General features: G+C 45.4%; 1 protein-coding gene across 1 annotated transcript; it reads left to right on the forward strand.

Annotated features, from left to right (window-relative positions):
• The first annotated feature begins 8,305 nt into the window (after window positions 1–8,305).
• Window positions 8,306–59,552, forward strand: LOC145338897 (NACHT, LRR and PYD domains-containing protein 3-like). The gene is made up of 10 exons (XM_080183293.1): window positions 8,306–8,397; window positions 16,538–16,704; window positions 22,675–22,846; window positions 22,950–23,015; window positions 24,944–26,681; window positions 30,504–30,590; window positions 39,323–39,499; window positions 52,705–52,875; window positions 54,433–54,600; window positions 58,822–59,552. Exons 1-10 carry the CDS (start codon window positions 8,334–8,336, stop codon window positions 58,907–58,909), a joined length of 2,898 nt encoding a protein of 965 aa, XP_080039419.1. The 5' UTR covers window positions 8,306–8,333; the 3' UTR covers window positions 58,910–59,552.
• The last annotated feature ends 12,537 nt before the right edge of the window (window positions 59,553–72,089 follow it).

Consider the following 72,089-nt stretch of genomic DNA (forward strand, 5'->3'; position numbering starts at 1 on the left):
TATTCCAATAATAAAGACGTTATACAATACGTAATACAAAGAGAAAAAAAAACATCACAGCCAGTAAATGGAGACTGTTTTTCTGTGTTTCTAAAAGAGCAGGGGGAAATGTAATCACTATCAACAGGCAACAAAATGAACATCCTTGTCAAAATTGGTCAGCAACTAATCAGAACAATTCAATTAAAATGATATGTCGTTTAATCCGGATGCAGCTCTAAATAAAAGTACAATGTGTTAATGGTTTGTGCTGATCAGGGTGAAGGTCTTGTTTATGACCCTGATGTGTAGTTATTCTTTACCCAGGGTGTGTTCGATAATCTGCTGTAAGCTCTACACTAATTTATCAGGACTCTCTGGAACCAGAATCAAGAACCGAGAATATACTAACAACTATTCCAGTGATTTAAGAAAGGAAACTCGAGCCTTTGTTGCATTTTACAGGGTGGCCCAGTAGATTTATTGAATAGTTAACAGCACTGAGGAACGTCAGCGAGTCTGTGCCGGACACTGCAAGGTCAATCCTTCTAGCCCAAATATCCCACCTCCCTTATCACCCTGTTTCCTTCAAATCGATTGGTTTTCTTTGGAAGAGATCGGTGAAATTGAGACAAATATATTCAATTTTTCCAGCAATAGTTACAGTTTCTCTGCACTTCGTCTAAACCGCTCAGAACTTTAAACATCTATTGAAAATACTTCTCAATGCTGTTCTCCATGTTGCTAATGTATCTGAATGTTATCAGTGTAACTGAACGTAATGTTACCAATGTCATTTCTGGCTCCATTTTTATCAACATTTTCTTCACCTCTCTGAACAGGTTATGTTCTTGTTTAAGTACATGTCCAATGTTCAACTCATTATTCCTGCTTAAGGCTGAACTAATGTTTTAGGTTATATTCAATTTGGGCTCATACTTTTCACACTCTGAGACATCCTAATTGGGCATACCCAAAAAAGATGCTGGGGAATCCCACACCACACCCCAGAATCCCCCGGTAAATCTTGTGTGACAATTACCCGAGAAGTTCAATCTTTAACTGAGCCATCGTCCTGTAATGGATCCACCAGATATTGTGATGTAAATTACAAACTTCCAATTGTTCAGACTGACTGACAATAGTCATCACTTAGACCAATTTAGAAGAATTAAATCTACTTCAAATTTAGATCTCACTAGATTACTGAGGTATCTGTTGATAATATGGTGATCGATAGATCTTTAGATCCATAGACCACCCACCAGTGGCTAATAATCCAATAAGAACAATAGACTGCCATGACACTCCATGTTATTCCACATTTAACTTTCTAACATTCTGACCGTCCCCTCGATCCCCTCTGGCCAAATCCATAGAACATCTGTTCCCCTCCCCGTGTCCCCTGGCCCCCTGGCCATCCGTCCCTCTGGCAACTTCCTTGACCACCCAAAGGCCTAACATTGCCCACTGGTCCAACGCTACACCCTAACTCCACTCCCACTACGTAACCTGTCTACAAACCTCCCAGAGATCCATGGGACAAAGCCATTTCTCTTCACCACAAGATTAGCCCCTCCATCCTGAATAGGGCAACATAACTGTCCCCCCACCAGCTGATGGATACAACACTGCCTCACTTGCAGCTCAGTGCACCCATCGAGAACCACCCAACATAGCACAGAATTCCAGCCCATCTTCCACAGCCAGGCCAACACCCCTCTGACTAATCTGATAATGATTTTCCAATCATCACTAGATATAGAGGAGATAACTGAGGGCTGCAGAAAGGCAAACTTTCTTCAATTGTTTTAAAAAAAGGTGTCAAGGGAAATGCCAAACAATTATAGGCCAGTTAGCCTTAAATTGGTGGTGGGCAAATTAATGGAAATAATCCTGAGTGAGTGGATTAATTGTCAAGTAGAAAGGCACAGATTTATCAGGAATGGTCAATGTGTATTTGTTAAAGGAAGATCTTGCTTCACAAATTTGATTGAATTCTTTGAGGATGTGATGAGAAAGGATGATGAAGGTAGTGCTGTGTATGTTGTGTACATGGAACTTAGCCAGGCGTTTGGCAAGGTCCCATATGGCAGATTGGTGAAAAGTGTAAAAACCCACGGGGTAGAGTGTAATGTGGCAAACTGGATAAAATGTTCCACAGTGCTCGCTTTTGCAGCTCCTTACACTTTGTGTTACAGATTAACATTGTGGAAATGAATGGGGCAGCACGATTTGGAAATTACAGAGTCACAGCCATAGAGATTTACAGCATGGAAACAGGCCCTTCGGCCCAACTTGTCCATGCTGCCCTTATTTTTTTAAACCCCTAGTTTAATCCCAATTGCCCGCATTTGGCCCTTATCCCTCTATACCCATCCTACCCATGTAACTATCTAAATGTTTTTTTAAAGATAAAATTGTACCCGCCTCTACTGCTACCTCTGGCAGCTTGTTCCAGACACTCACCTCCCTCTGTATGAAAACAGATGCCCCTCTGGACACTTTTGTATCTCTCCCCTCTCACCTTAAACCTCCAGTTTTAGACTCATCTGCCTTTGGGTAGGGGAGTCTAAAATTTGCAGATGGAAAAACATTGGCCCAGTAGTGAACAGTGTAGAGGGTAGCTATAATTTTGAAATAATATAAATGGGTTGGTGGAGTAGGTGGTGAAGAGGCAGATGCATTTTAACACAGAAGAGTGTGAAGTCATGTCATTAGGGAGGTAAAGCAGTTATAGAGATTACACGATAAATGGAAATATATTAAGAGGAATAGATAAGGTGAATGATCATGGTGTACAAGTACACTGGTGCCTAAATGCAGCAGTTCAAGTAGATAAGGTTGTAATGAAGGCACAGGGAATGTTCTCCTTCACTGCCAGAGGTATAGAATACAAAACTAGGGATGTAATGTTGGAATTGGACAAAATACTGATGAGGCCACAGCTGAAATGTAGTGTGCAGTTCTTGTCCCCATATTACAGTAAGAATGGAATTGTTCAGGAATGAATGTAGAGGAGGTTTACAAGAATGGTGCCAGGGCTAGAATACTGTTGCTATGAGGAGAGATTAGATAGGTTGTGGTTATTTTCCTTGGAAAATAGTTAACTTAACCCAAAAATTACTTGAGCCCGGGCACATTATTGGAATCTGGAGCTTTTTCCTTCACAAATGATGAACACTGCACTATGGTTTTGTGACCGAGATATCCCACACTTTGCGCCTAGAAAATGCATTTGGTACAATTCTGATGCAATGCTGTTTCTGAAGACTCTAACACTTGATTCAGGGTTGCTGAGGTGGTCCTCCTCAGTCTTCCCTGTAATTAGATGTAATAAAAATGAACAGCTACAGGAGGAAAACCTTGTCACAGATTATCCGTTGTTCCCAGCACGGTTTGAAAACAGAAACTCCAGGTAATCACATACACAGAGTATCATCATTTTTAATAACAGGGATATTTGATGCTCGCCAACTGAATGGACTCATCGAGTGGCTGCAAAGAATCAAACTCCTCCTCCTCCACTTTACCTTTCATGGTGAAGGACACTGTCCAGTACTTGAAAAAGTGAGGAGGATAATCTGTGGATCAACAAACAGCTTCACTGTGGTGCCACGCAATGTGTCCAGTTCACCTGAATATTTCTGACTGGTATCCTCTGTAACCTTTGTGTGCTTTATTTCATCCCAGTTCTACAGAACTTCACTGAGCAGCCGTGTCCTATGGATAAGGCTCCTTCCCTTTTACCACAAGGACATGTGTCCTCCCTTTGTGTACAATGCCCATTTCTAACACTGGAAACAATGGTATGGGCTTTCTGGTGTATGTCTGAAGTTTGATCCCTGTCTGAGTAAGGGTGCCTGGTTAGAGTCCCAGGTTATCTTGCTGGTCCTTTCACTGATTACAGAGGCAGAGGCTCCCGTGTCCACCACCACCTTGGTTTGTTTTCCACTGACCTTCACTGTTTCATAGATAGGTTTCACACACCCTGACTCACATTAAACATGTTGTAAGAGTGCTCCTAGAGCAAAGAAAAGTACAACACAAGAACACACCCTTCAGCCCTCCAAACCCTCAAGTAACTGAAATAAAAAGCCCTTCTGCCCTTACTCGGCCTGTATCCCTCTATTCCTTCCTTTTCCATCTACCCATCCAGATGCCATCTAGGGGTAACACAGTGGTTAGCATTGCTGCTTCACAGCTCCAGGGACCTGGGTTCGATTCCCGGCTCGGGTCACTGTCTGTGTGGAGTTTGCACATTCTCCTCGTGTCTGCGTGGGTTTCCTCCGGGTGCTCCAGTTTCCTCCCACAGATGTGCGGTTTAGTTGATTGGCCATGCTAAAATTGCCCCTTAGTGTTCTGAGATGTGTAGGTTAGAGGGATTAGTGGGTAAATATGAAGGGTTGTGAGGATAGGGAATGGGTGGGATTGTGGTCGGTGCAGACTCAATGGGCCAAATGGCCTCATTCTGCACTATAGGGTTTCTATGATTCTATGATGGCCTTAAATGTTGCGAATGTGCCTGTGTCAACCACCACCTCTGGCAGCATGTTCCAGGCTCCAACCATTCTCTGCGTGAAAAACATCCCCTGCACATCTGTCTCAAACTTGCCCCCTCTTTCACCTTGAACCCTTTTACTGACACTTACACCCTGGGGAAAAAGCTTCTGAATCTGCACCATGTCTGTGCATCTCATAAGTTTCTAAACCTCTATCAGGTCTCCACTCAGCCTCTGGCTGTCCAGTGAAAACAATCCTTGTTTATTCAACCTCTCACCATAGCCAACACCCTTCAGACCAGGCAACATCCTGGTGAATCTTATTTGTGTTCTGCAAAGCTTCCACATCCTTCTGGTGGTGTGGTGACCAGAACTGCATGCAATACTCCAAATGTGGCCGAACCAAGGTTTTATATAGCTGCAGCATGATTTGCCAAAGCTTGTGCTCAATACCCTGGCCATATGTCGTCTTAATAACTATGGCCACCTATGTTGCCATGTTTAGGGAACTGTGGACCTGCACACCCAGATCCCTCTGCACCTTAATGTTCCAAAGCCTTCTGCCGTTTACTGTACAATTCACACATAAACTTGATCCTCCAAAATGCAGCACCTCACATTTATCCAGATTACATTTCATTTGTCATTTCTGTGCCCAAGTTTCCAATCTATCTATACCCTGTTGTAAACTGAACACTATTGCCCTCTCCACCAATCTTTGTGTCACCCGTAAACTTACTAATCAGCCCATCCAGTTTTCCCCAAATGAAATAGGTCCCAGCACTAATTCCTGCAGAACATTACTAACTATAGATCACCATTCTGAAAAAAAACCCTTGCCCTGCTGCTTTAAGAACATAAGAACATAAGAAATAGGAGCAGGAGTAGGCCATCTAGCCCTTCGAGCCTGCCCCGCCATTCAATAAGATCATGGCTGATCTGTCGTGGCTCAGTTCCACATTCCCGCCCTCTCCCCATAACCCTTAATCCCCTCTCTTATCAAAAACCCATCAACCCGCTTCTTAAAAATATTTAGTGAGGCAGCCTCCACCACTTCAATGGGCAGAGAATTCCAGAGATTCATCACCCTTTGAGTGAAGAAGTTCCTCCTCAACTCTGTTCTAAACCGCCCCCCCTTTTATCTTGAGGCTGTGCCCCCTAGTCCTACTGTCCTTTCTGAGCAGGAAGAACCTCTCCACCTCTATCCTATCCATCCCATTCATCATCTTATACGTCTCAATGAGATCTCCCCTCATTCTTCTAAACTCTAACGAGTACAAGCCTAGTTTATTCAGCCTCTCCTCATAGCTCAACCCCCTCAACTCCGGTATCAGCCTAGTAAACCTCCTCTGCACTCCCTCCAAGGCCAAAATATCTTTGCGCAGGTGCGGCGCCCAAAACTGCACACAGTACTCCAGCTGGGCGAATTTTCCTCTTCTGCCCACCATGGGAATCGGAAAGCAGAGGTAAGGTTTGTTGACCTCGGGTTGGCTTTTACGGTTTTGGGACGAGCACAGCCGTAACGTCCTGCCCTCTGTCTTCTATCACCAAGCCAGTTCTGTTTCCGTCTAGCCAGCCCACCCAATTCCTTGTAATTTCAGTTGTTGTACAAGTCTGCCATGTGGCATCCTGTCAAACGCCTTAGTACAGTCCATATAAACTACACCCACAGCCCTTCCCTCATCAGATATCTTTATCACCTCTTCGAAAACCTCAGTCAAGTTGGTGAGACATGATTTTCCCTTATAAAAACCACGCTGCCTGACACAAGCTTGTCAGTTTCTTCCAAATGTGCACATATCCTCACCAGAAGCTTCTCCACCACAGACGTTAGGCTCAGTAACCCTTGATTTCCTGGATTATGCCTGCTTTCTTTCTGAAACAAGGGATCGCCAATGGCTATTCTCCAGTCATCTGGAATCTCGCCTGTGGTTAAAGAGGATGTGACGATATCTTTTTTATTCCCCTATTTCTTTCCTCCCACAGTAAACTGGGGTCGATCCCATCTGGCCCCGGGGACTTGTCTACCTTAATTTAATTTAGACACCTCTCACTTTCTCCTTCGATGTATTGACATTCTCTCGAGTGTTCACACACCTATCCTTGGCCTCAACATCCTTCACACCCATCTCCTTGGCCTCAACATCCTTCACACCCATCTCCTTGATGAATATGGATACAAACGACTCATTAAGGATCTCACCACCTTCCTGTGACTCCACACATAACTTCCCTCCATTGGCCATGAGTGGGCCTGTTCTTTCTTGGGCTACCCTCTTGCTCAGTATACAGGCATAAAAGACCTGGGATTCTCCTTCGCCCTGTTTGCTGAAAACATTTCAGCCTTCGTAATTTGATGATTAAATTCCTTCCTATTTTCTCTCTACTCCTCAGGGGCTTTGTCAGTTTTTTAGTTGCCGAGACCTATTTTATGTTTCCTTTTTGACTAAGCTTACAATTTTCCTGGTCATCCATGGTTCCCGAATTCTGCCATTTCTATCCTTCATTTTTCTGGGTCAGGCATTTCCTGCATTTCAACCAATTGGCCTTTAAAAGCTTCCCACATGCCAGTCCTGTATTTGCCCTCAAAGAGCTGCTCCCAATCCACATTCCCCTGTTCCTGTCTAATTTGGATGTATTTGGCCCTTGTCCAATTGAACCAAGAGTCACTCTTGTCCTTATCCATTACTATCCAAAGTCTTTTGGAATTATATGGATTCCTTTGCTCCTGTATCTGCTCTGAGCTTTCCAGATGATGTGTAGCTGACTGATACTTTTTCAGATTTGAATTCCCTTGCTCCACCATAGAATTGTGGAACTATAGAACACTACAGCACAGAAACAGGCCTTTTGGCCCTTCTTGGCTTTACTGATCCATTGTCCTGCCTAGTCCCACTCACCTGCACTTGGACCATATCACTCCACTCCCATCTCATCTATGTACCTGAAGAAGGTTTTCTTAAATGTTGAAAGTGAGCCCCCTCTCACCACTTCATCTGGCAGCTCATTCCACACTCCCACCACTCAATATTTTCCTGAACTTCTTCACTCAAAGGGTGGTGAATCTCTGGAATTCTCTGCCCGTTGAAGTGGTGGAGGCTGCCTCGCTAAATATATTTAAGACGCGGGTTGATGGGTTTTTGATAAGCGAGGGGATTAAGGGTTATGGGGAGAGGGCGGGAAAGTGGAACTGAGCCACGACAGATCAGCCATGATCTTATTGAATGGCGGGCCAGGCTCGAAGGGCCAGATGGCCTACTCCTGCTCCTATTTCTTATGTTCTTATGGTAACCTCCTCGAAAAACTTTAACAGGTTGCTTAAACATGATCTACCACACACATAGCCATGTTGACTCTCTCTAATAAGCCCCTGTCCATCCAAGTATTTGTAGATCCTATCCCTTAGTACTCCTTCCAGTAACTTACCTACTACTCTATTCCCTTTAAACTTTTCCCCCTTCAGAGTTGGATAGGATAGTATTTGTGATTTTTAACAGCAGTGACAGGGTACAAACTTGACTGTATGGAGCTCCTGCAAAAATGGTCCCGGATTTGGGAGGTAACAACACGTTCAGTGACTTTGGAGAGGGAAATGGAAACTGGGAATGGGACAGAGGATCGCAAGGGTGAAGGGTGGATTTTTCAGGGGACCTGATGAGGGTGACTGGTATTTTGTGAAACAGCTGCCACTAATATCGCGGTAACATGTGTAATTGTAATATTCTGAAATATATCTTACATCACAGTGAAGATCTTAATGCTCTGCTTCTGATTTTCATATTTACACCTGAGCCTGACCCTGATATTATCCTTATTACAGAGTCTCAGAATCAGGGAACGTCTGTCAATATCATGGCTGAAGGTTCAAACAGGGGAGAATGTTCAACATCTCCAAAAAGAATGAGATTGGACACAGGTAGGATCACAAAAAATACAGATATAATTTCTGTCTTGTCTGCTGCTCTCACAGGAAGAGGGAACAGGACAGGGACTGAGTAAAAAGTGGGAGTGAGGCACCATCTAGAGCAGGTTTATCCAAAGTTCAGCCCAGGGGCCGGGTGTGATTTGTGAATCTCCTCTGTGTCCCCAGAGGCAGTTTTCAAATTGTTGTCAAACAGCTGAGTTCAAATTCAAATTGGGACATTGTAAGGTTGACAAAGGGTGACTCGAGCAGAGTGTTCCTGAGTAACAGTGAGAGACGTGGGCCACAGAAATAGGAGTGATAGTGGCTGGAGATTCTGTTGTCAGGGGAATAGACAGATTCTTCTACAGCCCTGGCACATCACACATGGTAAGTTACCCCCTCGTACCAGAGGGAAGAATATCCTGGAACTGGTGGGATCGTCTTTGAGAAGGAGGAAAGACCAAAAAGATCCATGTTTTGAAGTAGTGACACAGATGGAAAGATGTTCATAGAGGAGCTGTTAAAACTGAAGCACTGGAATGAAAAACAAAGCATGAGTTAGTGATATCGGGATCATTCTGTGCTGGGTCAGGTCAGGAGGGAAATAAGAGGCTGGGTCAATGTGAAACTGCAAGGCTGGAACAGGAGTGGGGTTTCTCATTCTCGGTTTCAGAAGGAAGGGCCCCAGTGTCTGGACCATGAACCCATCAAGGACAATGGAAAGATAAGTGGAAAAGGGAGAACAAACAATTCATACGAACATCTGAAATAGGAGCAGAAGGAGGCCATTCGGCCCCTTCATCACTTCTGCCGTTCAATGGAATCATCACTGATCTGTTTGTGTTTCAAAATCAACAGCCTCTGAAAGAGGGAAACTCATCATCTCTGACCTAAAAAGACAACTTTGTTTTAAATAGTGTCCTGGACGTACCCACAAGGGGAAACATCCTTTCCATGTCCTCAGTGTCAATGCTGGATTTTAGAGGCTTCAATCAAGTCACTGCTCACTTTTCTGGACTCTGAAGGAAACAAGCCCAGTCTGTCTCGTGTTTCCTCATAAGATAACCCGCTTCTTCTGGGATATCAATCCAGTTAACTTCCTTTCAATAGAATCTAATACACGAATTGTTAAATAATGAGCTCGTTAACTAGGCACAATATTCATAAAGTCATTTAGTCCCAGGTTTACAGCAGGGAAACAGGCCCTTCGGCCCAGCTTCTCCATGCCAGCCTTTTTTTTAAACCAGTAAGCTGGTCCCAGTTGCCTGTGTTTAGCCCATATTCCAATACCCATCTTACCCATGTAACTTCTAAATGCTTTTTAAAAGACAACATTGTATCTGACTCTATTAACACCTCTGGCAGCTTGTTCCAGACACTCACCACCCCCTCTGGAAAATACTGCCCCTCTGGTCTGTTTTGTATCTCTCCCCTCTCACCCTAAGCCCTATGCCCTCTAGTTTTAGACTCCCCCGCCCCCTACATTTGGGAAATGTTGTTGACTGTCTACCTTCCTTATGCCTCTCATTAATTTACACTCTGTGTAATATGTCCCCTCAGCCTCCTACACTCCAGGGGAAAAAGTCCCAGCTTATCCAGCCTCTCCTTATAACTCAAACCATCAAGTCCCAGGAGCATCCTAGTAAATCTTTTCTGCACCCTTTCTTGTTTAACACTGTCATTTCTAGAATAGAGTGACCAGAACTGTACACAGTATTCCAAGTGTGGCCTCAACAATGTCTTGTACAACTTCAACAACACGTCCCAACTCCTGTATTCAGTGTTCTGACCAATGAAACCAAACATGAGGCATGTCTTCTTCACCACTCTGTGACTTCACTTCTGAGGAGCTGTGAGCCTGTTCCCCAAGATCTCTTTGTTCTGTAACTCACTAACACCCCACCATTAACTGAGTAAGTCCTGCCCTGGTTCAGTCTATCAAAATGCATCAACTCGCATTTATCTAAATTAAACTCCATCTGCTTTTCATCAGCCGTTTGAGATGTGGTCTTCCCAATTCCCTGTAAAACTGAAGCGTAATATCCTTTTATCTTCAAGTCCCCTCAAAATAAAGGACGATATTCCATTAACCTTCTTAATTACTTGCTGTACCTGGAAATTATTATTTTCTGACTCATGCACTAGAACACCCAAATCCAAATGCATCAGGATTCTGCAGCCATTTTCCTGTTTTGTAATTCTGCTTATTTTATTCTCCCTGCCAAAGCAAACAGATTCACATTCTCCCACAGAATACTCCATCTGTCAGTTTTACTCACCCATGCACAACCTCCTTGTATCCCCTTCACAAGAACTTTTTCTACCGATGTTTGTATCATCTGTAAATTTAACCTTGGTGCCATTGCTTCTCTCAACTATTTCATTCATTTAAAAAAAAATAACAAGTTGATGTCACATCATAGACACTTGCAGCATTCCACTTGTCCCAGCCTGCCAATCAGATAAAGCACCCATTCATAATTACTGTTTTCTACCAGCCAGCCAATCTTCAATCAATACTATTATGTTAATCCCTGCACTGTCATCTTTCATTTTCCACAAAACTTGCCCCTGGAATCCACGTGCAGCATGTCTACAGACTCCTCTTTATCCTTCATAGAACAGTAAGAAGTCTCACAACACCAGGTTAAAGTCCAACAGATTTATTTGGTAGCAAAATCCACTAACTTTCAGAGCACCGCTCCTTCATCAGGCAACTGGGATTTCAGTTCACAAACAGGGCATCTAAAGACACAAAATCAATTTACAAAATAATGGCTGGAATGTGAGTCCCCACAGGCAGTCAAGTCTCAAAGGTACAGACAGTGTGAGTGGAGAGAGGGTTAAGCACGGATTAAAGAGATGTGTATTGTCTCCAGCCAGGACAGTTAGTGAGATTTTGCAAGTCCAGGCAAGTCATGGGGTTACAGAGAGTGCGACATGGACCCAGTATCCTGGTTGAGGCCATTCTCGTGTGTGGAACTTGGCTATCAGTCTCTGCCCAGTGACTCTGCGTTGTTGTGTGTCATGAAGGCCACCTTGGAGAACACTTATCCGAAGATCAGAGACTGAATGCCCGTGACTGCTGAAGTGTTCACCAACAGGAAGAGAACAGTCTCGCCTGGTGATTGTTGAGAGATGTTTATTCATCCTTTATTGTAGCGTCTGCATGGTCTCCCCAGTGTACCATGCCTCGGGACATCCTTTCCTGCAGCGTATCAGGTAGACAATGTTGGCCGAGTTACAGGAGTATGTACCGTGTATCTGGTGGATGGTATTCTCACGTGTGATGATGGTATCCGTGTCAGTGATCCGGCATGTCTTGCAGAGGTTGCTGTGGCAGGGTTGTGTGGTATTGTGGTCACTGTTCTCCTGAAGGCTGGGTAGTTTGCTGAGGACAGTGGTTTGTTTGAAGGCAGGAAGTGGGGGTGTGGCTACTTTCAAAGAAGACCAATGAATTAATTAAGCACGATTTCCCTTTCCATGCTGACTCTCCCAGATTTCCTTGAGTTTCTCTGTGTCCAGGCACAATCTTCTTAATGATCAATTTGAGTGCTTTATCTGTGACAGAACTCAAAGTAACTGGCCTAGAGTATCCTTTTTTAACCTCCATCCCTATTGAATACACGGGTTAAATTTATCAGGTTTTCAGCCTGATGGAACCGTTTCACAAACTAGGGAATTTTCGAAAATTAACACCAATGTATCCAGTACCTCATTACCCATCTCTTTGTGATCCAAGGATGAATGCCATCTCAATCTGGAGATCTGTCAGCCTCAGCTCTAGCAGTTTGCTCAGTACCATCCTTCTCGTGATTGCAATTTCATCAAATTTCTTTCCTAATCACTGTCCTACAGATATTACTGAATGTTTCTGTATCCTCTAGAGTGTAGACAGCAGCAAATTGTGTTTTCATTTCATCCGCCAGTTCATTATTATCTGCTAGTGTCTCCCCATTGTCACTCTCCACAGGGCCAGCACCAACTGTACTGACTCTCTTCCTGTTTGAATATTTGTAAAAACTCCTACTATCAACTTTCACCATTTTTACCTGCTACCTGTTTATTTCAGTGGACAACACAAGTCTTAGACCCATTCTTCAGCCTCAACCTGGTTCTTGTCAGGCAACATTTTTTACACTCTTGCTGTTTACTGCAGTGAACAGTGTCATTCCCCCTCACTAAATTCTTTTGGAACAAAGTGTCCGGCTATTTCTCTCCCTGCCTGATATTACACAGTGTCTTCAGTTCAGCTTCCAGATCAGTAATCCTGATACGAATTTCCTCCAGATGCTTATACTTTTCCTGACAAATACATCAGCAAATCGCCTTGTAATTCAAAAGCTCCCACATTTCCACAGCTGCAACATAGCACCAGTGGTGCCTTTGCTACTTATGTTATTTACTTAAATTGATTGCTCATTTAATTAACTTAGAATAATTCCTATGTATACCACACCTCTCTCCCATGCACTGAAGTCCCACTTGAAGCTAATTTGCTGATCTCGGTCACCGTCTTACTCTGGTGTAGTTCTGTATCCCTTACACCCCTTTTACACAATACAAAATTAATATAGATACTGTTACCTGGAAAGAACAGCAATGAGTGAAACAAACATATTTCGAGAGTGTGAAATGAAACTTGCAGTGGTATTAAATCAACACTTTTTTTGGTTACATTTGGGAACAGACGGTGGTCAGTAATAATGTAGACCCTGTGAAAACTGATAATAGTGATATTGTCGGTGAAAATATGGAAATGGGGATATGTCAAATGTCAAATTTGCATCAGAATTTACAGTGAATTAGGGAATAACATGCCAGACATAGCCAGGAATCTAATGATGAATCAGAGATGAGGTTCATTCCAGTGTTTTAAACAAAGTCGGTGAGGCATTTTTCTCAGATTCATTATAGAGGTTTGAGCCTTGTTGGTGAAGCCAGTATTTATTACCCATCTTATCTTCCCTTGAAAGGTGGTGATGAGCTGCTGCTGACTTGAACCTTTGCAGTCCATGTGGTGCAGGTAGACCCACAGTATATTAGGAAGGGTGTCCTGGGATTTTGAAAGAAGTGGGATATCAGTCCAAGTCAGGAACTTTCATGTGGTCATGTTCCCATACATATGCCACCCTGCTGGGGGTAAAGGTCATGGGCTTGGAAGTTGCAATAGTTTGCCAATCAAGCATGTTGTTTTGTCGTGAATAATGTTGAGCTTATTGCATGTGAATGGAGCTGGTTTCTTCTGGGCAAGAGATGAATATTCCATCACTTTACTGGTTGTGCATTTTAAATAGTGAACAGGCTTTGGGAAATTGGGAAATGAGAAATATCTGCTGCAGAATTCCCAGCCTCTTACCTGTCCTTATAGCCACAGAATTTATATTGCTTGTCAAGTTCAGTTTTGTCTCAATGGTAACCCAGGGAATATGGTCAGTGGAAGATTCAGTGATGGTAATTCTGTTGAATGCCATGGGGAGATGATTAGAGTCTCTGTTGGCAGTGCTCGTTGTGTGGCAGTTGTCTGGTGTTAGTGTTACCTGCCACTTATCTGTCCATGCCTGGATACAGTCTTGTTCCTGTTGTATAGGGACAGATAGCTCAATTGTACAGCACCTCACTCCCTTAGCCACCAATGCATAAGAACATAAGAAATAGGAGCAGGAGTAGGCCATCTAGCCCTTCGAGCCTGCCCCGCCATTCAATAAGATCATGGCTGATCTGAAGTGGATCAGTTCCACATTCCCGCTTTCTCCCCATAACCCTTGTCTATCAGAAACCTATCTACCCGTGACTTAAATATATTCAATGAGGCAGCCTCCACCACTTCAATGGGCAGAGAATTCCAGAGATTCACCACCCTTTGAGAGAAAAAGTTCCTCCTCAACTCTGTTCTAAACTGAACACCCCCCCCCCTCCTTATTTTGAGGCTGTGCCCTCTTGTTCCGGTTTCCTTTTTAAGTGGAAAGTATCTCTCTACCTCTATCCTATCTAGCCCCTTCATATTCTTATATGTCTCTATAGATCACCCCTCAGCTTTCTAAACGCCAACGAGTACAGGCCCAATCTACTCTATCTCTCCTCAGAAGCGAACCCCTCATTTCCGGTATCAACCTGGTGAACCTTCTCTGTACTCCCTCCAAGGCCAAAATATCCTTTTGCAAATAAAGGGACCAACACAATAAAGGGATCTAGGTGTGTGTGTACATAGATCCCTGAAAGTTGGGAATCAAGTAGATAAGGTTGTCAAGAAGGCGTACGGTGTCTTGGCGTTTATTGGTAGGGGGATTGAATTTAGGAGTCGCAGTGTAATGTTGCAACTGTACACTACTCTAGTGCGGCCGCACTTGGAGTACTGTGTGCAGTTCTGGTCCCCGCATTACAAGAAGGATGTGGAGGCGTTGGAGAGGGTGCAGAGGAGGTTTACTAGGATGTTGCCTGGTATGGTGGGGAGGTCCTATGAGGAGAGACTGAGGGATCTAGGGTTGTTTTCGTTGGGAAGAAGGCGGCTAAGAGGGGATCTTATTGAAACATATAAGATGATTAGGGGTTTAGATAGGGTGGATAGTGATAGCCTTTTTCCTCGGATGGAGAAAGCTAGCACGAGGGGGCATGACTTTAAATTAAGGGGGGGTAGCTACAGGACGGATGTCAGGGGTAGGTTCTTTACCCAGCGGGTGGTGAGGGATTGGAATGCCCTGCCTGCTGCAGTTGTAGATGCGTCTAGTTTGGGGGCGTTTAAGAGATCTCTGGATAGGTTTATGGACGAAAAGGGATTGGTATAGGCTAGTGGGTCATTGTTTTTGTAACTGGTCGGCGCAACATCGTGGGCCGAAGGGCCTGTTCTGCGCTGTAATGTTCTATGTTCTATGTTCTATGTTCTAACACTGCATACAGTACTCCAGCTGCGGCTTCACCAGTACCCTGTACAGTTGCAGCAAGACCTCCCTGCTTTTATATTCAATCCCCCTCGCTATAAAGGCCAGCATCCCATTCGCCTTCTTGATCACCTGCTGCACCTGCAGACTGGGTTTTTACGATTCATGCACAAACCCCCAGGTCCCTCTGCACACTAACATGTTGTAATTTTTCACCATTTAAATAATAATCCATTTTAATACTATTTCTTCCAAAGTGGATAACCTCACACTTGGCAACATTATACTCCATCTGCCAGGCCCTCGCCCACTCACTTAGCCTATCCAAATCTCTCTGCAGACTCTGTGTCCTCCACACAATTTGCTTTTCCACTCATCTTTGTGTCTTCAGCAAACTTTATTACCCGACACTCAGTCCCCTCCTCCAGATCGCCTATGTACATGGTAAATAGTTGAGGTCCCAGCACCAATCCCTGTGGCACTCCACTAGTCACCAACTGCCAATCAGAGAAAGCACCCATTTATTCCAACTCTCTGCTTCCTATTAGACAACGAATCCTCAATCCATGCTAATACCTTACCCCCAACTCCGTGCACCTTAATCTTCTGCAGCAACCTTTTGTGAGGCACCTTATCAAATGTCTTCTGGAAATCTAAAAACACCACATCCACCTGTTCCCCTCTGTCTACAGCACTAGTCACATCTTCATAAAAAAATCCAGTAAATTCGTCAAACACGACTTCCCCTTCATGAATCCGTGCTGTGTCTGCTTGATCGAACCATTCCTTTCCAGTGCAATATATCCAATATATGCACAGTGACAGTAATATGTATCATTCACAGGAGGAACTGCGGCAACCCACCAAAGCTCCTTCAACATTTCCCAATCCATGATCTCTGTCACCCTTGAGGGACAAGGGCAGCAGATATATGGGAAGGCCACTAACTGCAAGTTTCCCTCCAATGGCAGTTCAGGAAAGAAAACAAATTCAGACCTTACCAGCAACCCCCACATCCAGTGAATAATTAAACAAAAATGTTGGTTTTATATTTGGAATTGATAGCCTCTTTTAACAATGGATCTTTATGGATTTGGGGCTAAGTTTGTTACAGGGATAAGGTCAGATATACTTTCACTGAATGTTTCTGTGTTCCCAGAAGGTGTTTGATAATACGGTTCACAGGGGGTTTCAGTTGCTTCTTGTAAAGTGAAGAGTAACAACATGGATAGAAACTCATTGACAAGTTTAATTTTCTCCATTTGTGTTCACAGATCCAAACCCCACAATCCCTGAGTTCCTGACAAACTGTGATGAATATCAACTGTTCAAATTGACAAAATTCTACCGGGACAGACTAGAGCAGGCGATGGAAGGAGGAGTGGATGGAATCAGCTTCTCGTTAACATACGAGAGGATATTCACTGGACAAGAACATGGGGTAAGTGGGGGGGACACAGAATGAATTATTTCAATCAGTGCAGGACTTTCAGGATATATTGATCCTGATGGTAAAAGAACAGGTTCTGTCCAGATAATCTTCGAGTATACAAGGAATCACAAACTGCACTGATAATGGAGTTATTGACGAATAATATTCCTGTCTGTAAGTCTACACCAGACCCAGGTACCCCCCCCGGGGACAGGAGCTCGGCTGCACTCGCCCCCCCCGGGGACAGGAGCTCGGCTGCACTCGCCCCCCCCGGGGACAGGAGCTCGGCTGCACTCGCCCCCCCCCGGGGACAGGAGCTCGGCTGCACTCGCCCCGCCCGGGGACAGGAGCTCGGCTGGACTCACCCCCCCCGGGGACAGGAGCTCGGCTGCACTCGCCCCCCCCCCGGGGACAGGAGCTCGGCTGCACTCGCGCCCCCCCCCGGGGACAGGAGCTCGGCTGCACTCACCCCCCCCGGGGACAGGAGCTCGGCTGCACTCGCCCCCCCCGGGGACAGGAGCTCGGCTGCACTCGCCCCGCCCGGGGACAGGAGCTCGGCTGCACTTGCCCCCCCCGGGGACAGGAGCTCGGCTGCACTCACCCCGCCCCCCCCGGGGACAGGAGCTCGGCTGCACTCACCCCCCCCGGGGACAGGACCTCGGCTGGACTCGCCCCCCCCGGGGACAGGAGCTCGGCTGCACTTGCCCCCCCCGGGGACAGGGGCTCGGCTGCACTCGCCCCGGGGACAGGAGCTCGGCTGCACTCGCCCCCCCCGGGGACAGGAGCTCGGCTGGACTCACCCCCCCCCAGGGACAGGAGCTCGGCTGCACTCGCCCCCCCCGGGGACAGGAGCTCGGCTGCACTCGCCCCCCCCCGGGGACAGGAGCTCGGCTGCACTCGCCCCCCCCCGGGGACAGGAGCTCGGCTGCACTCGCCCCGCCCGGGGACAGGAGCTCGGCTGCACTCGCTCCGCAGCTTATTGGGAGATTACTGGATACACAAACTGGAGATCTGGTCTCAAAATCCAGAAATCCACTCAGGTGCTTGTGTAAACCAGTGTTAAAGGAGCCCTTGTGAGATCAGAGCTTTAAAACACCATGGAACATGCTTTGACATTAATATTCGATTTTCGTCAAAGGCCCTTTCTAAAGTCATAGAGATTTTCAGCATGTAAACAGTCCCTTCGGCCCAGCTTATCCATGCTGCCCCACTTTTAACCCCAAAGCTAGTTCCAATTGCCCCTGTTTGTCCCATATCCCTCCATACCCATCTCATGTAACTCCCAATGACTTTTAAAATACAAAGTTGTATCCACCTCTACTACTGCCTCTGGAAGCTTGTTCCAGACACACACCATCCTCTGGACCCCTTTGTATCTCTCCCCTCTCACCTTAAACTGTGCGCTCTAGTTTAATCTCCTCTACCTTTTGGAAATGATGTTGACTATCTCACTGATCTGTGCCCCTCATTATTTTATAGACCTCTATAAGATCACCTCTCAGCCTTCTATGCTCCAGAGGAAAAAACTCCCAGTCTATCCAGCCGCTCCTTACAACTCGATCCATCAAGTCCAAGTAGCGTCCTAGTAAATATTTTCTGCACTCTTTCTAGTTTAATAATATACTTCCTATAATAGGGTGACTAGAACTGGATACGTTATTCCAAGTGTGGCCTTATCAATGTCTTGTACAACTTGAAGACATCCCAACTCCTGTATTCAATGTTCTGACTATTGAAACCAAGCATGCCGAATGCCTTCTTCACCACTCTGTCCACTTTCAAGGAGCTATGAGCTTGTGCCTCTAGATCTCTTTGTTCTGTAACTCTCCCCGATGGCCTATCATTAACTGAGTAAGTCCTGTCCTGGTTCAATCTACCAAAATGCATCACCTTGCATTTATCTAAATTAAACTCCATCTGCCATTTGTCAGCCCACTGGCTGTTACAATGCTAGATAACTGTCTTCACTGTCTGCCATGCCACCAATCTTGATGTCATCTGCAAACTTACGAACCATGCTGACTAAATTCTCATCCAAATCATTAATATGAATGACACATAACAGTACACCCAGCACTGATCCCTGAGGCACACCACTCGTCGCAGCCTTCCAGTTTGAAAAACAACCTCTGTCTTCTGTCATCAAGCCAATTTTGGATCCATTTAGATACCTCACCGTGGATCCCGTTAGATTTAACCTTATGCAGCAACCTACCATGCAGTACCTTGTCAAAGACCTTACTAAAGTCCATGTAGACAACATCAACTGCACTTCCCTCATCTACCTTCTTGGTTACCCCTTCAAAAAACTCAATCAAATTTGAGAGACATGATTTTCCATTCACAAAACCATGCTGCCTGTCCTCTATCAGTCATTGCGTCTCTAAATGTCTGTAGAATCTGTCTTTCAAAATATCTTCAAACAACTTCCCGATGACAGATGTGAGGTTCACCGGCCTCTAGTTTCCAGACTTTTCTCTTCGGCCCTTAAACAAAGGCACAGCATTTGCCACCCTTCAATCTTCAGGCATCTTACCTGTGATTTTAGCTGAGGAAACCTGCTGTCCTGACTCAAGCTGGCCTGTTTGTGGATCCACAAATGTGTTTGACTACTCACTGCCCTCTGAAATGGTCTAGAAAAAGAGGCAAAACAGCTTAATTTCTCCAATCAAGGGTGTCTTGGCAGCACGATTACTGACTGAACTATCCAGGCTGAACTTGTGGCGATTCACTTGTTTATGACAGTGTTGGTAAGACTCAGTGTACTGTCTGTGTTGGAGATGAAGAACCTTCTTCAAATTGAGGAGTGGGTGTGGTGTTGTGTGATGCTATGTCCCTGTGAAATGTAATAGATTTATCAGGTGCAGCATTGCTTATCACCTCAATCTATTCAATAATAACATCACACATCCATCACTCCACCATTATAATCAAACCAGAGGCCTAACCCTGGCTCAATGAGTTGTGTAGATGAGTGTTATGATGGCCATAAAGGACATGGGAGATGGTCATTAAATCTCCTGCTGGCTTTTTAAAGTACAAACTTTCTGCTTGAGCAGTATCTTTAACCGGACTGCTGGTTCTGGGATACAGACTTGCTGTAAGTTGTGATTGCTGTTCTTCCTTTTGATTTTCAATAAATGGTTTCTGGTGATGGGGAAGTGGATTTGGAGGCTTTCTGCATTGGTGATGAGGACTCGCCTCTGTGGACGACTGCCATTCGTCAAGTAGCTTCAGTAATGAGAAGGAAATATGTTTGTTTTTGGGAAACCTGAGCCCTATGATAAGAGTGTACAGAGAGCATGCATTACTAATTTCATGTCAGCAACATTGAAGGAGATGAAAAACAAATGTAATATTGTTGAGAGCATGCGAGGCCCTGACATTCAGTATGATTTAAAAAGTTTGACCTTGCTGCATGTTCCTGACTTAAACGATTGATGAACTAGTAGACGGAGGGAAAAACCTCCATGACCCGAATCCCTCTGTTATACTCCAGAGATACCACTTCAACGTGGCTGAGAAATCTGTCGGGAACCTGTCACCCAATTCCTGTCTGGATGATGAAAATTAGCAGAACATTTGTGAGATCTTGCTGCCTGGAGATGAATTGTCGTGATATAGATTGGTCTGCAGCATCAATAATCTAACTAGACCAAAAGAAGCTGTTGGTATAACTCAGTCTGGATTTACAACAAATAATTCCAATAACCTAATGTGAGAATAAAGCAGACGAGGTGCTCAGGAACTACAAGGGGCATCAGGCAGCAAAGTCATCCAACTGGGGAGAGTGTCATTGTGTAAACAGTCTTTAATAGAGAGGGTTTGTGTAAACCAGGTGTTAAAGGACCCTTTGTGAGATCGGAACTTTAAAAGACCATCAACGAAAGCAGTGATGACCCTAAGAGTGTTGGGGAACATATGCCAGAGAGTTGTGGATGCCAGACAATAAATTATTACAAGTACTGCCAAAGGGCACAGCCAAGGTGAAATTACAGGAATCGGTAAAACGTGTGCTGCCTAGTGAAGAAACCATGGCCAATACCTGACCGTACCATGCTGCTATTCCTTCTTCCAGAGTCAGAGATATACAAGGGAATCACATCACCACAACAAAGGCTGCCCTCATCATTATAGAATTACTGGGAAATGGCTAACCCCAAAGAACAAAAACAGGAACAGGCCTTTCGACCCTCCGAGCCTGCACCGACCATGCTGCCCGACTTAACTAAATCCGTCTATGGTTCCAGGGAACCATATCCCTCCGTTCCCATCCTATTCATGTATTTGTCAAGATGTCCCTTAAAGTCACCATCGTATCTGCTTCCACTACCTTCCCCGGCAGTGAGTTCCAGGTACCCACCACCCTCTGTTAAAAAACTTGCCTTGTACATCTCCTTTAAACCTTGCCCCTCGCACCGTAAACCTGTGCCCCCTAGTAACTGACTCTTCACCCTGGGGAAAAGAAGCTTCTGATGATCCACTCAGTTCATGCTCCTCATAATCTTGTAAACTTCTATCAGATCATCACTCCAGTGAGAAGAAAGTTTCTCCAACCTTTCCTCATAGCTAATGTCCTTCACACCAGGGAACATCCTGGTAAATCTATTCTGAACCCTCTCCAAAACCTCCATATCCTTCTGGTAGTGTGGCGACCAGAATTTAACACAATATTCCAACTAAGGTTCTATAACATGACTTGCCAATTTTTAGACTCAGTGCCCCAGGCGATGAAGGCCAGCATGCTGTATGCTGCCTTGATTACCTTCTCCATCTGCATTGCCACTTTCAGTGACCTGTGTAACTGTGCACTCAGATCCCTTTGCCTATCAATACTCCGAAGGGTTCTGCCATTTACTGTGTATTTCCTTTCTGTATTAGACATCAAAAACGCATTACCTCACACTTGTCCAATTTAAACCCCATCCGCCACCTCTCCGCCCAAGTCTCCAACTGATCTATATCCTGCTGTATTCTCTGATGTTCCTCATCGCTATCCACAAATCCATCAACCTTTGTCTCGTCAGCAAACTTACTAATCAAACCAGTTACATTTTCCCCCAAATCATTTTTATATATATATATATATGGCAAAGTTCCCAGCACTGATCTCTGACTACCGCCAGTTGTCACAGCCCTCCTTTCAGAAAGGTACCCTCCCACTGCTAATCCTCTGTCTTTGACTGAGCCAGTTTTGTATCCACCTTGCCAGCTCACCTCTGATCCCATGCATCTTCACCTTCTGCACCAGTCTGCCATGAGGGACCTTGTCAAAGGCCTTACTGAAGCCCATAGAGACAACATGCCCTACCCTCATCAATCATCTTCGTCACTTCCTCAAAAAACTCGATCTAGTTAGTGAGACACGGCCTCCCCTTCACAAGTACGTCCACTTATTTCCAAGTGGGAATAAATCCTGTTTTGAAGATTCCTGTCCAGTAATTTCCCTAGCACTGCTGGACATCATAATGGATAGCCATAATGGGCATTTGATACATCCTTAGCTAGTCTCCATTACAGGAGAACAGATGCACAAACAAGCTAACCTGCACATCTTTAGACTGTGGGAGGAAACCGGAGCATCTGGAGGAAACCCACACAGACATGAGGAGAATGTGCAAACTCCACACAGACAGTGACCTAAGCCAGGAATCGAATACAGGTCCCTGGAGCTGTGAAGCAGCAGTGCTAACCACTGTGTCAATGTGCCGTCCCATCGCGTTGGACACTGAAGGACAGACAACTAATCACATGATTTCTAGTTTAGTTGATTCACATTTGTTTATTGTTAATGATTGGAAGGAAATTTCAGGAGAATTTTCAGTCCGTGTTTATTATGGATCAGTCCTCGGCCCAGTGACTGATTTCTGAGCTGAAAACAACTGGGAAATCCCATCACTGAGCAGATCCTTTCCTTCTCATTCTCAGTGTTTATCTTTCACTCTGTGTCTCATTATTCTTCATTATTATTCATCATAGAAAGTCACTGATCTCGTGGATAAGGGAAACCGGGCGGACAGTTCCAAACTTCTCCTCAGTCTGGTGATGGGAAAAGGATCTCGGGCTCGAAGGGTGATGTGGGAATCCTTTGTGAGAATGCGTCACGGAGTCCCAAAGCTGGATAAAATACTGAAAGAAATACAGGAACTTGGTACGGTAAAATCACAGTGAATTCAATTTCCCATTTAAACACTGCCGATATCACTGTAATATTACACAGAGCTGTTTTCATGGAAGATCATTTATTTAAACAGGTGCTGATTCGTTTGATTATATGGACATCGCACGTGGTTTATCTGAATTACCCAGTAACCTGAAAGGTAAGAGAGGAAATGGAGATTATAAACCATTTCACTTCTGAGAATCTGAATGATTTTTTAAGAGATTGTGAAAATCTGGGATAGTGAAAATTAAAGACTGTGGAAATTGGGTAGAGCATGATTCGGTTTTATCATTAATACTCAACCATACATAGTTTCAAATTACAATTCATATCATCTCTCATTTTTTTCCCAAAATTATGTGACTAATGCATCTTTTCACTTAATCCAGCTGTTAATTGCTATTAATTCTGAAGTCTTGTACACACCCGGTCGAAACCCGGTACTGTGTGAATCTCAGTACAGAGTTCCTGTGTGTCTGGATGTTCTAACTAACAGAAAGAAAAGATTGGGGGTAAATGGGTGTTTTTTTCTGGTTGGCGATCAATGACTAGTGTGCCTCAGGGTTGAGACTGCAATTGTTTATGATTTACATTGATGATTTTGAGTTGGAGACCAAATGTAGCGTGTATGTCAAAATTGGCAGATGACACTAGGGTAAGTAGCAGAGAAAAGTGTGCAGAGGCTGATGAAAGTCTACAATGTAATATAGATAGTGTAAGTGAGTGGGCGAGGCTCTGGCAAATGGAGTACAATATTGATAAATGTGACGTCACCCATTTTGGTAGGAATAACAGTAAAATGGATTATTATTTAAATGGTAAAAAATTGCAGCATGCTGCTGTGCAGAGGGACCTGGGTGTCACTGTGCAAGAACTCAAATGTAATTTTGTCCTTCATTGATAGACGGATGGAGTTTAAAAACAGGGAGTCTATGTTGCAGCTGCACCAGGTGCTGGTAGGTTCACACCTGGAGTACTGTGTATAGATTTGGTTTCCTTCCTAGATAAAGATATACTGACACGAGAGGGGGCACCGTCAGCTCTGTGCCAGAGATCAGTGCGGAGCTGTATAAATTATTACAATGTGCATTTGAATCTGCTTAAAAGTCACTAGCAAGCCCAGCACTGAAATTTCCAGGCCCGTTAGCCTCTCGCCCTGTCACCACCTCACGTCAGGAGTTGTTCACTCCAACGGGATTTTGTAGGGAGCTGGCAAACAGACCCCACTGGAGTGAAGGGGATGACATCAAAGCCCCTAGGAGGGTGGAGGTGGCTGGGGTACCCTGGGCATTGCCAGCCTGGGCCCCTGGCACTGCCAAAGGGGCAGAGTCCTAATGTCCAGGACACCTTGGCACTGTCTACTGGGTATTGAGCAGTGCCAAGAGTTCAGGACCTAATGGGGATCTGGCCTGTGGGAGTGAGGGTGGGGAGTCCCACTTCCACTCTGCATTCTGGCTGAGTGACAGAGGGAGGGAGGACAGCGATTGGGGCTGGCCATCAGGGTGGGGAGAGGGGACCAGCCTGCTGGGGGGTGTGAAACCTATGTTGGGGTGGGGGGATGGGCCGGGACTGTGTGGGGGTGGAGGGTAATGATGTCCTGGGTGTGTTCATGGGGCTAACGACCAGGGTGCCGGCAGTGTGGGGTCACTATGCACGCGCCGATCTTTGTGCTGACACATCGCACACACACTGGCCACTCAGCGCGATGCTGCCGGTCTCTCCAACCGGAATAGGCTCCATTCACTGATCTTCCATCTGATTCACACTCGTCCACTCTGCTGTGCACAGATTGTGGGAGATTCATTCTGAAACTCCCGCTGAAAAGTCCAGCATGATTTACTCCAGTTTTTACACACATTCGACATTTAGATTCCTGTTTGGGAGAATCACCCCCAACATGTTATAGAAATATTGGAATTAAATGATGATCTGAAACTTTGTGGAAATTAATCATTGTCAAATGAGGTTTCCAATAACTCAATTTTATATCCTACTCAAACCTTGACTGACTGTAAAATAAATCCCTCAAATCAGCAAAGACAGTGTCTTAATGTAACTAACATTTTCTCTCTGCTCTGATTGAAGATCTCCAACAGAAACACAAGGAGACACTCCGGGTACAAACTGAAACTCTGAGAGTGAACACTATCCTCATAAAGGAGAAGGTTAAGATTTTCCAGCTGGTTGATCGATACGCTGAGCTAACGGTTATTTCCAATGTTCGAGATCGGACACTTGTCGAACATGAACTGCTGGCAAGAGGCCGAGACCATGAAGAATGGAGAGAGAAACATCTCCGGAGAGAACTGGAAAAAATCCGAAATGATCAATTGTTCCAGAGCAGCTTTTCCCAGAGAAAATCCAAATCTGGGAATTCAGCAGCAGTGAGCGGAGTCCCGGGAATCGGAAAAACAACAATGGTACAAAAGATTGTTTATGACTGGGCCACTGGGAAAATATACCCACACTTTCAATTTGTCTTCAGTTTTAAATTCCGGGATTTGAACACTATTAACTGTAGAATAAACCTGAGGAATCTGATATTGGATCAGTATCCTTACTTTGGGAATATTCTGGGAGAGCTCTGGAAGAACCCAGAGGGATTGCTGTTTATATTCGATGGTTTGGATGAATTCAAGGACACGATTGATTTTGCTGACAATCGGAGAAATACAGAACCTCAGTCCATGTGCACAGATCCTGAATGCTGGTGTGAAGTGTCTGACATTGTGTACAGTTTAATACAGCACAAGCTGCTCCCAGGATGTTCAGTGCTAGTGACCAGCCGCCCCACTGCATTACATTTATTAGAAAAGGCTGAGATCAGTGTCTGGGCTGAAATCCTGGGATTTGTTGGTGATGAACGGAAGGAATATTTCAACAAGTTTTTTGAAGATCAGGCGGTGGCAGCAGCTGTTTTCAAACATGTGGAGGAGAACGAGATCCTGTATACCATGTGTTACAACCCTTCCTACTGCTGGATCCTCGCTCTGTCACTGGGTCCCTTCTTTACACAAAGAGACAGGAAACAGCAGCAAGTTCCCAAGACCATCACCCAACTATATTCCTACTATATTTACAACATTCTGAAAAACCATAGCCGAGAGATTGAAAACCCCCGTGATGTGTTACTGAAGCTTGGTGAGATGGCCTACACAGGAGTCTCCCAGAAGAAGATTGTGTTTGGAAATGAAGATTTGATTGAGTACAATCTACAACCTTCCCAGTTCCTGTCTGGGTTCCTGATGGAACTTTTAGAGAGTGATGATTCTGCCCAGTGTGTGGTTTATACATTCCCACACCTCACCATCCAAGAGTTTGTATCTGCACTCACACAATTCCTGACTCCAGATCCCGGGGAGATCGGGAAACTCCTCAGTGAAGCCCACAGTGAGGCAGATGGGCGATTTGAGATATTTCTCCGTTTTGTTGCTGGTCTCTCCTCCCCACAGTCAGCTCGACCCCTGGAGAAGTTTCTGGGTCCATTTCTTCATCAAACAACCTGCCGAGTGATTGACTGGGTGAAGGAGAAGGTTGAAGGGCAGATTGAAGACACACAGACTGAAACTGGGAAAAGGAAGCTCCTGAACACATTCCACTACCTGTTTGAGTCTCAGAATAAAGCACTGGCTGAGAACACAGTGGGATCTGTGAAAACACTTTCATTTAGGGGATTGCGACTGACCCCGATTGACTGTGCAGTCCTGTCTCATGTCATTGGACTCTGTGATACAATAAAACACCTCGATCTGGAGGAATGCTACATTCAGTGTGAAGGTTTCCAGCGGCTGGGACCCGTTCTGCACAAGTGTCAGGAGTTGAGGTAACTGTTTGTTTGGTCTCATAGAGAATATTTCCATTGTTGAAAAACCATTTCCTTTGTTCTAATAAAACAGAGGCACGTTCAGTTAAGGAAGTCGAGAGAGAAACAATGTCCAGTGGTCACAGAGAAAGTGTGGGAGAATGGTGTAAAGTAATAATGTTCATTTCAGAGCAGCTGCAGATATGATGGGCCGATTGGTCTCATTCTGAACCTGTAATAAATCTATGATTCTCTGATAAAACTACATCATTTCAAGAAGGCAGATTCTCGTGGATAAATAGGCATGGGCAATAAATGTTGGCAAAACCAGCGATGATCACATTCCTTGAGTGAATGAAAGCATTATTGGGATACATTTTAAATAATTAGAGGTGTAAAGGCCTCACTACAAAATTTAAAAATAAATATTTCACTCTCCCAACAAAAACCATCTGATTCTGTATGATGCTAGAAAACAAAATTGTTTCTGTGTTCAGTACAGATTGTAGCTCATTATTATCAGGATTATTTTCCTATACGCTGCCTCTCATGTATTATAGTTGGTGTGTGTTATATCGGAAGTGTCCCTTTATAATTCATGTGATCACCGGTGACATCAGTCAGGGTTGAAGTGGAAGTTCAGTCTTGTATTAAACTTTACAGTGGGCAGTTATGTAAAAACCTCCCTGTTCGGTTACAGCAGCCCACCAGTTTTCTCTCTCACTGCAGCCTCATAAAACCTGAACCACTCACTGTGTTTAAAAATAGTTTTTTTCACACTGTATTTGCATCTTTTGCAAATCAATTTAAATCGTGTTGTTGATCCTTGTCCAAACAGCAAATGTTGATTTGCTACCTGCTCTGTCCAGCACCATCACTATTTTGAACATTTTAAATCTCCTCTTAGCATTCTTCCTTCCAAGGAGAACAACCTCTCCAATCGATCCTCGTGACTTAAGTTTCACATCCTTGTAGCCAATCTTGTAAACATCTTCAGCACTCTGTCCAATGTGTTCTAAGCCTTCCTAAAGTATGACACTGTGCAGTGAGATCTTTTTTCAGATTTGGCACAGCCTCCTTGCTCTTGTACTCTATGCCCCTATTGACAATGTTATGATCCCAGCTGATGTCTGGACAGTCAGGTCTAAGAGCAGAACACCGGCTTAGTAAATTGTGACTTTTACTTATTGTTTAGAAATGTAGATGAACAGAATAACAAGGCAGTTGATTAACTTTTAACAAAAGTCTAAAACCTTTGTTAAGAAAAATCTACAGTGCCCCACTACTTCACCCATCTAACTTCACAGATGTCTGCAGATCTGTAGGGATGACACGATTTATAGAATAGATCTTATGCTTTAATGTTCTCAGTAAGTACACAGTCAGTGTAAACCAACAAGCCACCCGTGGTCAGCTACCCCATCTCTGAAACCAAGTGACAGACGCCGCCCAAAGTAACTGCAGTGGATTCTTCTTCAAATCCCCCCCAAATGTTTGTAACAATGTGAGAAAACTCGTCTCACTGGGACTCTTCCTTCTGCTCCAGAAACTCCACTCCAGGGGAAAAACAGCCTTTGGAATCCTTTCCCAATCAACACTTCCTCTCAGATGCCTTCACCAAGGATCCCCCTCCAATATTCCAATGTTTCCTTTCAGTATTCCTCCATACTCAGCCAGGCCAACAGTACACAGCTCCTCTTGGCTGTATGAAGGTGTCACCAACTTTAGGATTATATCAGATGTCTGGATTCTCGTGAGCAAACTTTACCATGTCCACATTTAGCAGCTCTGTCTGTAACTGGGAGCCTCTCTCTGCTCCTCTCTTTAACTTCAGGAGCAGTAGCTTGTTCAGGTTCAGGTTTTATTGTCACTTTGACTTCTATCTTCCTGACACTCCTCTTTTCCTTCTTGGTTTCTGATGGTGATTTAAATTTTGGGTTCTGCTTTCTGAATCCCTGCATTGCCCTGCCTCTCCTGGCAGCCTCTGTAAACACCGTCTTGCTTCTTGGGTTAACTGGTTACAACTGAAACTCAGTGTTTCTATCATTCACTGTGGGTCTCTGAATATAAACAACCATTTTCTTAACCTCTATAACTCTTACAGTATTGTAACCCTTAAATTAAAATGCAGGGACAGTTTAAAGTGAAACCAGGCAGGCAGCTTTGTTTAACATGAAGTGAAATTAAAGTTTTGGCCCTTTCTGAGCTCACAAGCACAGAAACACAAATTAAACTTAAACTCATCTGATACCCACAAACATAAACTAATTCATAACAGTAAAACCTAAGATGCTGTATTCTTTATTAACTGCTACCTACACTTACCCTGCTAACAGCAATGATCGATGTACATATACGTCCAGTCCCTCTGATCCTGCAATCCGTTAACAATTCTACCGATTATTTTATATTGCTTCCTCATGTACATGTTTCCTGAAAGTCTCACCTCACCCGTCTCTGCATTGAACTTAATCTGCCTCCTATCTACACTCCACCATGGTCTGTTTTTCAGTCCCAAGCTCCCCTCCTCACAGTTTCCGATGCCTCAAAAAATTTCTGTGATCAACAAACTTTGAAATTTTCCTCAAGACTGTAAACACCGAGATGATTCATATATATCAGGGAAAAGCAGGAATCCCAATACTGACCGCTAGGATTCTCCACTACAGACACCCTCCAACCTGGAAAATATCCATTACTCTTTATTCATCCAATTTTGTATCCACATTAATACTTTCCCATTTATTTAATGAGCTTATGTCACAAGTCTGTTGTGTCACTGCATCAGATGATTTTTGAATATCCGTGTACACCACATCAACAACAGAACCGTCATTGACCCTTTCTGTTGCTTCCTCCAATTCACAGCAATATAAAGCCAGTAGCAAACAGCATGTTTTGTTTACCAACCAATGGATTTAGTTTTCCTCTATGTCACTATTTGATTCACCATTTCCCTTTTGAACTCAGTATGGGCCGCCTCAGAGTAGTTAAATGATTAACTGACCCTCCGACAATCAGCTAAGTTTAACAGCACTGCTCCAGGCTGGAGCCACAGACTTGACTAAATTAGATAGACCCACTCTTTTAGGTTGTGGTTATTGGCTCCTGGCCCTCCCTTCATCCACTCCAACAAACTGAGATAGATGATACAATGTCAATAGTTAAGAGGCACTAAGAGGGATCCACTCTCACAGCTTTACCATTTAACTCTCCGTAAAATCTACAATTCTCATAAAACCCTGGATTTATATAACAGCAGAAATGATTTGAATTTCCGGAAACGTAGCAGGGTCAGTGAGATTCAGGGGGGGTAATTCTGATGATCAGGAAATGAGACCAGAATGTGGGACATGTTTAAAATTACTTTCTTGTTCACAGGATATGGGCAGCTCCTCCTCTAGGGGCCATTAGCAGTGGGAAATAAATGCTGGTCTCGCCATCGGCACCCATATCTCATGGACAATTAAACAAAATATATATTTTGAGAGATGTAGAAGTGGATTCCCCCGGTAGGCAAACCAGTGAGAGTGAATTGTTCATCATTTTTCAATGCTGACTGTTGCCTTTTCCATTCAACAGAAAGGGTTTGATATGATTTGATTTATTATTGTCACATTTATTAGTGCCCAAGCATACCGTACAAAGAGAAGGAAAGGAAAGAGTCCAGAATGTAGTGTTACAGTCATAGCTAGGGTGTAGAGAAAGATCAACTTGGGTGAGGTATCGTAACTTAAATCAGTTCACCATTGGTGCTAAGTTTCTGACACAAAAATAGACCCAGCTATTTCTCCTGCTGAACATTAATCTGAATTTAATGTGTTTCTCACTTTCTCCATTCAGTCTGGGTGCCAATGAAGTGGGAGATTCAGGAGTGAAACTATTGTCTGCGGCTCTGAGGAATCCAGGATGTAAAATACAGAAACTGGAGTAAGTATCAGACTGTGTGAGATTGTGTTAATAATCAGTGAATGTCTAACACTGTAAATTATTATCAGTGTCAGTAATAGTGTCATTAATAACCATTCCACATCATTCCTGTCAGTATTTGTGTTAAACACCACGGATTCACTCTGATTCCTGAAATCTTTCTCTCTCTGATCTCCAGTTTGGAGAGTAACAGCCTCAGATATTCTCACCTCTGCTCTCAGTACAAACCAGTCAGTGATGTGTCTGAACCTGAGTTACAATAAACTGCGAGATTCAGGAGTGAAAGATTTAACTAATCATTTATAATTATTCTCAAAACCATTCATGAGAATAAAAAAGATGGAGAAAACAATTAAATGTTTATAGAATTACCAGATATGGCTGGTCACATGTTCAATTTAGTTTAATTTGTCATTCAGATTATAGATGTTTATGTCTATCGGCTTCTCAGTTTGATTAAACATAGAAAACTGCTGTATATTGGTAAGGCAGATTACAAACTACATGGAATTCTGATGAGTTTTATCCCGAGGGATCCACTCTCAAATTTATATTAAACGGAGCTTAAGGAGCATCTTAAAAGAGAATGCAGAGATGGAGGTGGGGAGGGTTATGAAGAGAATTCCAGAGCTTACAGCCCAGCAGTTCAAGGCACAGCTCAGCTGGAAATGGCAATAATCCCAGTGCAGAATAGTCTGAATCATGTCCCTATTAATAATGGACATTGTTTTTAAGAACACAAATAATGATACTAAATATACCATTGCTATCAGTATTCCTGTTATTAAAAACACTGTTCACTATTAGTAGACACATAATAAGTTTCGAAGCAAAGTTGGAGACCATGAAATAAAAGAGACAAAGGCAGGCTGGATATGAAGTTATCTGAGTGTCGCTGAACAGAGACTGATAGCCAAGTTCCACACACATGAGGACGGTCTCAACAGGGATCTTGGGTTCATGTCGCACTATCTGTAACCCCCGTGACTTGCCTGAGTTTGCAAAACCTCACTTACTGTACTGTCTGGAGACAATACACATCTCTTTAACCTGTGCTCAATGCTCCTTCCACTCACATTGTCAGCCACTTTAGGACTTGAACAGCAGGTTAGGTGTAAGGATTCGCATTCTGATCAGTAATCTGTAAACTGTCTGTGCTGTTATACGCTCTGTCTGAGGCCAGAACTCTCCATTCGCCTGACGTACAGGGAAACCTCGAAAGCTTGTGAGTTTACTATCAAATAAATCAGTTGGACTAAAACCTGGTGTTGTCAGACTTCTTACTGTGTTTACCCCAGTCCAACGCCGGCATCTCCACATCCTGACAGGAAGCAGGCAGGAGAGGGGAACTGTACCTTTTCATTTATAGGAAGCTGACAGTGGGCTTTCCCCAGCAACCAGTACTGTGTTACTATGATTCATTTTCTTTACATATATCACCAAATGAGAATTGGCTTTATCTAAAAATGAGATGTGAACCTGGTGAAGCTCCAGCACACGGCCACCAGACCACAGAGCGGATGTAGCATATGATAGACCGAGCTCCATCACACCAAAACCAATGGATCAGATTAGAGATTTACTGTCTTACCGTATCCAGTCAGAAATAGAGTTAGACATGCCACAAATGTTGGACATGCCGTTTACATTAGGCGACCCGGTGGCACAGTGGTTAACGCTGCTGCCTCACAACGCCAGGGACCAGGGTTCAATTCCAGCCTTGGGTGACATCATGTGTAGAGTTTGCACGTACTCCCAGTGTCTGTGTGGGTTTCCTCTGGGTTCTCCAATTTTCTCCCACTGTCCAGAGATCTGCAAGTTCGGTTGACTGGCTATGCTAAGTTGTCCTAAGTGTCTCAGGGTGTGTAGATTAGGGGGATCAGTGGGCCATATATGTGGAGTTACAGAGACAGGGCCTGGGTATGATATTCTTTCAAAGAATTGGTGAAGACTCGATGGGCCAAAGGGCCTCCTACACTGTGGGAATTGTATGATTCTATAAACATGCCACAAGAATTCCATCATTACTGATGAGGGAACCCAGAGCATCAGGGCCACCTTCAGCCAGAAGTGCTGAGTAGAATGATTAATCTCAGCCTCCTCCTGAGGTCCCAGCATTACAGATATCAATTTGATTCACTGTATGTGAGGTAAAGAAATGACTGAAGGCACTGCGTACTGTAAAATCTGCCAGCCTGGCAGTACCCCAGCAATGGTACTGAAGAATTGTGCTCCATAACTAACCATTCCCCGAGCCAAGCTGTTCCAGTACAGCTACAACACTGGATCTACCGGACAATGGGGAAAAAAGCAGGACAAATCCAATCTGGTGAATTACTACTCCATCAGTCTGCTCTTGATCAACAGAAAATGTGGAATCCTTCCAGTGCCGCATGATCATCACTGCAGGAGTTAGAACATAGAACATTACAGTGCAGAACAGGCCCTTCGGCCCACGATGTTGCGCCGACCAGTTAAAAAACAATGACCCTCTAACCTAAACCAATCCCTTTTCGTCCATAAACATATCCACGGATCTCTTAAATGCCCCCAAACTAGGCGCATTTACAGCGTTCCTCAGGGTGATGTCCGAAGCCCAACCACCTTCAATTGCTTTATCAATGACCTTCCTTCCATTATAAGGTCAGAGAGAGGATGTTCACTAATGATTGTACAATGTTCAGTACTGTTCACAATTCCTCAGATACTGAAGCAGTCCATGTCCGTAAACAGCAAGACCTGAACAAAACAGAAAATGCTGGAAAATCCCAGCATCCTGACAGCTTCTGTGGAGAGAGAACAGTGAACCCTTCGAGTCTGGATGACTCTTCAACAGATCTAATGTCTAAAGGTCTGAAGAACATTCAGGCGTAACCTGATAAATGGCAAGTAATGTTTCACTACACAAATGCCAGGGAAGGACCATCTCCAACAGAAGGGAATCAAAACCACAATCCCTTTACATTGAATGGCAGCACCATCACTGAATCCTCCACCATCAACATCCTGAGTGGTGGGGGCCGCACTGGGACCATTGAACAGACACTGAACTGTAAACACTGTGGCTCCAAGGGTAGATCACAGTCTGGGAATTCAGAGATGAGGAACTTGCCTCCTGCTCCCAAATTTTTGCCCAAGGCACAAGTCAGCAGTGTGATGGAATCTGCCCATCTTGCTGGATTGATGCAGCTTCAGAAACACTGAAGAATCTCATCCAGGGAAAAGGAGCCACTGGATCAGCTGGCCATTCACCAAATTAAACATTGACTGTCTCTACCACTGACACACAGTGGCAGGATTTTACCACATACAAGGTGGAATGGAGCAGCTCACCAAGGTTCCTGAGACAGCATCATCCAAACAGGCACTATCCATCACTGAGATGGGCAAGGATATCAGAAGGATGGAACACCAACCAGCTTCAGATTTCTTTCCAAACCACACACCATTCTGACTTGGAAAATATTGCTTTTCCATCACTGATGTGGGATCAGAATCCCAGATGTCCCTTCCTAACGGTTTTACAAAGAACAACACAGCACGGGAAACAGGCCCTTCGGCCCAACGAGCCCGCACTGCCATCTTAACAATGTATTTTTCCTACACCTCCCTTGACCCGTGTCTATGCTTATGGTACCCCCATTGGAAACCAGATTCAGGGGAGAATAATTTAGGGACAATTTGTTACACCAATCAGCCTAAGAGCACATCTTTGGGATGTGGGAGGAAACCGGAGCGCCCGGAGGAAACCCACGCAACCACAGGGAGAATGCACAAACTCCCACAGACACCGACCCAAATCCATGTATCTGCACAGCTAGCAGTGATAGTCACCGAGCTGTCATGCTGCCCATCTGCTGGTCCAGGTTGAAGCACACACACCGACATGAAGTACTAGGACACTCTCGAAACATCCAAGAGCAGCCCACACACGACCCACCGTGTGCATGCCCCTCGGTAGACAACAAGGTGGACCGACACCTGTGGAGTAAAAGAGACAAAACATCAACACGGAGCATTAGATTTCCAGGAACATCCCGAGGCTCTGACCCTTATTTAAAACAGTCTCCTATAACCCTCCATCCCTGTTTCACTCATGTGCCTATCTAAGTAAACCTTAAACAAGTCCAGCGTGCCTGCCTCCACCACCTTACTTGGTAGTGCATTCCATACCCCCACAACCCTCTGTGTGAAAAACCTCCCTCGAGCACCCAAATTATATCTCTCCCCCCTCACCCTAAGCTCATGGCCCCTCGTGATATTTGTCTCCAATCTGGGAAAAAGCCTGCCAGATTTTGTACCAGATGCTGTGCAGAATTTCAGAAGATGGCTCACCACCTCCTTCTCAAGGGCAATTGGGGATGGGCTGTAAGTGTTTGCATTGCCCGTGATACCATCATCCCCTGAAATCATTAATAAAGACCAGCGCTACCCACTGAAGGGATGGGGAATTGTGCCTGTGTGTAACCCAAACACCGTCACAGAGGAGAGAGAAAACAGCTGCTACAGGACAAATTGTGTGACCATTGAGCAGGCCAGAGGGTTTCTAAAGATAGATCTGGTGGAACTATTCAATATACCCAGCGAGGGTCTCAATGTCCTGGTGTTGTGCTGTGCTCTATACAACCTGGAGTTAGAGTGGAGAAGCTTTGAACAAAGTGTGATGCAATACAATGTTGACCAGATGCTTCATGATGAGGAACCCCATGGACCACAGGCCAGGGACATGGGATATGTGTCAGGGAGGATGGAGATTCAGTAATACAGACATGTTCTCCATGGACCTTAACTCACACAGCCATTCAGTGTAATAAATCTCCCACCATCTCCAGCACTGTTACTGTTTCTGTGAATGTTTTATAATTTCCCTGGAGCCGTCACTACATGAAACAAAGGCATTGGAATTGTATTGAGCTCATTCAGTGCTGTATTTCCCATCTCACATTCCCAGTGAACTGTTAAAGACCCAGTAATATGGTGAAGGATTTATTTAGTGGTGTTCCATCTCTGAATTTACTGAAAATACAAACATAACAAAGTGACCGGTAACAACAAAGTATAACCCTGTGAAACCCAAGGAAGCAACCCCACCATGACAACCACCCCCATCCCTGCACTTTCCACTGAGTTACAGGCAGGATCTTTATCTCTCTCCTCTGGGAATTTCGATGACCGTGGCCTTTGTCCTCAGATTTCCTGAGTCCTGGAACGATCCAGCCGACTGTGAATCCTCTGCACAGATACTGGAGTTGTCTCTGTCATCACAGCTTCATGAGGTGTTTCTGTTACAGTCGGAGCAGAAGAGGACCCACTGCCCACACCAGGGACATCCTGAGAGGAGCTCCCAAATGCTGCAGGCAGCCGCTCCTCTATCCATTCAGGGCAAACTGGACCCTCCCTGTTCAGCTGGGAAGTCCTGACAGTGACTCCAGGATCATTTTCCCATCCCTCCCACAGCCCGTGTCCCACAGAGCTCCTGGAGGTGGTGAGAACATGCAGCTCATGTGTATTTGCTGTGGGTGATATGCTGGATGTGACTCTCCATGAAGGTCACCAATCTCTCTGTGGAGGATGTTATTTGTGTTCATACCTGAGACATGGTAACACTGCTGGTCTGGATTGACTCCTCCATCCTTTGTGTATGGATACACACAGCCTTTGGAAACTCCACCAGATGTTAAAATACCTTACACTGCAGCTCCAGTATCTGCTGCATTGTTAAAGATTCCAGTCACATTTCACCTTCCACAAGCTGGCTCTGCCCTCTCCCCTCGAGAGTGTGAGTGAACTCAGCTATTGCTGCCCCCATCAGCTGCTCGGGTTTGTGTGTGCTGTCCTGTGCTGCCAGATTGTAACCCCTTTGCTAACCGTGTGAGACAGTATCTGCTCTGGCGGATGTTATGGGGAATAATGTAACAGAGAACCCTCTGAGGACCCCTCCTCTTCCAAGGTAGACACTTGTCTCCCGCTCACCACAGCTGTTGATTTGTGAGAGAGTGAAGATTGTTAGAGGGTAATGCACATCCCAACATGTCCTGGAGACTGTTCCTAACCCAGAGCTCCATCTGACCCATGGTGAACACACAAACACCAGGTTTTGGACTCAGCAGCAGAGTCTCTCCTGTGCCCATCACTCACTCACTCACTCACTCTGGATCCACAACCCATCTCACCATCAGTGATTGCCCACCCAGTCTCCAGGTCTCCCAGCTCCAGCACTTCATCTTCCATTGACATAAGGATGACACAATCCAGACACTCTCACTCTTGGCTCCTTCTCTGACTCTCTGTGCCCTCTTCTACAAGCACATAAATTTCCATTGTTACTCACCCATCAAAGACACACACAAGCCTATGGTGCTGCCAGACTGCCCATCATGGGCCCACCAGGATGGTCACTCAGTGTGGGCAGTACAGCAGTCATCTCTGACTGACCGGAACCCTTCACAGAGAGGCTGACATGTTCCTGAAGATTGATGCTGCTGTTTGGACATTGCCAGTGTCTGGGTGGAGATGTTCTTTCCACAATTTCTCTTCCATCCTTATTCACATATCAGCCTGTAAGTTTAACGCTCACCTTGTCAGAACATATCAGGTTATTGATCCTTTTGCCTCACTGCAGCCACGTGCTGCCTGCTCTGGCCCTCGGCAGTTTCTATCCAGACTTGCTTGGGTTGATGTGACAGGTCTCCTCCTCCAGTCCTGAGGGAACAGAACCTCCCTCCAAACCGATATAGCCTTGAGAATTTCCAGGGAAGTGTCAGTGAATTGGGTTTAATCTGCCTTCTGCCATTTCAGTCCTTTGTTCATTAACCAGGGCTCCCTCACTGCTCCCTTCAGAACCTTTAAAAGTGCTGCTGGCTGCCTTTAAATCTGGTGCCAGCTTTGCCTGAATGGGATCTTCCCCTGCAGCCAGTGGTTAAGCTCTGGAATACACAGGGTTTTGGGGGAAGGTGAGGGAATGACACTTATTGAGTTGCTCATTCGGAGAGTCAGTGCAGACACAATGGGCCGAGTGGCCTCCTTCTGCTCTGTAACAATTCTGTGATTCTGCCTGTGTTGCCTGAGTGGACGGATTCCCCTAACCTGTCAGATATTAATGTGTCCGTTCTGGTTCTGTGTGGAGTTGGTTAGTTCAGTTGGTTTGGTGTCTGGAGTGTGATGTGGAATGATGCTAATGTTGAGGGTTTGGTCCTCGTACCGGCTGTGGGGGTTCATGGAGTCCCATCTCCTCCCAGTGCCCCACGTTTACTAAGTTTTGTCCCGGAAGCTCCATGTAACAAATTGTCTCTCTCTCTATTGGAGAGAAATACAGATATTTCATTGAGGACTGTGGCTACGAACACTGTCCACTCAGGTTCGATCTTACTCACATCTGAACATCACACCCCAGGCATCTTTCTCCACACCCATTTCAACATCCTGATCTTCACGTGGGGGGAGGCTACTCCTCTTACCGGTCTAAGGCTGGGTCTGTAAAGACAAATGCCTCCTTGTCCGTATATGTTCAGTTCAGACCTCTTACACACTCTCACACTCTTTCATCACAGATGAACATCTACTGCACCTACTGTACTTTGACCCATTCTTTTAAGTTTGGTGATCTATTCCGGGGCTCTGGTCATTCCAGAGTTTAACCACTGTCTGCAGGGGAAGATCCCATTCAGGCAAAGCTGGCACCAGATTTAAAGGCAGCCAGCAGCACTTTTAAAGGCTCTGAAGGGAGCAGTGAGGGAGCCCTGGTTAATGAACAAAGGCAGAAGGCAGATTAAACCCAATTCACTGACACTTCCCTGGAAATTCTCAAGGCTATATCGGTTTGTAGGGAGGTTCTGTTCCCTCAGGAGTGGAGGAGGAGACCTGTCACCCTGAAGCTCCATGTCACAAATTGTCTGTCTCTCTATTGGAGAGAAATATTAATATTTCATTGGGGACTGTGGCTACTAACACTGTCCACACAGAAACATCACCAACTTCCAGCTGAAATATCGATACATTTCCAACCATTATCTTCACAGAATTGTTACGGTTCACAATGAGGCCATTTGGCCCATCGTGTCTGTACCAGCTCACCAAATTAGCATTAGGAATGTGTGTCATTCTCCAGCCTTTTTCTCGTATCCTCGCTCATTGTTTATATTCAAATAATCATCTAATTTCTTTCTGACTGTTTCGATCCAGCCTCCCTCCACCACACTTCCCGGCTGTAATTCCAGACCCGAACCACTGGCAGTGTGAAAAAGGTTTCTCTCTCATCATCTTCAACCCCACCACACACTCCATTCCTGAGCCACTGACCATCCCATGTCCCTCCCTGTGACTCAGGGTAAGGACATGGGAATCCTGAGCTCTTCCCTTTCTCCATCATCCTTTTTATCATTTAATCACTCCGACACTTCCATTTTATTCTTTCCTTGTCACCCGCCCATCCCCAGCTCCCTGTCACTTCAAACAATTTAATTCACTGCTACTTCCAAGTTCTAATTTTAACTAATTAAACTGAAACTAAATCTGTTTCTGTCTTCACAGATATTGCCTGACCTGATGAGAGTTTACAACATATTGATTCATATTTCAGATTTACAGCATTAATATAATTTTGCCTTCTGTATGAACTGAAGTTGTGTTTCTTGAATGTCCCGCACTGTACATTATTATTGTTAATGATCTTATTCTTAAAAACACTGTGGATTTACCCTGATTCCTGTTATTTTTCTCTCTCTGATCTCCAGTCTCTGGGGTAATGATCTCACCGATTTTTGTACCGAGGACCTGGCCTCTGCTCTCAGTACAAACCACTCACTGATAGATCTGAATCTGGGTAACAATAAACTGGGAGATTCAGGAGTGAAACGGCTGTCTGTGGCTCTGAGGAATCCGGACTGTAAAATACAGATACTTGGAGTACTGTGTGCAGTTCTGGTCCCCGCATTACAAGAAGGATGTGGAGGCGTTGGAGAGGGTGCAGAGGAGGTTTACTAGGATGTTGCCTGGTATGGTGGGGAGGTCCCATGAGGAGAGACTGAGGGATTTAGGGTTGTTTTCGTTGGAAAGAAGGCGGCTAAGAGGGGATCTTATAGAAACATATAAGATGATTAGAGGTTTAGATAGGGTGGATAGTGATAGCCTTTTTCCTCGGATGGAGAAAGCTAGCACGAGGGGGTATGGCTTTAAACTAAGGGGGGGTAGTTATAGGACGGATGTCAGGGGTAGGTTCATTACCCAGAGGGTGGTGAGGGATTGGAATGCCCTGCCTGCTGCAGTTGTAAATGCGTCTAGTTTGGGGGCGTTTAAGAGATCTCTGGATAGGTTTATGGACGAAAAGGGATTGGTTTAGGTTAGTGGGTCATTGTTTCTGTAACTGGTCGGCGCAACATTGTGGGCCGAAGGGCCTGTTCTGCGCTGTAATGTTCTATGTTCTATGTTCTATGGAGTAAGTAGCAGACTGTGTGAGATTGTGTTTATAATAACTGAATATTCAACAATATAATTTCACCACTGGTATTTGTATAAAAACACTGCCCATTACTATTGGTGTCAGTTATGAATAAGGAAAAGTGTTTTTCCTCTGACCCCTGTTGCTTCTCTCTCTGATCCCTGAGCAATGGGATGTCAGTCCCACAGATCCTTATGTTGAGGGTGTGGGGGAATAATGTTATGGTTCACCCTCTGAGGTTCTCTCCCCCTCCTCAGATGTGTACAGCTCTCCCCGGACACAGGCCCTTCGGCCCATCAAGCCTGTGGCAGCGACTCATTCTTATTCAGACCCAGTACTTGTTGCTCATTCGCAGTTTCTATTCCTCTGTTCATCTCCCGTTCATGTTTCTATCGAGATAAACCTTGAACATTGGGAACGTGCCTGCTTCTGTCACCTTCACTGGCTGTGCATTCGAGGCACCCACCACCCTCTGTGAAAACTTTCACTGTACATCTCCTCGAAACTTTCCCCCTCTTGCCTTCAAACTGTCCCGTCCTGTAGTTGACCTTTCCACCCTGGGGAAAAGACTCCAACTATCAACCATATATCTGCCTCTATCAGGTCACCCCTCAGCCTCTGTCTTTCCAGTGAAAATAATCCGAGTTTATTCAACTTCTCTTCATACCTTAACCAGACCAGGCAACGTCCTTGTAAACCTTCTTTGGTTCTGAATATTGTTAGGGGCCTATAAATGATTCCCACAAGTGATCTTTTAACTTTGTTAATTCTTATCTGTACCCAAACTGATTCTGCATCTTGATCATTGGAACTAAGTTCAACTCTCTCTACTGACATCATCTGTTACTAACAGCGAGACTCCACCACCATGTCCTGTCCCCCATTTACTGTCATCTATTCACTCTCCCCTTCTCCAAAGCATCCACATCCTTCTGGGTGTCTGGCGATCAGCACTGCACTCAATATTCCATATTGGGCCTAACTAAAGTTTAATACAGCTGGAACATAACTTGCCAACTTTTATACTCGATGTCCCGGCCAGTGAAGCGAGCATGCTGCATGTCTTATTGACCAAGTTATCCACCTGTGTTACCACTTTCAGGGTTCAGTGGACAAGTACGCACAGATCCCTCTGTATGTCAATGCTCCTGGTGTTTTACTCAGACAGGGAAGGCTGGGGGACAACCATGTGGAGTTCTATCAAATTATAAAACGAAGGAGAAAGGTTTCTTTCTCAGGGTCAATAACCAGTTGTATTGATTTAAGGCATTGAACAGAAGTTCCAGAGGAGAATTGAAGATGGCTCAGTGGTTAGCATTGCTGCCTCTCAACATCAGGGACCTTTGTTTAATTCCAGCCTCTGGTGACTGCCTGTGGAGTTTGCACGATCTCCCCGTGTGTGTGGGTTTCTGTCAGGTACTCTGGTTTCTCCCACAGTCCAAACTAGTGTAGGTTAGGTGGATTGACCATGATAAATTATCCCTTAGTGTCCTAAGATGTGTAGTTTTGGTGGATTTGCCATGGTAAATATCCAGTGATAAGCAGTTGTGTGGGCCTGGTTAAGATGCATCTTCGGAGAGTCAGTGTAGAGTGGATGGGGCGATTGGGCCCCTTCTGCACAGTGGGGATTCTCTGGTTCTGTGGAAATGTTTTTTCACCCAGAGGGTAGTGGGAATCTGGATCTCACTGTCTGAAAGGGTGGTGGGGTCAGGAACACTCTCAACATTTAAGAAGCATTCAGACAAGCAGTTGAAATGCCGCAGGGTACAAGGCTATGGAGCATGTGCTGGTAATGGATTAGAATAGATTGGTGCTTGATGGCTGACACAGACACGGTGGGCCGAAGGGCCTCTTTCTGTGCTGAAAACCTCTATAAAGGCCCAGGGATTGGAAGTTATGAACCAGAACCTGAATCTTCACTAATCCCTGTTATTTCTCTCTCAGATCCCAATGCAAAGGAATATCAGTCACATTGATTTTTGTGCCCTGGGTGTGGGGGAATAATGTAACAGTGACTCTGAGGAACCGTTCACATGTTTACAGGGGGACAGGTGTCACCCAGTCTCGCAATCCTTGGTTTATGAGGAAGGGGAAAGAGTGAATGGAGGCAATTGTTAAGACACAGGCCAGAAAATCCAAGGTGTTTTGTGAAGTTAGCCTGGACCTTTGGTTTTACATTTGATTTTGGTATTGATGACCATGAGGTGTTTCACTCCAGGTATGAATCAAGTGACCCACTAGGATGTTTTGTCAAATACAATTTATTTAAGAACGCTGTTAGAATATAACAACAAAAATTAGCATAACCTTTACCAATTGCAAGGCTTAAACATGACCCAGTATAACTCTTAACAGCTAGCTATCTCTGTTGTTCCAATATAAAGCAATACCCACAGACACACACCCTTCTCCAACATTAGTTAGCACAAAAACAAGAATGCTCACGTGTTGCCGATTTCCAGCTTTTTAACACTTCCAGACAGCCAACTGACAATTGTTTTCAGAGAAGGATTTAGCCTCCGAACAGCCCAATCACAGAGAGGTAACCCCAGTCTCTGACAGCTTCCAACACAGCAACACTTCAACAGCAAAAACTCCAACTTCAGAGAGGGAAACAGCACTGCTGTTTGTCTTAACTTCAAGCAGCTTCTGAAAGCAGAATAAAAACTAGAATGTTCTGTGAAAAATAGCTGTCCCTCAGTCACATGACATAACCTGTCAATCACCCACAATCAAGCTCTCCTCTGCCATCCCAGGGGAACACTGTAACAACAGAACACTGCATTAGTTCAGATTAAATTCAACATGATGTCAATTATACTGCTTCAGTAACAATAAAGGAAACCAGCTACAGATAGCACGGTGCAGACAGTATAACCTGCATAGAAACATGATTAAAATAGAAACTAGAAGCAGGAGTTGGCCATTTGGCCCTTCGAGCCTGCTCCTCCATTCATTTTGTTCATGGCTGGTCATTAAATTCAATATCCTTCAGTCCTCAATATATATCTTCAAGGAATAGTTATAATTCAGTGTACATTCCAACAAGTCCTTCAGCTGGTTCCATGTGACTGGTGATAGAACATAGAACATTCCAGCGCAGTACAGACCCTTCGGCCCTCGATGTTGCGCCAACCAGTGGAACCAATCTAATGACCCTCTAACCTAAACTATTCCAATGTTATCCATACGCCTATCCACTGACCATTTGAACACCCTTAAAGTTGCCGAGTCCCCTGGGATGGCAGAGTAGAGCTTGATTGTGGGTGATTGACAGGTAATGTCAACTGCTGCAGGCAGGGCATTCCACGCCCTTACTACCCTCTGGGTAAAGAACCTACCTCTGACATCCGTCCTATAATTACCACCCCTTAATTTAAAGCTATGTCCCCTTGTGTTAGCCATCACCATCCAAGGTAAAAGGCTCTCACTGTCCACCCTATCCAACCCTCTGATCATCTTGTCTGCCTCAATTAGGTCACCTCGTAGCCTCCTTCTCTCCAACAAAAATAACCTTGAGTCCCTCAGCCTTTCCTCATAAGACCTTCCCACCATACCAGGCAACATCCTGGTAAACCTCCTCTGCACCCTTTCCAATGCCTCCACATCTTCCTTATAATGCGGCGACCAGAACTGTACGCAATACTCCAAGTGCGGCCGCACCAGAGTTTTGTACAGTTGCAACATGACCTCACGGCTCTGAAATTCAATCCCTCTGCCAATAAAAGCTAACACACCGTACGCCTTCTTAACAACCTTATCAACCTGGGTGCCAACTTTCAGGGAGCTATGCACATGTACCCTGAGATCTCTCTGCTTGTCAACACTACTAAGAGTCCTTCCATTAGCCCTATATTCTGTACTCCTGTTACTCTTACCAAAGTGAATCACCTCACACTTTTCTGTATTAAACTCCATCTGCCACCTCTCAGCCCAGCTCTGCAGCTTATCTATGTCCCTCTGCAAACTGTAACATCCATCCTCACTGTCTACAACTCCTCCGACTTTGGTGTCGTCAGCAAATTTACTAATCCATCCTTCTACACCCTCATCTAGGTCATTTATAAAAATGATAAACAGCAGTGGCCCTAAAACAGATGGGCACACACGCTCTGTGTTGCGGGTACAAGAGAATCTCCTGCACCCATCATTCAACCACTTCCGTCAGCTCCACAACAAATATCCTAAACAGTGATTTCCCACCCTGTCAGCTGTTCCCCCAGCTCCAGCACTTCGAATTCTAGGTGTAAGGATTACAAGATCTGGACGCTGTCACCATTTCCAGCTCATTTTTCTGGTGTTTTGTACTCTCTTCTACAGACACATAAAGTTCCATTGTTACTCTTCCATCAAAGACACAAGCCTCTGCTGGCGACAACCTGACTGACCATCGTGTCTACACAGGGAAATGTCTCCTGCATGTGGCCATCCCATTCTCACAGTGCGAGTGTTATCTAACCAGAGCTCTGAAGAAAGATAGTGATTTGTCTTTGACAGTTGATGCTGCTGTCCAGACATTGCCTGGTCTTTCTACAGTTTCACTCTCATTCTCATTTGACCTCATATCCCTCTGCTTACATGTTATAGGATGCTTCACCACCTTGTCAGAACATAGCAGGTTCTTCATCCTTTTGCCTCACTGCAACCATATAACCCACACCTGCTCAGGTCTCCGGCAATCTCCATCCCGTTATACTTGGATTGATGTGACAGATACTCTCCAGTCCTGAGAGAACAGAAATTTACTCCAAACTCACGTAGCCTTGGGGAACACGACCAAGTGTTGCCAAGTACATCATTGAATTGAGTTTAACCTTCCTCCTCCTATTTCAGCCCTGTGTTCAGTAACCAGGCCTTCCTCATTGCTCTCTCCAGAGCTGCTGCCTATGAAATTGCTGCTGGTGCCAGCATTGCCTGAACCGGGACATCCCCTGCAGCAAGTGGTTAACGGCTGGAATTCACTGTCCGAGAGTGTGGTGGAGACACGTTCAGTTGAAAATTTCCACAGGGAATTGGATTATTATCTGAAAAGGAAGAATGTGCAGGGTTACCGGGAGAATTTGGGGGAATGACACTGAGTAAATTGCTGATTCAGAGAGTCAGTACAGACAGTGTGGGCCGAATGGTCTCCTTCTGCTCTGTAACAATTCTGTGATTCTACCTGAGAGAGATACCAATAGCCCTTAGTGGACACTGGTTAAATTATCTAACCCTGTTAACACTGCAACATCACCAGCTTCCAGTTAAAATGTCAATACATTTCCAAACATTATCTTCACAGAATTATTACAGAGCTCCACAAGGTGAAATGTGTCTGCCCCGGCTCGCCAAACTAGTATTAGGAATTTGTCTCATTCTCCTGCCTTCTCCTCGTATCTTTACACATTGTTTCATTCGAATGTTCATCAACTGCCCTCTGTGATGCCTCGAATCAGCCTGCCTCCACCACACTTCCCGGCTGTAATTCCAGACCCGAACCACTGGCAGTGTGAAAAAGGTTTCTCTCTCATCATCTTCAACCCCACCACACACTCCATTCCTGAGCCACTGACCATCCCATGTCCCTCCCTGTGACTCAGGGTAAGGACATGGGAATCCTGAGCTCTTCCCTTTCTCCATCATCCTTTTTATCATTTAATCACTCCGACACTTCCATTTTATTCTTTCCTTGTCACCCGCCCATCCCCAGCTCCCTGTCACTTCAAACAATTTAATTCACTGCTACTTCCAAGTTCTAATTTTAACTAATTAAACTGAAACTAAATCTGTTTCTGTCTTCACAGATATTGCCTGACCTGATGAGAGTTTACAACATATTGATTCATATTTCAGATTTACAGCATTAATATAATTTTGCCTTCTGTATGAACTGAAGTTGTGTTTCTTGAATGTCCCGCACTGTACATTATTATTGTTAATGATCTTATTCTTAAAAACACTGTGGATTTACCCTGATTCCTGTTATTTTTCTCTCTCTGATCTCCAGTCTCTGGGGTAATGATCTCACCGATTTTTGTACCGAGGACCTGGCCTCTGCTCTCAGTACAAACCACTCACTGATAGATCTGAATCTGGGTAACAATAAACTGGGAGATTCAGGAGTGAAACGGCTGTCTGTGGCTCTGAGGAATCCGGACTGTAAAATACAGATACTTGGAGTACTGTGTGCAGTTCTGGTCCCCGCATTACAAGAAGGATGTGGAGGCGTTGGAGAGGGTGCAGAGGAGGTTTACTAGGATGTTGCCTGGTATGGTGGGGAGGTCCCATGAGGAGAGACTGAGGGATTTAGGGTTGTTTTCGTTGGAAAGAAGGCGGCTAAGAGGGGATCTTATAGAAACATATAAGATGATTAGAGGTTTAGATAGGGTGGATAGTGATAGCCTTTTTCCTCGGATGGAGAAAGCTAGCACGAGGGGGTATGGCTTTAAACTAAGGGGGGGTAGTTATAGGACGGATGTCAGGGGTAGGTTCATTACCCAGAGGGTGGTGAGGGATTGGAATGCCCTGCCTGCTGCAGTTGTAAATGCGTCTAGTTTGGGGGCGTTTAAGAGATCTCTGGATAGGTTTATGGACGAAAAGGGATTGGTTTAGGTTAGTGGGTCATTGTTTCTGTAACTGGTCGGCGCAACATTGTGGGCCGAAGGGCCTGTTCTGCGCTGTAATGTTCTATGTTCTATGTTCTATGGAGTAAGTAGCAGACTGTGTGAGATTGTGTTTATAATAACTGAATATTCAACAATATAATTTCACCATTGGTATTTGTATAAAAACACTGCCCATTACTATTGGTGTCAGTTATGAATAAGGAAAAGTGTTTTTCCTCTGACCCCTGTTGCTTCTCTCTCTGATCCCTGAGCAATGGGATGTCAGTCCCACAGATCCTTATGTTGAGGGTGTGGGGGAATAATGTTATGGTTCACCCTCTGAGGTTCTCTCCCCCTCCTCAGATGTGTACAGCTCTCCCCGGACACAGGCCCTTCGGCCCATCAAGCCTGTGGCAGCGACTCATTCTTATTCAGACCCAGTACTTGTTGCTCATTCGCAGTTTCTATTCCTCTGTTCATCTCCCGTTCATGTTTCTATCGAGATAAACCTTGAACATTGGGAACGTGCCTGCTTCTGTCACCTTCACTGGCTGTGCATTCGAGGCACCCACCACCCTCTGTGAAAACTTTCACTGTACATCTCCTCGAAACTTTCCCCCTCTTGCCTTCAAACTGTCCCGTCCTGTAGTTGACCTTTCCACCCTGGGGAAAAGACTCCAACTATCAACCATATATCTGCCTCTATCAGGTCACCCCTCAGCCTCTGTCTTTCCAGTGAAAATAATCCGAGTTTATTCAACTTCTCTTCATACCTTAACCAGACCAGGCAACATCCTTGTAAACCTTCTTTGGTTCTGAATATTGTTAGGGGCCTATAAATGATTCCCACAAGTGATCTTTTAACTTTGTTAATTCTTATCTGTACCCAAACTGATTCTGCATCTTGATCATTGGAACTAAGTTCAACTCTCTCTACTGACATCATCTGTTACTAACAGCGAGACTCCACCACCATGTCCTGTCCCCCATTTACTGTCATCTATTCACTCTCCCCTTCTCCAAAGCATCCACATCCTTCTGGGTGTCTGGCGATCAGCACTGCACTCAATATTCCATATTGGGCCTAACTAAAGTTTAATACAGCTGGAACATAACTTGCCAACTTTTATACTCGATGTCCCGGCCAGTGAAGCGAGCTTGCTGCATTCCTTATTGACCAAGTTATCCACCTGTGTTACCACTTTCAGGGTTCAGTGGACAAGTACGCACAGATCCCTCTGTATGTCAATGCTCCTGGTGTTTTACTCAGACAGGGAAGGCTGGGGGACAACCATGTGGAGTTCTATCAAATTATAAAACGAAGGAGAAAGGTTTCTTTCTCAGGGTCAATAACCAGTTGTATTGATTTAAGACATTGAACAGGAGTTCCAGAGGAGAATTGAAGATGACTCAGTGGTTAGCATTGCTGCCTCTCAACATCAGGGACCTTTGTTTAATTCCAGCCTCTGGTGACTGCCTGTGGAGTTTGCACGATCTCCCCGTGTGTGTGGGTTTCTGTCAGGTACTCTGGTTTCTCCCACAGTCCAAACTAGTGTAGGTTAGGTGGATCGACCATGCTAAATTATCCCTTAGTGTCCTAAGATGTGTAGTTTTGGTGGATTTGCCATGGTAAATATCCAGTGATAAGCAGTTGTGTGGGTCTGGTTAAGATGCATCTTCGGAGAGTCAGTGTAGAGTGGATGGGGCGATTGGGCCCCTTCTGCACAGTGGGGATTCTCTGGTTCTGTGGAAATGTTTTTTCACCCAGAGGGTAGTGGGAATCTGGATCTCACTGTCTGAAAGGGTGGTGGGGTCAGGAACACTCTCAACATTTAAGAAGCATTCAGACAAGCAGTTGAAATGCCGCAGGGTACAAGGCTATGGAGCATGTGCTGGTAATGGATTAGAATAGATTGGTGCTTGATGGCTGACACAGACACGGTGGGCCGAAGGGCCTCTTTCTGTGCTGAAAACCTCTATAAAGGCCCAGGGATTGGAAGTTATGAACCAGAACCTGAATCTTCACTAATCCCTGTTATTTCTCTCTCAGATCCCAATGCAAAGGAATATCAGTCACATTGATTTTTGTGCCCTGGGTGTGGGGGAATAATGTAACAGTGACTCTGAGGAACCGTTCACATGTTTACAGGGGGACAGGTGTCACCCAGTCTCGCAATCCTTGGTTTATGAGGAAGGGGAAAGAGTGAATGGAGGCAATTGTTAAGACACAGGCCAGAAAATCCAAGGTGTTTTGTGAAGTTAGCCTGGACCTTTGGTTTTACATTTGATTTTGGTATTGATGACCATGAGGTGTTTCACTCCAGGTATGAATCAAGTGACCCACTAGGATGTTTTGTCAAATACAATTTATTTAAGAACGCTGTTAGAATATAACAACAAAAATTAGCATAACCTTTACCAATTGCAAGGCTTAAACATGACCCAGTATAACTCTTAACAGCTAGCTATCTCTGTTGTTCCAATATAAAGCAATACCCACAGACACACACCCTTCTCCAACATTAGTTAGCACAAAAACAAGAATGCTCACGTGTTGCCGATTTCCAGCTTTTTAACACTTCCAGACAGCCAACTGACAATTGTTTTCAGAGAAGGATTTAGCCTCCGAACAGCCCAATCACAGAGAGGTAACCCCAGTCTCTGACAGCTTCCAACACAGCAACACTTCAACAGCAAAAACTCCAACTTCAGAGAGGGAAACAGCACTGCTGTTTGTCTTAACTTCAAGCAGCTTCTGAAAGCAGAATAAAAACTAGAATGTTCTGTGAAAAATAGCTGTCCCTCAGTCACATGACATAACCTGTCAATCACCCACAATCAAGCTCTCCTCTGCCATCCCAGGGGAACACTGTAACAACAGAACACTGCATTAGTTCAGATTAAATTCAACATGATGTCAATTATACTGCTTCAGTAACAATAAAGGAAACCAGCTACAGATAGCACGGTGCAGACAGTATAACCTGCATAGAAACATGATTAAAATAGAAACTAGAAGCAGGAGTTGGCCATTTGGCCCTTCGAGCCTGCTCCTCCATTCATTTTGTTCATGGCTGGTCATTAAATTCAATATCCTTCAGTCCTCAATATATATCTTCAAGGAATAGTTATAATTCAGTGTACATTCCAACAAGTCCTTCAGCTGGTTCCATGTGACTGGTGATAGAACATAGAACATTCCAGCGCAGTACAGACCCTTCGGCCCTCGATGTTGCGCCAACCAGTGGAACCAATCTAATGACCCTCTAACCTAAACTATTCCAATGTTATCCATACGCCTATCCACTGACCATTTGAACACCCTTAAAGTTGCCGAGTCCCCTGGGATGGCAGAGTAGAGCTTGATTGTGGGTGATTGACAGGTAATGTCAACTGCTGCAGGCAGGGCATTCCACGCCCTTACTACCCTCTGGGTAAAGAACCTACCTCTGACATCCGTCCTATAATTACCACCCCTTAATTTAAAGCTATGTCCCCTTGTGTTAGCCATCACCATCCAAGGTAAAAGGCTCTCACTGTCCACCCTATCCAACCCTCTGATCATCTTGTCTGCCTCAATTAGGTCACCTCGTAGCCTCCTTCTCTCCAACAAAAATAACCTTGAGTCCCTCAGCCTTTCCTCATAAGACCTTCCCACCATACCAGGCAACATCCTGGTAAACCTCCTCTGCACCCTTTCCAATGCCTCCACATCTTCCTTATAATGCGGCGACCAGAACTGTACGCAATACTCCAAGTGCGGCCGCACCAGAGTTTTGTACAGTTGCAACATGACCTCACGGCTCTGAAATTCAATCCCTCTGCCAATAAAAGCTAACACACCGTACGCCTTCTTAACAACCTTATCAACCTGGGTGCCAACTTTCAGGGAGCTATGCACATGTACCCTGAGATCTCTCTGCTTGTCAACACTACTAAGAGTCCTTCCATTAGCCCTATATTCTGTACTCCTGTTACTCTTACCAAAGTGAATCACCTCACACTTTTCTGTATTAAACTCCATCTGCCACCTCTCGGCCCAGCTCTGCAGCTTTTCTATGTCCCTCTGCAAACTGTAACATCCATCCTCACTGTCTACAACTCCTCCGACTTTGGTGTCGTCAGCAAATTTACTAATCCATCCTTCTACACCCTCATCTAGGTCATTTATAAAAATGATAAACAGCAGTGGCCCTAAAACAGATGGGCACACACGCTCTGTGTTGCGGGTACAAGAGAATCTCCTGCACCCATCATTCAACCACTTCCGTCAGCTCCACAACAAATATCCTAAACAGTGATTTCCCACCCTGTCAGCTGTTCCCCCAGCTCCAGCACTTCGAATTCTAGGTGTAAGGATTACAAGATCTGGACGCTGTCACCATTTCCAGCTCATTTTTCTGGTGTTTTGTACTCTCTTCTACAGACACATAAAGTTCCATTGTTACTCTTCCATCAAAGACACAAGCCTCTGCTGGCGACAACCTGACTGACCATCGTGTCTACACAGGGAAATGTCTCCTGCATGTGGCCATCCCATTCTCACAGTGCGAGTGTTATCTAACCAGAGCTCTGAAGAAAGATAGTGATTTGTCTTTGACAGTTGATGCTGCTGTCCAGACATTGCCTGGTCTTTCTACAGTTTCACTCTCATTCTCATTTGACCTCATATCCCTCTGCTTACATGTTATAGGATGCTTCACCACCTTGTCAGAACATAGCAGGTTCTTCATCCTTTTGCCTCACTGCAACCATATAACCCACACCTGCTCAGGTCTCCGGCAATCTCCATCCCGTTATACTTGGATTGATGTGACAGATACTCTCCAGTCCTGAGAGAACAGAAATTTACTCCAAACTCACGTAGCCTTGGGGAACACGACCAAGTGTTGCTAAGTACATCATTGAATTGAGTTTAACCTTCCTCCTCCTATTTCAGCCCTGTGTTCAGTAACCAGGCCTTCCTCATTGCTCTCTCCAGAGCTGCTGCCTATGAAATTGCTGCTGGTGCCAGCATTGCCTGAACCGGGACATCCCCTGCAGCAAGTGGTTAACGGCTGGAATTCACTGTCCGAGAGTGTGGTGGAGACACGTTCAGTTGAAAATTTCCACAGGGAATTGGATTATTATCTGAAAAGGAAGAATGTGCAGGGTTACCGGGAGAATTTGGGGGAATGACACTGAGTAAATTGCTGATTCAGAGAGTCAGTACAGACAGTGTGGGCCGAATGGTCTCCTTCTGCTCTGTAACAATTCTGTGATTCTACCTGAGAGAGATACCAATAGCCCTTAGTGGACACTGGTTAAATTATCTAACCCTGTTAACACTGCAACATCACCAGCTTCCAGTTAAAATGTCAATACATTTCCAAACATTATCTTCACAGAATTATTACAGAGCTCCACAAGGTGAAATGTGTCTGCCCCGGCTCGCCAAACTAGTATTAGGAATTTGTCTCATTCTCCTGCCTTCTCCTCGTATCTTTACACATTGTTTCATTCGAATGTTCATCGACTGCCCTCTGTGATGCCTCGAATCAGCCTCCCTCCACCACACTTCCCGGCTGTAATTCCAGACCCGAACCACTGGCAGTGTGAAAAAGGTTTCTCTCTCATCATCTTCAACCCCACCACACACTCCATTCCTGAGCCACTGACCATCCCATGTCCCTCCCTGTGACTCAGGGTAAGGACATGGGAATCCTGAGCTCTTCCCTTTCTCCATCATCCTTTTTATCATTTAATCACTCCGACACTTCCATTTTATTCTTTCCTTGTCACCCGCCCATCCCCAGCTCCCTGTCACTTCAAACAATTTAATTCACTGCTACTTCCAAGTTCTAATTTTAACTAATTGAACTGAAACTAAATCTGTTTCTCTCTTCACAGATATTTCCTGACCTGATGAGAGTTTCCAACATATTTATTCATATTTCAGATTTACAGCATTAATATAATTTTGCCTTCTGTATGAACTGAAATTGTGTTTCTTGAATGTCCCGCGCTGTACATTATTATTGTTAATGATCTTATTCTTAAAAACACTGTGGATTTACCCTGATTCCTGTTATTTTTCTCTCTCTCTGATCTCCAGTCTGGAATATAATGCTCTCACCGATTCTTGTGCCGAGGACCTGGTCTCTGCTCTCAGTACAAACCGCTCACTGATAGATTTGTATCTGAGTGGCAATAAACTGGGAGATTCAGGAGTGAAACGGCTGTCTGTGGCTCTGAGGAATCCGGACTGTAAAATACAGAAACTGGGGTAAGTAGCAGACTGTGTGAGATTGTGTTTATAATAACTGAATATTCAACAATATAATTTCACCACTGGTATTTGTATAAAAACACTGCCCATTACTATTGGTGTCAGTTATGAATGAGGAAAATTGCTTTTCCTCTGACTCCTGTTGCTTCTCTCTCTGATCCCTGAGCAATGGGATGTCAGTCCCACAGATCCTTATGTTGAGGGTGTGGGGGAATAATGTTATGGTTCACCCTCTGAGGTTCTCTCCTCCTCCTCGGATGTGTACAGCTCTCCCCGGACACAGCATCCATTGATTTGTGAAAGGGGGGAGAGTGAATAGATGACAGTAAATGGAGGACAGGACGTGGTGGTGGAGTCTCACTGTTAGTAACAGATGACAGTACAGCAGCGAGAGGTGAACTTAGTTCCAATGATCAAGATACAGAATCAGTTTGGGGAGAGATAAGAATTAACAAATTTAAAAGGTCATTTGTGGGAATCATTTAATCGCCCCGAACAATATTCAGAATCTCTGACACAAGAACAAAGAACCATCCAACACAGTAACAGGCCCTTCAGCCCACCAAGCCCACGGCAACTCCGAACCCTTATTCAGACCCAGTACTTACTGTCCATTCGTGGTTTCTATTCCTCTGTCTCCTGTTCCTGTGTCTATAAAGATGTGTGTTGAACATTGGTAACATGTCTGCTTCCACCACCTCCATTGGCAGTACATTCCACACCCCACCACCCTCTGTGTGAGAACCTTCCCCACACGTCTCCCCTAAACTTTACCCCTCTCACCTTCATCCTGTACCCTCTTGTAGTTGACCATTCCACCCTGGAGAAAAGTCTCTGACTGTCCACCATGTCGATGCCTCTCATAATTGTGTTCACCTCCATCAGGTCACCCCTCAGCCTCCCTTTTTGTACTGCAAACAATCCATGTTTATCCAATCTCTCCTCATACCTTAACCGCCCTTGACCAGGCTACATTCTGGTGAACATTCTTTGCACCCTCTCCAAAGCATCCCCATCCTTCTGGTAGTGTGGAGAACAGAACTGCAAGCAATATTCAAATGTGGCCAACTCAAGTTTCATTTGGCTTGCCAACTTGTCACCCTCACCACAAACTGCATTCCCAAACCACTGACCATCCCATGTCCCTCCCGAGCCACTCCGAGTAAGGACATGGGGATCCTGTGATTATGGTCCTGTCCCATCATCACTTTTACCATTTAATCACTCCTGTAATTCCAGTTTGTCCTTTCTTTGTTTCATCCCCAGCCACCCACCGCTGTCCCTTCAAACCTGTCAATTCACTGCCAGTTCCCAGTTCCAATGGAAGCTCAAACTTTACCCCTGTTTCTCTCTTCACAAATATTTCCCTAACCTGCTGAACATTTCCAGTTTATTTATATTTCATTTTCAGCATTGAGTATTTCCTCATTCTACAGAAATGCAAGTTGTGTTTTTGGAATGTCTCCTACAATACATTATTATAGTTATTAACAGTATTATATAAAACACTGGGGATTGAGCCTGATTCCTGTTATTTCTCTCTCTGATCTCCAGTCTGTATAGTAACGCTCTCACAGATTCTTGTGCTGAGGATCTCGCCTCCGCTCTCTGTACAAAACAGTCACTGAGGTTTCTGAACCTGGGATTAAACTCCTTCACAGATCAATCTGTCCCTGCTCTCCGCCACCTCATACTGACCTGCAGGAGTCTGGAATGGATCTGGTGAGTGTTTGTGTTAATTTTTAGTGTAATAATTAAAATATAAATGGATTTAAAATATAAATGGGCCTGAATCTTCCAAGCAGCAGCAATGGTAAGCAGATTGCCGGAATGTGTGAAAATTCCCCCAACCTGAAACTGCTGCATATTTCTCCCAGAATCTTCAGCACAGTGACCCCAGGGATCTCCGTCAGAGCAGAGTCGGGGAAGAGAGAGCACACACCCTATGTACAGCACAGTGACCCCGGGGAGCTCCGTCAGAGCAGAGTCGGGGAAGAGAGAGCACACACCCTATTTACAGCACAGTGACCCCGGGGAGCTCCGTCAGAGCAGAGTCGGGGAAGAGAGAGCACACACCCTATTTACAGCACAGTGACCCCGGGGAGCTCCGTCAGAGCAGAGTCGGGGAAGAGAGAGCACACACCCTATTTACAGCACAGTGACCCCGGGGAGATCCGTCAGAGCAGAGTCGGGGAAGAGAGAGCACACACCCTATTTACAGCACAGTGACCCCGGGGAGATCCGTCAGAGCAGAGTCGGGGAAGAGAGAGCACACACCCTATTTACAGCACAGTGACCCCGGGGAGATCCGTCAGAGCAGAGTCGGGGAAGAGAGAGCACACACCCTATTTACAGCACAGTGACCCCGGGGAGATCCGTCAGAGCAGAATCGGGGAAGAGAGAGCACACACCCTATTTACAGCACAGTGACCCCGGGGAGATCCGTCAGAGCAGAATCGGGGAAGAGAGAGCACACACCCTATTTACAGCACAGTGACCCCGGGGAGATCCATCAGAGCAGAGTCGGGGAAGAGAGAGCACACACCCTATTTACAGCACAGTGACCCCGGGGAGCTCCGTCAGAGCAGAGTCGGGAAAGAGAGAGCACACACCCTATTTACACCACAGTGACCCCGGGGAGCTCCGTCAGAGCAGAGTCGGGGAAGAGAGAGCACACACCCTATTTACAGCACAGTGACCCCGGGGAGCTCCGTCAGAGCAGAGTCGGGGAAGAGAGAGCACACACCCTATTTACAGCACAGTGACCCCGGGGAGCTCCGTCAGAGCAGAGTCGGGGAAGAGAGAGCACACACCCTATTTACAGCACAGTGACCCCGGGGAGATCCATCAGAGCAGAGTCGGGGAAGAGAGAGCACACACCCTATTTACAGCACAGTGACCCCGGGGAGATCCATCAGAGCAGAGTCGGGGAAGAGAGAGCACACACCCTATTTACAGCACAGTGACCCCGGGGAGCTCCGTCAGAGCAGAGTCGGGGAAGAGAGAGCACACACCCTATTTACAGCACAGTGACCCCAGGGAGATCCGTCAGAGCAGAGTCGGGGAAGAGAGAGCACACACCCTATTTACAGCACAGTGACCCCGGGGAGCTCCGTCAGAGCAGAGTCGGGGAAGAGAGAGCACACACCCTATTTACAGCACAGTGACCCCAGGGAGCTCTGTCAGAGCAGAGTCGGGGAAGAGAGAGCACACACCCTATTTACAGCACAGTGACCCCGGGAGCTCCATCAGAGCAGAGTCGGGGAAGAGAGAGCACACACCCTATTTACAGCACAGTGACCCCGGGGAGCTCCGTCAGAGCAGAGTCGGGGAAGAGAGAGCACACACCCTATTTACAGCACAGTGACCCCGGGGAGCTCCGTCAGAGCAGAGTCGGGGAAGAGAGAGCACACACCCTATTTACAGCACAGTGACACCGGGGAGCTCCGTCAGAGTCGGGGAAGAGAGAGCACACACCCTATTTACAGCACAGTGACCCCGGGGAGATCCATCAGAGCAGAGTCGGGGAAGAGAGAGCACACACCCTATTTACAGCACAGTGACCCCGGGGAGCACCATCAGAGCAGAGTCGGGGAAGAGAGAGCACACACCCTATTTACAGCACAGTGACCCCGGGGAGCTCCGTCAGAGCAGAGTCGGGGAAGAGAGAGCACACACCCTATTTACAGCACAGTGACCCCAGGGAGCTCCATCAGAGCAGAGTCGGGGAAGAGAGAGCACACACCCTATTTACAGCACAGTGACCCCGGGGAGCTCCGTCAGAGCAGAGTCGGGGAAGAGAGAGCACACACCCTATTTACAGCACAGTGACCCCGGGGAGCTCCATCAGAGCAGAGTCGGGGAAGAGAGAGCACACACCCTATTTACAGCACAGTGACCCCGGGGAGCTCCGTCAGAGCAGAGTCGGGGAAGAGAGAGCACACACCCTATTTACAGCACAGTGACCCCGGGGAGCTCCATCAGAGTCGGGGAAGAGAGAGCACACACCCTATTTACAGCACAGTGACCCCGGGGAGCTCCGTCAGAGCAGAGTCGGGGAAGAGAGAGCACACACCCTATTTACAGCACAGTGACCCCGGGGAGCTCCGTCAGAGCAGAGTCGGGGAAGAGAGAGCACACACCCTATTTACAGCACAGTGACCCCGGGGAGCTCCGTCAGAGCAGAGTCGGGGAAGAGAGAGCACACACCCTATTTACAGCACAGTGACCCCGGGGAGCTCCATCAGAGCAGAGTCGGGGAAGAGAGAGCACACACCCTATTTACAGCACAGTGACCCCGGGGAGCTCCATCAGAGCAGAGTCGGGGAAGAGAGAGCACACACCCTATTTACAGCACAGTGACCCCGGGGAGCTCCGTCAGAGTCGGGGAAGAGAGAGCACACACCCTATTTACAGCACAGTGACCCCGGGGAGCTCCGTCAGAGCAGAGTCGGGGAAGAGAGAGCACACACCCTATTTACAGCACAGTGACCCCGGGGAGATCCATCAGAGCAGAGTCGGGGAAGAGAGAGCACACACCCTATTTACAGCACAGTGACCCCGGGGAACTCCATCAGAGCAGAGTCGGGGAAGAGAGAGCACACACCCTATTTACAGCACAGTGACCCCGGGGAACTCCATCAGAGCAGAGTCGGGGAAGAGAGAGCACACACCCTATTTACAGCACAGTGACCCCGGGGAACTCCGTCAGAGCAGAGTCGGGGAAGAGAGAGCACACACCCTATTTACAGCACAGTGACCCCGGGGAGCTCCGTCAGAGCAGAGTCGGGGAAGAGAGAGCACACACCCTATTTACAGCACAGTGACACCGGGGAACTCCATCAGAGCAGAGTCGGGGAAGAGAGAGCACACACCCTATTTACAGCACAGTGACCCCGGGGAGCTCCATCAGAGCAGAGTCGGGGATGAGAGAGCACACACCCTATTTACAGCACAGTGACCCCGGGGAGCTCCGTGTTAGTTGATGGAGGGAGTGAATGGGTTGGTGTGTAGATGGATGAATGGTTAGTCAGGGAGCTGGGGAGAGGTTGGAGGATTAGTTCTGGGTGTCGGGGGAGTGGATGAGTTGTATTGTGTTGGGTTGGAGGGTTAATCGGGAGTTTGGATGGTGACTGGGAGTTGGTCATGTTGTTGGGTCTAAACAGATGTGGTTGTGTGGTGGGGGGTTGGGATTGGTTAATAGCTTTGAAGAGGGTAGTGGGGTGGGGGTTGGTTCTGGGGGAATGAGTTTAAATCAGAGGTTTAGTCAAGAATGTATTGAAGAGGAAGCTGGATAGAGCACTTGGGGTGAACGGGATCAAAGGTTATGGGGAGAAAGCAGGATGAGGCTATTGAGTTGGACGATCAGACATGATGGTGATGGACGGTGGAACAGGTTCGAAGGGCCAAATGGCCTCCTCCTGCTCCGATCTTCTATGTTTCTATGTCAGGTGAGGAGAGGTTGGCTCAGGATGAGGCCAAGTTGGGAGGGTTAGTCCGATTAGTTTAAGGGCTTATGGGAGGTGGCCAGGCTGGAGGGGAGGTAGAGATGAGTGGGTCTAGTCAGATTGTGGGAGGTGTAGTATGGGGGATCAGTGGGAAGTGATTGGGGGACTCGGTTGTGCTATTCAGGTATTAGCCCAGGTGGTGAGCTGTCTAACATTACCTGAGTAAGTATCCAGGTAAATTTTGTGGATCTGTCCCAAGTCTCTGACTCTAACTGCAGCAGGGGACTTCCCCAATAGTAGTTACTACCTCTGGGACAATTCCCAGGTAGATCAGTGTGTCAGGACATCCACACGGTCCCGATGCTCATCTTCAGTTGTGTGTCTGGGTCTCTGGTGATCCAGAGACCAGAAGATTTGTCCCATTAACTCCAGTCTCCTGTTATTTACCCTGTTGTTCAATCTGTTTATTTCCTGTTTCATCTTTAATCTGTTTCAGGCTGGGGGGAAATCAGTTCAGTCCAAATGGAAAGAGACAGCTGGAGTCACTGCGGGAATCCAGACCGGGACTGAGAGTGACAGTGTGAACATTTCAATCTCTGAACATCGCTGCTCCACCGGTTACAGTGAAATCCTGAATTGTGAAGATCTTCGACAGCTCCTTCCAAACCCTTCATTCCTGCCCCTCTCCCTCCCTATTCCATCAGCCCCTCCAGCCTGGCAGTGATTTCCCTGCTTACCTGGTTTCCCAGCTGGAAAACTGTTGTAGTTTTAGTCTCCACATTGAAGGAAAGATTGCTGCAAACCATTGTTTAAGCAGCAATGTGTTGTCAGTGTTCTCAGCAACAGAGTCTTCACCCTCCTTTCAAAATGGAGCAGCAGAGATCATTCTCCAGAGAGAGGGAACAGTGTGTGTGATTCTGACAGTACCCAGCAGAGGACAGATTGGTCAATCTTGTCAGAGTTTCCTCTCTGTCTCTGTGAATGAATTAAAGACTCCACCAGCCCCTCCTCAAAACCTCTTTCACTATCTGGGGATTAAAGTGACACAATGCCACCATCTGCTGGTGGCTCACACCTACTGCAGGCGCTGCTCTGTGTGAGCCTCAGACAAGTTCAGTCAGTCCCATGTCTGCATCTGGGAACCGGTTACTGCAGTGTGAATATTGAACAATATTGACAGGGATTGGAGTTTACAGCAGGAACCTCGGCTGGTGAATTAACCCTTTTATCACCATTGTACGTGAAATCTGTTCCCTCATTGGGAACCATTGGAATGCTGAAACTAATACATACACAAGCTAATGAAGAGCAGGGGACTAGTATAAATACTGTAGATAACAGTGAGAGTGAAACTGAAAAGTTATAAGATACAGGAGCAGAATTTAAGGAATGCTGCTCATTCTGCACACAGTAAATTTTTAGGCAAGTATATAGTTTTGAAATTTAATGACTGTAATTTGTAAACTACTGTAAAAATGTTTTTATTCTGCACTGTTTGCAATTTTTAGACATGTAGGTTTGCAATAGTTTGAGATTTTTATGAATAAAGTATATTTTTGAAATAAAAAAAATCTGCTCATTGAGTCCACTCCACATTTAATCATGGCTGATAAGTTTCTCAATCCCATTCTCCTGCCTTTTCCCCATAATATTTGATCCCCTAACCAATCAGGAACCTATCTATCTCTGTCTTAAATACACTCAATGAACTGGCCATGCACAGCCTTCTATGGCAATGAATTCCACAGATTCACCACCCTCTGGCTGAAGAAAATCCTCCTCATCTCGGTGCAAAACGGTTGTCCTTTTATTCTGAGGCTGTTCCCTCGGATCACAGTCTCTCCTACAAATGGAAGCATCTTCCTCACGTCCACTCTATCCAGGCCTGTCAGTATTCTGTAAGTTTCAATGAGGACCCCCTCTCCAAGTACAGGCCCAGAGTCCTCAAACTTTTCATTCTCGGGATCATTCTTGTGAATCTCTTCTGGATCTTCTCCAGGACCAGCACATTCTTTCTTTAATACAGGCCCAAATTTGCTCACAATAATCCAAAGGTAGTCTGACCAGAGCCTTATAAACCTTCAGCAGTACAATCCTGGTTTTGGTGGCACAAATTATTTTAATTTCTAAATGTGGCAAAGACCTTGAGGTTAACAAATAAAACTCAGCTGATAAAGTCATTTATTACATGTCAATGTCCCAGATTGGTCTGTCATGGTTAACCTAACAACAGGAGATTCAGATGCAACTTCCAGTCGCTTTCTCATCTGCTGGGTTTTTAATTGTTTTATCTTTTGATTCGATTTATTATTCTCACATATATTAACATTCATTGTAAAGTATTGTTTCTTATGCACTAGACAAGCAGAGCATGACATTCATAGAGAAGGAGAGAGTGCAAAATGTAGAGTTACAGTCACAGTTCGGGTGTAGCAATGCACTACAGAGTACTATTGCAAGACAGATCCATTCAAAAAGTTGACGGCAGCTGGGAAGAAGCTGTTCCTGAATCGGTTGTAACGGAACCTCAGACGTAGAGGCTGAGCCGCGCCAAACTGTGAGACAATCAGAAAGAATGTTTTCTGTGGTGCATTTGTAAAAGTTGCTGAGAGTCACAGGGAGCATGTCAAATTTCCTTCGTCTGTCTGTGATCGCCTTGGACAAATATGAAATTGGAGAGATGATAATGTTTGAATTGTAATATCTGATGGTGTAAAGTATCTGGGAGCAGAGTGGATTTGATAAAGGCTGGAATACAGACTGGGGGAATGAGCGGGAAGATGTTGTGCTGAATGAATGGTTCTTGTTGTAGGAGAGGGATGGATGGAGAGAGGGAAGGAGGGTGAGGTGGACAGAGGGAGGGTGAGGGGGACAGAAGGAGGGAGGGTGAGGTGGATGCAGGGAGAGTGGGTTGGTTGGATGTTGAATTTGAGAAGCTGCAGTTTCCATTTGAAGAGGTTCCCAGAGCCTCTGAGCAGCTGAACTGGGGAAGCCTTTGGGCAGAGACGGTGCTGCTGCTGTTTCCCCTCCCGGCCACCAGGGGCTGCTGTAACCCCCCAGGCTGGTGCTGCAGCTGCTGCTCCTCCCAGTGTCACCTCCTGCCGCCTCCGGCCCAGATGCTTGTCTTTGGCGGAACATCCGGGGCCTGTGGAGGGGCGGGGCCTCTGCCATGTTGCCGTGATGTCACGGTGAGGCCCCTCCCCCTCCGTTGTTTTTAAATAAAAAGGAAGAAGTGAGTGTTGAGCAATGGGGAAAGTGAGAGAAATTCCGAGCCGGAAACCCCGCCAGGAACCCAATCAAAATTAAATCAAATCCATATTTATATCCAGAGGCCGGGGCGGGACCGCGCCTGCGCGCTGTGTTCTCCCAGACTGCACCGCGCGGATCAGGATTAAAAAAAAATTAAAAAACAAGAAGCGACCTTCCCGAATCGAGCAGGAACAGAAATTCTGCCGGGAGCGGATTAGGAATAAAAAACCATCGACATTTAAAAAAAAACCTCTACCTGCCGGTGCGCATGTGCGGGAGGGGGATTCTCCCAGAGGGCCGCGCACGGACCGCCGCCGCATTGAAACCCCTGGCAACGGCAAGATGGCGGAGGACCGTCTCCCCGGCAACACTTTTATAAATCCAAATGTTTATCCAATCCCATTAAACTGTCCATTTAACACTCTTCACATTTGGTGATGGACCAAACCAACAGAGACACAAACCAGAGGCAGAGACGCTGCAAATGTCCCAATGTTTATTTATAAAACAGTGGGACATTTACTGACATGTTCAGGTCAATCTCAGTGATGGTCAGTGACCAGGTCTACATTAAAACAACGGGTGCAGTCCAAGGTTAAACATCATTGGAACAAAGTTCTCCTGAAATTGGACATTGCCGGTGAGTCCCAATGTGATGGAGAGATCCAAACTCAGCCCCACACCCTGATGTGGTGAAGGGGACACCAGGCCCAGCTACAGAGTTGGATGTAAAGAACAGCGGCGTGTGTTTGATTCTGGTGATGTACACACTCCGAGCCGAGTATTGAATCATTCTGAGGCAGAGAGACATCAGATTGAGACCATATGACACATTGGGGGCCTTTTCATCTCCCATAACAATCCCTCCCCCTCCCTCTAATATCAGAGAATCATCGAAACCCTACAGCACAGAAAGAGGCCATTTGGCCCATCGAGTCTGCACTGACCGCAATCCCACCCAGGCCCTACCCCCTTATCCCTACACATTTACCCACTAATCCCTCTAACCGACACATCTCAGGACACTAAGGGACAATTTTAACACGGCCAATCAATGGAACCTGCACATCTTTGGACTGTGGGAGGAAACCGGAGCACCCAGAGGAAACCCATGCAGACACAAGGAGAATGTGCAAACTCCACAGAGAGTGTGGAATATGTTCTCCCTGTGTGTGAATGGGGGATCTCTGAGTGTCCACTAATTCCTGGGGTTAACAGGACAGCTCGATAAGGTGGTTTCGACCGGCAGACAGAATCCTTTACTGGTTAATGTATAGAATGCAGTAAGAAGTCTCAATACACCAGGTTAAAGTTCAACAGATTTATTTGGTAGCAAAAGCCACGAGCTTTCGGAGCACTACTCCTTCATCAGTTGAGTGGGATTTCAGTTCACAAACAGGGCAGATAAAGCGTACACCACAGTTAGGATCGAGGATAGAGCTGTGGTCACCATGGTGGGGGTCCAGAGAGAATTATCCCCTTGTCTGTGTGGATTTCCTCCGGCTGCTCTGCTTTCCTCCCATCCAAAGATGTGCAGTTTAGGTTGACTCCTCACGGTAAATTGTCCCTTAGTATTAGGGGAGTTAGCAGGGTAAATATGTGGGGTTCCAGGAATAGGGCCTGGCTGGGACTGTAGTTGTGCAGGCACTATGGGCCGAATGGCCTCCTGTAGGGCTTCTCATTTACAGAGGAAGTTATCAATTGTGGCACAGATTTGAAAAGCAGAGAAGTGATATTGGAGTTATACAGAACTTTGGTCAGGCCACAGCTAGAGCACTGTGTGCAGCTCTGGTGGCCACATTATCGGGAGGATGTGATTGCACTGGAGGGGGGTACAGAGGAGATTCCCCAGGGTGCTGCCTGGGGTGGAGCATTCCAGCTATGAAGAGAGGTTGGATAGACTTGGGTTGTTTTCCTTGGAGCAGGGAAGACTGAGGGGCGACCTGATCAGGGTGTAAACCATTATTCAAAACGGCAAAAAAGGAAACATGCAGAAATCAACCAAAATATCCATTCAGATGAACGCAGAAACTATGATTAATGATCAAATCTTATGACTTTGTCAGAACAAATGCAATTACATTTTCATACACAGCAAACATGATCTAAAATGAGCACAGAACACTTTGCCTTAAACATAGTCACTCTCACAGATAATCTGAATTCAAATAAACACGAGATTGCAAGTAAAACACCCCACAAAACATTCAATTCTAACTCACAGAAAGGGCATACACAGAGCACAGACACACAGTCACACACGGAGACTCGCGTATATAGTGACACGGATATAGACCAGTGATACTCAAAGTAACACACAAACAGACACACACACACGGAGACACAGAGACACACAACAGAGGCACGCAAAGAAAGACACACAGAGACATAGGCACTTACACAGACACAGTGACATACAAAGTAACACACAAACCGACCCACACACAGACACACATCGACACACACAACACAAACACCCACACACGCACACACACACACACACAGACACACACACACACAGACTTACACAGAGATATACACATACACGGTCACACACAGAGATATAAACCCTGGTTTTTGTCTCCAAAGCTGCATCTCTGTCACATTTAAAATACGATGTTACCTTGGTGACGAGACAACTCTGTCAGAAATAACTCAGTGTTGTGTTCACATAGAATGGCCACTGTGAAGCAATGCCAAATGGCTGACTGATGTTTGTGGGTATTTTTCACAGATTCCCAGAGAGGGAGAGAGAGATGGGACAGAATACACAGACGCAGAGATTGAAGAAAAGAGCGAGACAGAGATTGAGAGAGGTATACAAGGTCTCCCTTCTGCAGAACATTTTAACTTGTTCCCATTGAATGTATTCAACGACCCAATGCCCACTGCACTCTGGGGAAGGGAAATCTAAACACTAACCACCCCCCTGAGAGAAAGAAAAATTCCTCCTCATCTGCCTCTTTAATAGCAGCTGTATGAATTTAAAACGGTTCCCTCCCTGATACTAGATTCCCCCATGTTGGCCCTGTTCTGTGATAATTAATACAGATGTTTAAAGATGATTCAGTAGTTCTTTAAGAGTAGCAGACACAGTGAAAAAAAGAAACGACTCTGTACACAATAGATATATTTCAAGGGGATATTGCAGCCAGCTGTATCTGAGTGGGCAGTAATCTTCTCTCAGAATCAGATTGTGGGTTCAGCTCAGAGCCTCAAATACTAGACCCTGAGCATCGATCAGAAACTCCGAACACAGCATGATGGGAGAGGGGACAAAGGAAAGTGGGGTTGAATTTGTGAACCTTGCTTTGTGGAAAGCTTTAGTGCTTGGGGAGAATGTCAACTTTTCAATGGACCCACCATATATTAAGCTGATCTTTCTCTATACCCTATCGGTAACTGCAACATTATATTCTGCATCCTCTCCTCTCATTCTCCCCTATGTATTCTGTACGGAATGTTTTGTCTGTATAACGTACAAGAACCTCTGCTCAGTCCTGTGTTGGGTGTGGGATCACCGTTTGCTTTTCTCAACCCGCACTTATATTTCCCAACAAAGGCAAGAGGTTTCAATGTTTAAAAATGAACACATTTAAAAACAAAAGTAGACCGGATTTGGTTAAATCTCACAGGGTCCAGGGTGAGGTAGTCAAATGGATACAAAATACAGTGATGAAGAGGACAGAGGGTGGTTGTAGAGGGTTTTATGTTCAAGCTGGATGCCTGTGACCAGCAGGGTGCCTCAGGGATCTGTGCTGGGTCCACTGTTATTTGTCATTTATATTAATGATTTGGATGAGGATTTCGGAGGCATGGTTAGCAAGTTTGCAAATGATGTCAAAATCTGTGGCAGAGCGGACAGTGACGAAGATTCTTGTCCACTGTTGAACCATTCGATTGACTATTCTCAGATCATCACAGCGTGTTGTTAAAATACGAGACTCTTTCCCTCAGATTCTGAACCAACCCTCATTCTTCGACTTGTTAATAGATGTGGCAATCACTCCAGAGGCACTGCTGGGTTCCAGGGGCAATGACATTAATTAACAGTCACTGAACAAACTGGTTCAGTTATTCCCTTACAATCCAAATGTACCAAAATAAAGTGGAACAACAAATGGTGGGATAATGGTGTAAAATAGACAGTATTGCAGTTGATACCGGGGATGTGCTGGATATTCTAGAGGGCTTGAAAATAGATAAGTCCCCTGGTCCGGACGGGATTTACCTTAGGATTCTCTGGGAGGCTAGAGAGGTGATTGCAGAGCCTCTGGCTCTGATCTTCAGGTCATCGTTGGTCTCTGGTATAGTACCGGAAGATTGGAGGATAGCGAATGTTGTCCCATTGTTTAAGAAGGGGAACAGAGACTTCCCCGGGAATTGAAGACCGGTGAGTCTTACTTCTGTTGTGGGCAAGGTTTTAGAAAAAATTATTCGGGATAGGATTTATAGTTATTTGGAGAGTAATGAATTGATTGGAGATAGTCAGCATGGTTTTGTAGCGGGAAGGTCGTGCCTTACTAACCTTATTGAGTTTTTTGAGAAAGTGACCAAAGAGGTGGATAGGGGTAAGGCAGTTGACGTGGTGTATATGGATTTTAGTAAGACGTTTGATAAGGTTCACCATGGTAGGCTTCTGCAGAAAATGCAGATGTATGGGATTGGGGGTAATCTAGGTACTTGGATCAGGAATTGGTTAGCAGATAGGAGACAGAGGGTGGTGGTTGATGGTAAATATTTGTCATGGAGTTCGGTTACGAGTGGTGTGCCTCAGGGATCTGTTTTGGGGCCACTGCTGTTTGTGATTTTTATTAATGATCTGGATGAGGGTATAGTTGGGTGGATCAGTAAATTTGCTGATGACACCAAAGTCGGAGGTGTGGTAGATTGTGAGGAAGGGTGTCATAGTTTGCAGGGTGACTTAGACAGGTTGCAGAGCTGGGCCGAGAGGTGGCGGATGGAGTTTAATGCGGAGAAGTGTGAGGTAATTCATTTCGGTAAGAGTAACAGATGTGTTGAGTATAGGGCTAACGGGAGGACTTTGAATAGTGTGGAGGAGCAGAGGGATCTAGGTGTATGTGTACATAGATCCCTGAAAGTTGGGAATCAAGTAGATAAGGTTGTTAAGAAGGCATACGGTGTCTTGGCGTTTATTGGTAGGGGGATTGAATTTAGGAGTCGCAGCGTCAAGTTGCAACTGTACACAACTCTGGTGCGGCCGCACTTGGAGTACTGTGTGCAGTTCTGGTCCCCACATTACAAGAAGGACGTGGAGGCTTTGGAGAGGGTGCAGAGGAGGTTTACCAGGATGTTGCCTGGTATGGAGGGGAGATCCTATGAGGAGAGACTGAGGGATTTGGAGTTGTTTTCGCTGGAAAGAAGGCAGTTAAGAGGGGATCTTATTGAAACATATAAGATGATTAGAGGTTTAGATAGGGTGGATAGTGATAGCCTTTTTCCTCGGATGCAGAAAGCTAGCACGAGGGGGCATGGCTTTAAACTAAGGGGTGGTAGTTATAGGACAGATGTCAGGGGCAGGTTCTTTACCCAGAGGGTGGTGAGGGATTGGAATGCCCTGCTTGCTGCAGTTGTAAATGCGCCTAGTTTGGGGGCGTTTAAGAGATCCGTGGACAGGTTTATGGACGAAAAGGGATTGGTTTAGATTAGTGAGTCAGTGTTTTTTTTTAAAAACTGGTCAGTGCAACATCGTGGGCCGAAGGGCCTGTTCTGCGCTGTAATGTTCTATGTTCTATGTTCTATAACATTGGATGCCTGAGGGAAAGAAGATGAAAATACTGGATGCACTGGCAAACCTGTCCGTCACGACAGTTTATGGTTAATTCTCAGGGTGTGAACGTGTGTTCTTAATGGCGAGATTAAGGGTTGTGAATCTTCTAATTTTAGCCTGTTGGTCTGATTTTACTGGTGATGGAAGTCCGAGGCCACAATGAAGGACAGCAGGATTGTTTGTTGGTAAGAAAAATGCTTTAGTAAATGGAAATCAGCGCAGATATGTGATTGGAAAATTTTGTCTCATGAACGTAATCAAGTCACAGCTTTATTTTCTGAAATGGCAGAAGGAGACAGAGATGTCGGTGTTGTGTGCACGGGCTTCGAAAAGTTGTGCAATCAAGAGCAATTTAACAGAGTTGTCATACAAACTGCAATGTATCAATTCACGGGCAGTATCCGCATAGAGGTTATTTTCTTTTCCCCATAAAACAGGAATCACAGGTGAATGGAGAAGGGTCTTTTTCACATGACTTCATTTTTTTGTGTAAGTGATAAACAGTGAGTCGGTTGGATGCAGGGTATTAAAGATAAAGATTGGTGAAACAGGATCGGCAGTTGGAAATGTTCATAAGGAAGAGAGAAATGAAAAAGAATATACTTTGGAGATAAGGAGAGATAGATGGTAAAAATATCAGATTAAAGTATTAACGATGACTTGTTAGGTCTCAGCTGGAGTGATGTGCCTCATTCTGGACACAACAATCCACCATGTATTCACTGGCCATGAATATTTCCGTCTCCGAGAGATAACATGCAGGGAAGAAGCAATGAACTCGTCATTTATTGCAACTTTCCTGGTGCCTGTCAAGGCAGATGTTTGAGAGGCAGATCCTGCCACAAACTGCGATACTTACGCTGTCAACTGACATGGTTGGTAGTAATATTGGACTTTGGCACCTTTTCCCAAGATCCCATCGTTACTGCAAATTGTCCCGATGGATGTTAGCTCATATGAGGTGTCGCTATTTCCCTTTTTCTCCGGCTATACTCCGCATTAGTTGATGTTTCGAGCCTTAACCTCTTTCCAGCATTCCTCAGCTGAACATTGATGCCAGTTGGGGCAATCTCACCGTATTAAGAGGCAACATTGCTGCAAAATAGTTCCATTCTGTTGCTGTGCGTGACCCTCCAAAGTTGTCTCTATATGACAATTCCCACAAAACTTCCCAGTTCTTCCTTTGTTGGAGTTCAGAATTCGTGATTGGTTTTCAATCGGCACAGACCTATGGCAAGCCAGCAGACGAAAGGAGGCAAAATTAAATTCTAAGTCGCCACGCACCACCAACTTTCCATAACCATTGCATCTGGTGCTGGCAATGCGAACGTTACAATCCAGCAGATTGTTCCTAAATTTTAGCTCCATGTCATCCTGTACATGTGTTTTGATTTGTTCAAAGATATTGACTACTTTACCTATCCGTGCTTTGAGCTCTGCTTCAAGGATAGTGATGTCTTTCAGCCTGAAACCAATTGAGTTGCATCGGCTATCCTCTTCCTGTGGATTTTCATTTAGTTTCAACAGGGGCACAAACACAAACTGAAAACTAGCCTCATTCTCACTGCTTGAATAGTCAGTTTAGTCAGGAGGAAACAGTTCAATTTATCTGAGAGAGACTCACAAAGTTTCCATGACTACTACAACATTTCCAGCCCTGATGATTCGTTTCTTCAAGATGTGAAATTGTGTCTATTTTGTCTGCACTGAATGTCTTTCCAGGTTGCAGATCTTATTGTCTGGCCAAGTGAGTATATGAATGCCTTTAGTATCTACAGATTGGAATGGTGGGGAAAGAAATGACACAACTGTGTGGAACAGAGGGCATATTTCACCTCATTCCTCATTCTTTAGTCTGAGCAGAATGGGAGAATTGATATTATGAGATGCATTGCATGTTGTCATAGAAGGATGGGATGAGGCTGAACAGCTTATGTGAAAAGAAAATGTACTCACAATTGTGTTGTCAGCATCTTCTTTACACACATTGAATACATTATTGGGATATGATCAAATAAATAAATAATTCATATACAGTGTAGATCATAGCCAGAGTATATCTGTTCGCATGAGTGCCATTGTTCCACTGGTCAATGAAGATTCTTCTGCTAATTCACATGACATTACATCTTCCTGTTGCTAAGAATGGAACTAGGTTGTGGTGATGCAGTTTGTTGTGTTGTCCTTGATTGTGTGTTGTTAGGTGACTTTGACTAAAGTACACCCTGTGGGTGAGAGTCTATCTTCCAGCAGAGAAGTAAACATGTTGAATGATCTTGCTCTGGCTGGAGCTTTCTCTTTTTTCTGAGCAGTTCAGCAAAGGTTCTTTCTTTTCCATGTTTACAATGCTCCCTGTTGGTCACTTCCCATTATAGGTTCAATGATGCAGATTGTCATGATCTCATTCTGCACTGTGGGATTCGATGGTTATAACATTCGATGCATATCATTCAGGGTAGGAATGTATAAGCGACTGCCAAGAACAAAGAACAAAGAACAAAAACATCCCGGGAAACAGGCCCTTCGGCCCAACGAGCCCGCGCCGCCATTTTAACATTACCAGTTCCCCCGCCACCCATGACCCTTATCTATGCTTATGGCATTCCACATTGAGGGAAAACTGATTTAGGGACAATTTATTACCTCCAATCAGCCTAACAGCACATCTTTGGGGTGTGGGAGGAAACCGGAGCACCCGGAGAAAACCCATGCAGGCACGGGGAGAATGCGCAAACTCCCACAGACACCGGCCCAAATCCATGTGTCTGCACAGCAAACAGTGATAGTCACTGAACTGTCGTCTTGCCCAGTATCTGGTCCAGTTTAGGCACACACTAACCACATGAAGCACTAGGCCAATCTCGAACAACCAAGAGCTGCCCCAGTACGACCCATCGCGTGTGTGCACCTCGTTGGACACCAGGTGGACCGACTTAAAACCTGTGAATGAAAAGAGAAAAAAATTATTATCATCCCACATCCTTACACATTACCAGGGATGTCCCAATGCTAATGACCCTTATTTAAAACAATCTCCTCTATCCACCCATCTCCAACCCACCCATGTGCCTGTCTAAGTTACGCTTAAACAAATCCAGCGTTTTTGCCTCTACCACCTTACTTGGCAGAGCATTCCATACCCCCACTACCCTCTGTGTGAAAAACCTCCCTCTAATATCTGTGTTATACCTCTCCCCCTCACCCTAAGCCCGTGGCCCCTCGTACTGTGCGTCTCTAACACAGGAAATAGCTTACCTCTGTTTACTCTCTCTATACCCTTCATAATCTTATATACCTCTATTAGATCCCCCCTCAGTCGCCGTCTTTCAAGGGAAAAGAGCCCCAATTTGCTCAATCTTTCCTCATAATCCAGTCCTTCCATACCAGGCAACATCCTGGTAAACCTCCTCTGCACTCTCTCCAGAGTCTCCACGTCCTTCCGGTAGTAAGGTGACCAGAACTGGACGCAGTATTCCAGCTGCGGCCTCACCAGTGCCCTGTACAGTTGCAGCAAGACCTCCCTGCTTTTATATTCTATCCCCCTCGCTATAAAGGCCAACATCCCATTCCATTCAACATTTGACACAGTCAAGGGAAGTGACCTCACGTATGCAAGCAGCCAATGGCCACTTGCTTCCCAAGAATCTATCTGTCTGTGCATGAACCTTATTCAATATCTGTGGTTCCAATCTGCTTTGGAGGAAGGGAATCCCGAAACTCCCTGAGAGAGGAAAACAATGTATTCACTTTGGTCTGAATGGGAAACCTTTAACAGTAACAGTGAACCCGAGTTCTTTAGTCCCTTTTTGGGAAATATCGGATCCATATCTACACCTTTGAAATGCCTGAGAATATTGTGTGTTTAAGATAAATCGCCGGTTACTCATATAACTTCAAACCGATGTGGGCACAGTTTGTCCAACCTTTTCCACCTAAGACACGCTGCATATTCCATCTGCTAATCTATTCAAATTTACCCAAACTGATTCCAAAGTAGGAAATATTCACAAGCATCATTGCAGGGATGGGAACATCCTTTACACAGACCTATTGGAGGATGGTGGACTGTTTTAATTGGAGATGCTTCAGATAAGGTTTGATCGTGCTGTTCAGAAGCATGTGGGGTTCGAAGGCATGGCATAGCGGTTAACACTTGTGTAGGGAATGAGATGAAAAACGGGGCAGTTCAAATTGCCGTCAGAAATGGATTCTCTTTAGTCTGTATGTTGATCTGGAGGCGGCTGTGCTGAATTTGTTCTGTACAAATGCCTCCTTCCCAGTGATTGGAACGACTGGAATTTCCTGGAGAGGTGCTGAGGTGGGGTTGGGACTGGGGGGCTGGCGGATTTGCTCCCCATGGGGTGCTGGGTGAGTGAGATTTAGGAATGGTTTCGGTCTAAACCCTCACACTCACCGAGGGCAATGCCAATTCAATAAGACATCTTCTGAATAACTGCTCTCCCGCCCCTCCTGGGGCACTTGATAAAATCACCGCTGGTCAGTTGTGGTTTCCACACCGCTTTTATAACTACCACACACACCTTGTCACCCCATCATTTCAATCAGAAACTCAATACTTTCAGTGAGCAGACTTCGAACTGCCTCAAGCAGCTGGCAAGGTGATGAGAACAAGTAAAGTCTTCTTCATTAACACAATTCCTAAACTTACGTCCACATGTTCTGTTTCCAACATTAAGGGGAAATTCCTTTTAGCGTCGATTCTC

Source organism: Carcharhinus amblyrhynchos, unplaced genomic scaffold (assembly GCF_965287045.1).
Source record: "Carcharhinus amblyrhynchos unplaced genomic scaffold, sCarAmb.v2.hapA chromosome_222, whole genome shotgun sequence".
Classification (NCBI taxonomy): Eukaryota; Metazoa; Chordata; class Chondrichthyes; order Carcharhiniformes; family Carcharhinidae; genus Carcharhinus; species Carcharhinus amblyrhynchos.

Excerpts from the sequence above, each read along its gene's own strand:
- LOC145338897 (XM_080183293.1), top strand. The coding sequence starts at position 8,334 with ATGGCTGAAGGTTCAAACAGGGGAGAATGTTCAACATCTCCAAAAAGA. Across the intron at positions 8,398-16,537 it reads AAGAATGAGATTGGACACAG|ATCCAAACCCCACAATCCCT; the intron begins GTAGGATCACAA and ends TTGTGTTCACAG. Across the intron at positions 54,601-58,821 it reads AGGAGTCTGGAATGGATCTG|GCTGGGGGGAAATCAGTTCA; the intron begins GTGAGTGTTTGT and ends AATCTGTTTCAG.